Source organism: Squalius cephalus (genome assembly GCF_949319135.1).
Source record: "Squalius cephalus genome assembly, chromosome: 10".
In the NCBI taxonomy this organism is placed as follows: Eukaryota; Metazoa; Chordata; class Actinopteri; order Cypriniformes; family Leuciscidae; genus Squalius; species Squalius cephalus.
This window is the reverse complement of record NC_137131.1, coordinates 26724663-26784388: the sequence shown is the minus strand read 5'-3', so window position 1 is coordinate 26784388 and position 59726 is coordinate 26724663. Positions and strand designations below refer to the sequence as shown.

General features: G+C 37.6%; 2 long non-coding RNA genes across 2 annotated transcripts; one reads left to right on the top strand and one right to left on the bottom strand.

Moving 5' to 3' along the window:
- The first annotated feature begins 11391 nt into the window (after positions 1-11391).
- LOC307165193 lies at positions 11392-34461 on the top strand. Its single transcript, XR_013822428.1, has 3 exons — positions 11392-11441; positions 11974-12051; positions 32968-34461. It is a non-coding gene; the product is annotated as an uncharacterized lncRNA (long non-coding RNA).
- A 1316-nt stretch (positions 34462-35777) lies between these two features.
- Positions 35778-36952, bottom strand: LOC307166494. Its single transcript, XR_013822639.1, has 3 exons — positions 36800-36952; positions 36285-36487; positions 35778-36198 (listed from the first exon to the last, which is right to left on the bottom strand). It is a non-coding gene; the product is annotated as an uncharacterized lncRNA (long non-coding RNA).
- Positions 36953-59726: the final 22774 nt, after the last annotated feature.

Genomic DNA, 59726 nt, shown 5'->3' with positions numbered 1-59726 from the left:
ATATGAATATTGAATGTCTAATTAGGAAAAAGGAGGAAATATTTATTTTATTTTATTTTTTTCTTCTTCTTTGTATTATATTATTTATTTATTTTTTATTTATTTTGTTTTGTTTTTTGTGATGACTTGTCAATGTGTCTAAAGGTGTGATATTTGTCTTCTGAAGCATTGCTGATGTATGCTAAATTGCTGGAATCACTGTTTCTTGAATCATTTATTTCAATAAAAAAAAAACAACTGACAAACTGCGTTCCCCAGTCAGCACATTCATGATTCTCTTCAGGTTAATGTCTGTGGATTCCTCCGTTTAGATACTGCATTATCAGAGGTGCATTCTCAGCACTTCTGTGTGGAGGAGGGATTTCCTGCTGTGTTCTTAATCAAGAAAATGAATGAAGCTTATTCAAATTTCTCATATAGCTTAAACATGCAACCAAATCCATCCAATCTCGGTGTTTAAAACACAAAGACATAATGCAGTCTAATTTTTCCAAACAGGGCACATTACAAGATAAAAAAATACTTTTTTAAGGAATATACTTTCTCATAAGGAAAATGTGGTAGTTAATTATTATGGCCAAAAGGGTTAATTATGACATGTACAAATTCTTATTCATAATGGTTTAATATTGAATTTAAACTTCAGAATTTAGACTATGAAATTAACTATTCTTGCTTTTGACATCGCTTTATCAGCGGGTGAGCGTGATTTCACCAAGTCCTGGATCAACATCTTTGTTGATCCTGGAACAACATTCCAATCAAACTGTCAAACAAACCAAACATTCCTGTTTCCAGTTTCTGTCAAGTTTAAGGCTTAAAACCATGGGTTAGGTTCTTCTACATCGTGCAGTGTTTCTGCAACGTGATCTCATGAGAATACGTGTGTATTTTTACGTAAAGCATAGTTATACCATACGTACATTTATTTACGTTTTATACACACAGAAACGTATAATACTGACGTATTTACAGCACTAAAACGTATAATATTTACGTATTGACAGCACAAAAACGTAATTTATTTTACGTATAAACAACTTTACCGACGTACACATTTGTACGTATTCCTATTTAACGTATGCATATTAAAATCGTGGGATTAATGTTTTGACTCTATTGCATTCAGTTGTCTTATCAATTAAATTTTAAGTCGCATTTATTAATACAGTTTAACGTTACTCATAAATAATAACATTTCGCTCTGTTCGTGCCTTCTGCTGCAAACTCGTTTTGGAGGATTAGCCTACATGGTGTTAAACAAGAATACATTTTAAAACCTTAAAAATACCTTATTTAATCGTTTAACCATTTTGTAATATTTGGTTTATTTACCGTGAGGTGAGACACAAAAGGCGTTTTCTCCTATATAGACCAATAATACACTAAAACACAACATAAATTCACAAAATACATCAATTTTATTAGCTTGATGTAATCCAAATCTTTCGAATCCATACGTTGTTTGCAAGAAACAGATCCAAATTCAGCCCTTTATCCAGTGATCTTCATCTCCACTTCTCAGCAGAGACCGTAAATGTCAATCCCGCACTAGTGGTGAATTCAAATTAAAAAATTGCGCCCGAAGCATTACGACATGTTTTATGGCAGTGATATCAAACGCTCATTGGCTCTCGCATGCTTCGTCACAGATTGCGACATGCCGTGTTTAAATTGGTGTACTAGATTTGAATTGGAGAAGCGCGCGCGCCTTCACAGAGCGAACACCGAACCGAAACCGGATTAACATTTTCATGGATTAATAACTTAAATTCTGCTCTGTAACGTTACCTCATACAAAACTATTATATACTGCCAGAGAGGACTGCGACACATCGTCATGTGAACGACTTTGGTACCGGTTTTGACATTTTCTCAATAAATAAATGATTGTGATTATAACGTTACGTGTCTGTCTGTCTGTTGTTTTTCTTTATAAATGTAACTTTAGCCTACGTAGTTTTAAGAAATTGTTAGGGGTAGGGGTAGGATTAGTGGCTCAAACTATATTTTAATGCTGTATTGTTAATAAAACTGGCATTTCCCTACACATATCTGTCCATTACTTTTTATCATTTTAATATTGTCTATAAAATGGGTATGTTTAGGTGTGGGAGTAGGGTTAAGGGATCTTACATTTATCTATAAAATGGTAAAAGGGAAATTATACAGATATCTTTATGATATGAAAAATTCGTAAATAGTTTACGTTTTTTAGCTGTAAAAACGTAATAATGTTACGTTTAAACGTTGCAGATACGTCCATATTATACGTTTCAGCATCTATCCAAACGTACAAAAAAGTACGTTTTCTATCTTTGAAAATTACGTATTAATACCTACGTATTAACAATGAGACCAGGCTGGTTATTCATCTATCATTACCTATGATCATTACCCTCTGATTTTAGGGAAAAGTTGTGGGTTGGGTTCCCAGATAGCAGGCAGACTTCGATTCAACGTTGATTCTTAGTTGTAAAGGTTAGTATCAATCATCAATCAAATTTCAACGTTGGATCAATCTTTACTATTTATTACGTTGAAAATAAAACATTGATTCAATGTTGAAATGCGGTTGAATGGCGTGTCTGACGTTGATTCAACGTTAATTCGATGAGCAAAGTGATGTTGTTTCAATGTCAGGAGAGACGTCGTTTCCATGTTGGTTCAATGTCAGTTTGCTATCTGGGTTAGGTTTAGAGATAGGGTTAGTACTACAGTTTCAGACAGAAATGTTGTTCCAGGATCAACAAAATATGTTGATATACAGTCAGAAACTTAAAATCACATTGACCAAATTATTGTGACTTATCTTGACGGACAGACATTTTATAATTTTTGTTATCACTACATGACCTTGTTAGTCAAATTATTTTGTTTTTAAGTATATATATATTAGGGGTGTAACGATACGCGTATTCGTATCGAACCGTTCGGTACGAGGCTTTCGGTTCGGTTTTCGGTACGCATTACGTACCGAACGGTTCGCTGGACCATTTTTTCTGCCGACCAAAATTTTGTTATTTCAAATGACGGCGCGTCGCGGGTGGCAAGCGCGCTCATAGAGGCTGGCGCGACCACAACATCAACTGGCAAACGCAATGTAAGGAACGAAACTGAGCTATGTGTTTGTGTGGACCGTTTATCAGTTTTGACCTGTGAAGCGGGACTCGCGAGCCCTATGCGCGAGCCTGATCAAGCAACACTACCACACAGCGCTAAGAGATCCAGACCAATAAAGAAAGCATTTGAATTTCAAATGCTTTTTGAATTCGCCACTGAAGTAATAACATCGCTGCGAGATCTAGTGAGAAATATGGACATTTCTCTGTTAACGGATCAAACAGCGCTGACGTGGAAACCAGGAAGAAACATCGTGCCATGAATGAACTGGCCGGTGTCACAGATCAGCAACATTCACCGTAGAATGGATTTACTGTAACACTAACTGCAAGGTATGGAAGTTTGTCAGGAATAGTGGGCTATAATGCTTTCAAGTAACATTACGTCGGTTTTATTTTGACATTATGAATACAATTGCTGCCCTCAAATGTAATCTGAACTAAACTAGCCTACTACTATAATACATTTCATTTTGTCCAAGGAGCTGTTTTGTTTTATATGCTCATAAGAAGAGTCAAGTATAGCTCCATTATTGCTCAAAAAAATAAATAAAAAATCATACTTTATGATGTTAGTTTTAATAAATAAAACAATAATAAAAAAATTAATTCAAGGAAATTTCTCTGGCATTTATTTATTTTTGCTGTATGGAAAACGTACCGTACCGAACCGTGAGACGAGTATCGTATCGAACCGAACCGTGAATTTTGTGAACCGTTACACCCCTAATATATATATATATATATATTCGTTTTTCTTTTCTTTCTCCTCAGTTGTATCACCCTGTCATTTTTGCAACAAAATTCTTTTGAGATTAATTTTAATTTAGAAATGAATAACATCCATCAAGGGGTATCTTTCAGTCACTTTATGTATAATTTGTATTTTGAATGTATTTTTAAATAAATTAAAATGATCCAAAAGAAAGTGTCATGTCATTGAACTATATGATCAAGTTTCCCATTTCTAACATGGACACACAATACGTCAAAATTATGTTCTGGCTTAAATAAGGTTTTTTTTATGAAACAAGTTTGCACAAGCACAAATCCCAGGCTATGGGTGTTTGAAGCAGCAATTCCATGGGCCAACTAAGCATTAGTACCAAGAATCCCATATGAGATTCCCTTTCATCAAATGACCAGACTCTTGGAAGCGCACACAAAGAGCATGTCATGAACTACTTTGCAAAACATCTTACAAAAATCTGTTTCATAAGAGCATGAAATTGCCACTATTGCTGTGCTGTTTAGCAGTGTTCCTCCCTGAAGACTCTAGTATGGGTCTTGAGGATCATTCAGCTCCTCTCTACTAGTTAGTTTTTCCGCTGACTGGGAGCATAGAGCAGTCGTTTTTTGCCAGTCTCTAATAGTGTAAAACAGTCAGATGGTTTTGAAATACATGACAAATGCCTGTGGGCCAACACATTAACACTCATCAGACAATCAACATTCAGGAGAGAAGGTCAAGGAAGACTCGGAGAGAGAGAGAGAGAGAGAGAGAGAGAGAGAGAGAGAGAGAGAGAGAGAGAGAGACAAAGAAGAAAGCGGGGTTGTGTGCGCGGTCATGTATTATTAGTGAAAGGGAAAGAGTGCTTGAGAGAGAAGTGCTTGACTATTCAAACATCAGAAAACACCTGTGCCCTATACTTTAAGATGAGACAAAGGGCTCTTAAGATCTAATAATATAACAAGTGCTGATGATGAGTATCATATGGATAAGAGAAGTTACAGACTTAATATAGCCTGCTGACTAATGACTAAGTCGAAGAATATTTCCTCCATGTTGAATGCATACTTGGGTAACCTAACCAAAATAACTGAGCCAGGTTTAACAGTGTGCAGATTCCTAATGATTTAACCACATCATCTCCTCCATGAGTCATCCAAGAACAAAAGCTCTTATTCAAATAAATAACTGACTTAGGATCAGTTCCCTCGACAACAACACAAAGCAGATCAATTGCGGGAAACTAATCACGCTTTCCAGCATCGAACCAAAACTGAGTCAATGCTGGGGTCTCTTGCCATCCTGTCTGGGGTTTGAAAACCACAAAAAACCAGAAGACTGCCTATTAAGACCAGATCTCCACCACATCACAGAGCCGTCAGTGGGTCACCGAATCACAGGCTTGTCAGGAACACATACCAAAACTATTACAGATCAAGAGTTGGTCAATTGGATTTTCTTCCCTACGCAGGCCTCCCACATCTAGTACTCCCAGTGGAGTTACAGTAAGCCAACTGTCCACCTATAACAACAAACACGCCATACAAACATCTCCCTGCAGTCCAGAGTCCAAATCGTTCACAAATGTACTTGACTGTTACAATCATATAAAATAATTAATTATTCATTGTGGGATGTATGCTGTTTTCTTTTTTTGCTCGAGGTAATTTAGTGGTAAGTTAGTGGTTTGTCAAGATTCTCATCTGCAAAACAAATCCCAACGGTCTCATATCTGATCAGTTCATTTCTTAGTAAATCTATGTATATTATATATGGAGAAATTAAGATTTAGTTTGTTGATTGATCATAGGTATAATCATTCCAGACTATAACACAACAACAACAACAACAAAATAAATCCACATAACTTTTCACTTAAAGGTTGTATCAGTGATTTCAGGCCCAAAACATTTTTTATCACATTCATCTAATCTTTCCTAACGATCCGTTAGCTGCCCGCCCCATAAGCATGCCGTCAAAAAAACGCGTCTCTGTAGGCAGCCTAGGCTCTGAGATCTGCACACAAAAACAATTGGGTTCACCAACCACTCAAAACCAAAACAAATAGTGTTCCAACCAATCACCGACAGGGGGAGGGTGTTGTGAGGTTTTGAGCCAGCTTCTTCTTCAGCTCAGACTTCGTGTGCAGCCATGCACGAGCACAAAACCCTCACAACACCCACCCCCTTTCGGTGATTGGTTGGAATCAGTCACAAAGAATTTTGCCATTATAGCAATATGTTTTTTGGGGGGATATTATTTTAGTTTAAGATGCAGATTTTTACATGACATCACATCAAGACCCAGTTACATCACATCAAGACCCAGAAAGGACTTTGTGAACAGGTATGTGTTCATCCATGATGCACACAATTTTGAGTTAAAGTTATCCCATGGCACCCAGAGACGCTTTCTCTACAAAAGTATGTGCATATTATACCACTGCAGCTATAGTGGACTTGCTCTATGCCTGACAAAGGAAAAACATTGCCTAAAAATTGTGCTTTTGTGAATTGAAAATAAGTTACCTGATCTACAGTAGGTGTAGCATTCTACAACGGATAAAACAACACTATAAAGCACACTCAGATTTGCGCAGTATATTAACCTGAGACGAGGAGTCTGCATGCAAGATATGAGCAAAGACAAGCTTTGATGACTCATCATCTTACAACAAGTCTCCAGCATCAAACACGGGCGGCAGTTCAAACTTGTCACAGTGGCGGGATCCTACAGGCAAGAATGGGATCTACCTCAAAACACCTACATAAACTTAGCAAATCTGTTGGTAGCTTTATTTTTATTTTATTTTATTTTTTTCTAAATTTTAAAATCTGACCAAACTTAAAGATTAAATTGAGGTTGAAAAACTGTCTAAAATGGACAAATTCATTATCTATTCATTATAAAGCGGTGGCCAAAATTGTACTCAAAACTTTGGCAAAATTATTGGAAAAAAGTGTGGCAATGGTTGGCAAGGGTATTTGTAGTTTTCCTGCTATCTACTTGTTTTCCAGTGCTTAAGATACTCCTTTCCAAACAGTTAAACACATTTTGACCTGTGAATATTATTTAATTATTTATCAGAAACGTTTAATCCATTATATATATATATATATATATATATATATATATATATATATATATATATATATATATACACTTTTGATAGGGGGAATTAACTTCTACAAAAGAAGATTCGAGACAGGGGGAAGTTCTCTTGAGTTCAGGAGTCAACCTACCTGGCATTAAAATGCAACCTTTGTGTTACAGATCCTCAACCATTAAACTATTAAACCATTAGGCTGTTTAATGCAGATTTTAGTTGAGACTTAAAAACATAAAACTTCTTCATTAATATGTAAAACTATTTTTGTATTGGTTAAAGGGTACATATTTATTATTATAGCACTAGCACTATTTTGTGACTTGATACAACACTGCCATCAGCAGTACAACACTGAGAACATGAAATACCAAATCAGAGGATTTTTTCATTTGTGACCCTGGACCACAAAACCAGTCACAAGGGTAAATTATTTGAAATTGAGATTTATACATCATCTGAAAGCTGGCTAAATAAGCTTTCCATTGATGCATGGTTTGTTAGGATAGGACAATATTTGGCCGAGATACAATGAACATCTGAAACCTGGGGGTGCAAAAAAATCTAAACATTGAGAAAATCGCCTTTAAAGTTGTCCATTTATGTTCACGATTGTGCTGCATTCACTCACAAAAATAATTTTTTTATATAAATTTACGGTAGTAAATTTACAAAATATCTTCATGGAACATGATCTTTAATATTCGAATGATTTTTGGCCTAAAAGTAAAATCGATCATTTTGACCCATACAATGTATTTTTGGCTATTGCCACAAATATACCCATGCGACTTGTGACTGGTTTTGTGATCCAGGGTCACAGCTTTGTTTTGTATTTATCTGCAACATACTGTAAGATAATAACATTTGAACTCACACTGTATTGGTTTCCTCTGAAAACATACTACTGCTATGTTTTGCCAAATCATACTCATAACATTGGAATACTTCATTCTGATTGGTCGATCACAGCATTCTGCATTCACATATTTTTGTAGAATAATCACTAAACTGTATAAATTAACAATTTTCACAGACAACTGATTGTATACAGCTGTAGTTTCATCCCTCCAGTATCATACTGTTTCTCACATAATTATACAATTGTTAACTCAAACTACTTTGTCCATTTATTTATTTTATAAGTTTTTCACAAATTGTTTGTAATGTTCCTCATTTGAAAGTTAGTTTTGATAAAAATGTTTGCTGATGTAAATGTAAATGTAAATATATTTAGTCTGAAAGCCACTGCAAACAGCACAGGAACAAGTGTACATTGATACAGAACGTCTCTTCTCAGGAAGTAGAGAAGGAAATTGTGATTGTTTTAGCAAATTATTAAAGAAAACACATACTTTTGAGTAGATTTGGACTAACGTTCACGTTTGCTGAATTGCTTGCTGCATAACAAAACACATTGGGCAGTTGCTGTATCAGTTGTTATGCGTAGGCTATCCACATGCGCATTGGGGACCGAATCAATGTTCAGAACATTACAACAATATACCCAGTAGTCATTGCACAGTGCTTTATGAAGGTTGCAAATAAACACAATGAAAAGCATTGTCTGTGTTTGATGGAGTTGCAGGGCATCCAAATAGACAATTTTTGTCAATGTGAAACTTTAGGGAGCTCCTTTTTTGTGATAATGTTTTTATTAAGAATTGCATTTACATGTATTATAAGACATACATCAATAGAAATAAAATGCAATACACTGAACTCTTTTTGAAAAAAAAAGCCATCCCACCCACCCACGGCGACCATATAAAACCCCCCTCTCTCTCCCTCCCCACTCCCTAAAACATTAGGCACAATCATAGATCTACAACATAAAATAAATAAATAAATAAATAAATAAATAAATAAATAAATAAATAAATAAATAAAATTTACACAATACTAGTACAGTGTAAAGACATTTAAAATGTATGTTTTTACAGCAAGTTCTTAATTTTTGCTAATATAGTTTTTTGAGTGACCCTGTGCATCCTTGATAGCTCCATGTTCACAATGTCTATAGGAAAAAATACATCTAGTGTGATCAAGCTCAAGAGTGTGGAGGTTTCCAATGTAAGGCAAGCATTTTCTTAGCTGCACTTAATCCAGAGAATAAAATTTTTTTCAAGTCATCATTTAAAAGCAACAGTTTAGGACAGCATGATATGTCAGTTTCCAGAATGTCCTTCAGAGTAGTATACCTGTCTCCAAAAATGATTAACTTCAGGACAATCCCAAAATGTATGCTTGTATTCCAAATCTCCCGAGCAGAAATTACAATTCGACAATGAGGAAAGCTTCCTTAAATGGGTGGTAAAATGCCCCTTTTCACAAGATGTAAAATAAATATCTGATGTCCCCAGCGTGTGTATGCGAAGTTTTAGCTCAAAATACCCCACAAATTATTTTTACAGCATGTTAAAATTGTTACTTTTCAGGGGTGAGCATTTAAATGCAAATGAGTTGCTGCTCCCGGCACAGAGAGTGGAGCTACAAGAGCTTGTATGTGTGTGTGTGTGTGTGTGTGTGTGTGTGTGTGTGTGTGTGTGTGTGTGTCCGATTACCTCAGGCAGACAAGCACTAAAATGTCAGAAACTGTTCTGCCTTTTATGTTTAAACTGGAGTCGGACAATGATGGAGAGACTCAAGAAGAAGTGACAACATGTAGAATGCAACAGGACGTTTCTGAATGGTTAGTTGATGAATGATATAAAATCGCTCATGTGGGAATTGTTGTAAGATGCCTACAGAGTGACATGCTATTGCATTTGTGTTACGTACTGTATTGCATGCGTGAAAAGACGGATGCGACAGCTGGAGCAGACTCACAAATGTGCTCTACTACAACAACTCTTCTCCTCTTCTCAACATGGACTGCGTGTTCCCGGGGGCAGGGTTTATGTAAATTTTAGGGTTAGCGATCTCACTAACCCGGGAGGAATGTCATGTAGTCCCTACCAGCCGTTTGTTGTAGCCCTTAAAAATGATTTCTTAAAAGTAAATATCTTCCTTTGCTTCGAACTTTGAGCGTTGTAACTTTGCAGATGTTGTTTATCCTCAAACAGCAACATTACACACTAACTAAAGTTAGAACAGCTTCTAGGGCTGAGATACATCATATTAATCATTTTGTAGTGAATTAATTGATGGTTAAGTTTTTTTTTAAAACAAATTTAAGATTGGCCCATATTGAATCCCAACAGACATAATCATTATCTTCTATTTCCGTACCATATACTGTATATCTCTGTTCCAGATGTCCAAAATTGGTCACTGTAAACTTTAGGGAGCTCCTGATTTAAAGAGCATTGAACGCTGTGTAGTGACTCATATATCCCCAACACAACCCTAACATAACTTATTTCTCTTCATATTGGAGTCCTGATCATCCTAATGGGGTTTATTTTTTGATAATGTTTTGCTGACTGTACATTATCGCTTGACTAGTGTGTTTATATGATTATGAGGGTAGAATTCATGTCAAGGTCATTTTAACTTCCTATTGTAATATCCTAAAATCCCCCAAAATGGTCTTTTAGGGTATTATTACGTTGAGGCAGAAATGAAGCGGAGAGAGAATCCATATGCAAGCATACTTTATTTGAACAAACAGAACACGGAACTCAGGACAGGAAACAGCTACAACGACCGACAAACAACAACTGAAGCACTGAGGTATATATACACAGGCAAACAAGCTAAACAAGATAACAAGGGGGTGTGGTTAATCAGAAACACCTGGGAGACTAATAAACAAGAAAAACTACAAAGGACTACAAAACATGGCACAGGACAGGAAATAAGAAAAGTCCACACAAGACAGGAATCATGACAGGTATAGTGCATCAGTTTGGTCAGCTATTTTATAGATTCATCCAGGCAAAGGTTCATTCGACAGTGTCATTTTCAGCACAATGGAACAGACTGTCTTGTGAATGATGTCTAAGAAATGTAGGTGAAAGAGGAAGGGCATATCTGTCATTCCCCACTCAACTCTCAAGTGGCCACTATATTTTAAAGTACTGTCAAAACGTTCTTGCCCAAGACACTTTTAGTGAAACCAGCAAACAAACTGGTGAAATTTTAGGGGTCAGAAGAAGGTAAGAGACATCTGTTTACCTATAATCCTTCATAAGCAAAAGCTTGGTATGATTGGACTTTTAACAATGTTTCACGTGAACACACAATCCTTTCTTTAGGAATATGTTTGCCACTCAACCGTCAAGAAGGGCAGGGTAAAATTAGAAGTTACCAACCACAAGTGACTATGCAGTTCGACATCTCTCAATACACATCACATGTCCTGGATCTACAGTTTTGTGGCATTTTTATAGAATATCAATTTGTTTAAAACTGAGGTGTTTAAGTCCATTTCTCTTTTCCCTTGTTTGTTGCTGCCATTCGTCTCTCTCTCTCTCTCTCTCGTGCATGCTGGGAGTGAGTGGGCGGAGCGTGGATGTGAGTGGTTTGCCGACTGTGGCCGGTAAGAGTGCTTTTTTCCAAACTTTTTCCTTTTTTCTTGTAAGTGTTTTGTTTGTATTTTTTTTTTTTTTTTTTTTTCTTGTTTTTGTGAGGATAGTCTGCTTCCAGCTTTTTTGCTGGGAAGCATGGCGACTCCAAACACAATGGCTTTTGAAAATTTAACTCGGCGTCATGGAGTAAAAATTGATTCAAACGCTAGCGTGGAAGATGTTTGTTTGGCTGTAGGAGACGTTGTGGGTCATGAAAACATTGTGTCCGCTTCGCGAATGAATAATGCGTTTGTGCTTTTCTTTAGCACTATTGAGAAGGCGAACGAAATAGTGCAAAATGGTGTTGTAATCAAAGGTTCACTCACGCCGGTGTTTCCTCTGAGCACTCCCGCCAAGAAAATAATGATTTCAAACGTCCCTCCGTTTGTGAAAGATGAGATGATCTTGCAGGAATTGTCACGATATGGAAAGATAGTCTCTCCTATCAAAAAAAATTCCGCTTGGATGTAAATCGCCTTTAATGAAACATCTTGTGTCTTTTAGGAGGCAGGTGTTTATGATTCTGAAGAATGGCGAGGATGAACTTGACCTGGGCTGCGTCCGAAACCGCATACTCAATGAGTAGGTACTTAATTTCAATAAGTATTTACTTAACGAGCGCTAAAAGAGTAGGTACTTTATAGCCAGATCTCGTTGAGTATGAATGCGAACCGGACATCTGCCATGTTGACGTTATCATGTGACCTACGACGCGTTATCACACGCACAACAACTTAAAAGATTTGAACGACACGTTTAATTCATCTATCCGTAAATATCTTGATATTGATTAAACTTGTTCATTTTGTGGTCTTTTTGAAGAAACTGCTGCCCATTTATTTTGTGAATACATTTAGGGTTGATTTAAGTTATTTTATTTAACCCTACTAATGTGATCCACCGTTTTATCCTTAACGATATTTATTTATTTTTATTACGGAATCCCAAAATTGTCATCTCTTGAATATATTGTTAATTTATTTATTTTATATCCAAACATTTTCATCCACAAGCAAAAGCGGCTAACTGCTTTATGTTTTCCTCTTTTTCTGGTTGAATTTAATAACTCTCGTTTCATCCCTCAGGCCTAGGCCTATAAATAACAAAAAATGCATTTTTTAAATGTATTATAATTAATTATTTAAGAAAATATATATTAAGATATTCAACCTTGTAGGCTCTTTTTTCCTGTGTAAATAATCTCATGTATTCAAACCATATGCAAACCCATGATATATATATATATATATATATATATATATATATATATATATATATATATATATATATATATATATACACCTTATAACATCAGTAACTTGACAGACCTAGAATGGTTTTCCTCAGCGTTTGTAATGTCTGCACAAAGGGCAGCTGTGCGAAAATTCGCCTTTGGAGAAAACTGTTGATTTTATACTCAAAAAATGTAAGTATCATTACTATTAAAAAATAATATTACCCCAGAATGAATTGCATTGCTATCCCACCCCAAAACATACAATAATAACAATGATAAATGCTGACCAATACTTATATTACTTTTTACTGAAAATGATATAATTCAATAAAACAAAATGTAATGTATGTCATATGACATAGCTATGCATAATTGAATACACTCTAGATGTGTATATAGTGAACATATCTACATTTTTATTCAAACAATTAAATAAAGCATTAATTAAATTATTATATTTTATTTACTGACAACAATGAGAAATATTAATAAATTAATAAAATAATGAATGAAAGTCACCATCACACAATAAACAAATGCATACAAGTCAACACATGAAACAAAGCTTTATTCAAACTACAATCATGTATGTAGGCTACAGGCGCTGAACCCCACATCCTTCTGCCATCTCAACACAGCGGTTCCCATTCTGCGGCTTTATTCTGATGAATCAGCTGACCGCCAGAGGTGAGCCGTTCCCTCGTGCCAGAGGTTGTTGCGTGATGTGTTGTGCTTCACAATCTGAGGCAATAAGGGCAGATGGAGTGATGGAGGGACTCATAAGGACAGGTGGAGGGTCTCATAAGGGCAGGTGGAGTGATGGAGGGTCTCATAAGGACAGGTGGAGGGTCTCATAAGGGCAGGTGGAGTGATGGAGGGTCTCATAAGGACAGGTGGAGGGTCTCATAAGGGCAGGTGGAGTGATGGAGGGTCTCATAAGGACAGGTGGAGGGTCTCATAAGGGCAGGTGGAGTGATGGAGGGTCTCGTCCATGGCACCATCTCCAGGATTCAGCTCTGTGCTCCTCATCCTCAGTGCTCACACCAGCCTGCTGACATTTCAGATCCTACAAAAATGCACAAACATAACACAAAAGCAGTAATTTTAACCGCACAATGTCATTTGATTTCAGTATTATTTAGAAGACAAAAACACTTTTTTTCACAAATGCCGCCATCATCTTTCCTTGCAGGTCCTGCTCCACCTCAAAAGATCTGCAGCAAATGCACAGAAATCAAGAATCAGAAAAGTGCTGTAATAGCTCTGTTTGAAATTACACTACTTAAAATAAACTACAACTTAATATTGAAATAGTAGTTGTTATTATTAATTTCTGTAGTGTCACTCAAAGCCTTTGATGGCAGCATTCAGCTTCATGAGCCACTCTCCACCGGATAAACACACATCTGTTCATCTGTCCCTGTAACATCCAGACAAGATTCACATTACCAGTTATGAACTCAACAACATTTATATGTTGAGGTTGTTTTAACTTTTTATCCAACATAAATGTTCCTCAATTTATCAACAGTAATGGACAAAATAGATAACTTATGTTTATTACTTTATAGATTTGTTCTACATAATAGCACACATTCATCACTCAGATGTCTATTTCATGTTGTGATGTGCTCTTCTGCAATACTTACTGAAGATTTTCCTGTCAGATGTAAATAGATATTTAAAATAAGCATCTTTAAGATGTATATGGTTTATGTAAATCCACTTTAGAGACAACTTATGTGTCCTTACCATAGGTCCTTACTGGAGCTCCCCTGTTACCTAACGTTATACATAATAAAACGTGTTTTTACAGCAAAATCACAACTATACTATACTGTGTAACGTCTTTACAACTTCAACAATTCAACAGTTTACTCTACAGTAGTTCAACACTTGCAATTTTAACACAAGAAACCGTGTTTACTCACATTTTAAAGCACCCGCGTCGCTGATCTCTGCGATGTTTTATAATGACGTATCCTCTCGCGTGGCCTCCTGGGATAGAAGAGTAGCCATCGGTCGAGCACTCGAAAATCTGGCCGAAAGCAGTAAGCCATCCGGGAACTTCTCGCCTACTCTTTTATGAATAATGATGTTTCGAACGTACTGCTTCCTTCACGTACTGTTTTCGCCTACTATATAGTAGGAAAGTAGGCATATTCGGACGCACTTAAGTCCGAATCTCGCGATAATTAGTACGTCACCCAGGTAATTCTCGCCTACTCTTTTGGATTCGTACATACTTTTTCGCTCGCCTACTCTTTTTCCCATACTAAATAGTAGGGAAGTATGCGGTTTCGGACGCAGCCCTGGTTTTTAAATTTAAAATAGAAGGCTTTGATTATGCTGTCTTCGCATCATCTGATACAACGATGAAATGTTTTGGTTGTTCTAAAATCGGACATCTTAGTCGTAATTGCCCTGATAAAATGAACACGAACACAGAGCAGATTAATGTAGGTAAAACGGGGAGCGCTGTTGATGAATCTAGCGCGCCCGAAACTAGTGCAGCGGTGAATCCCGCGAATACACCGATCGAGCCGCTCGAGGGAGTGAACAGCGCGGAGGCGCGGGCGTCGTGTTCTACTGTTGTTGTTGTGGTGGAGTCCGTGGCAGCAGAGAACGCGCTGGTGTTGAGTACATTATCTTCTGTGCTTGTAGAACAAAGACAGAGATATTGTAAAGGAAGATCTGAGATTGAATGACTGTGGATTGGACATGGAAGTTGAATAAACTTTCAAAACACCAATTAAAAGAAGAAAGAGTCGAAACGATAAAACCAGTAAGCCAATCAAAATAAATGATGCTGTTGAAGATGAAATCATAGCTTCTGACGATGATGATTCTGACTCTTGTGTTTCTGTGTGTTCAGAGGTTTGCTTGTTCTCAAAATGAAGCAGTAAATGTTTTGTACAAAGCTGAAGACATTCGTGTTTTTCTTCAGGAAACGAAAGGGTTAAAAGGCGTTCAAATTGAGGATTATTTTCCTAATAGTGCACAATTTGTGAAGGACACCAGATATTTGATAAGAGAAGGGGCTTTCGTAGATCTTGAAGTGTATCGTTTACGGAAATTTGTAAACAAGTTAAAGAAACAAAATCCTAGAGATGATAAGAATGCCATGGTTTAAATTCCTAAGCCTGCTTTTTTTTTACCATAATCTCTGTCTTTTTCCATCTGAGTTTCTTGTTGAACCTAAATAAAACTATGGGTCAGCTAAAAATTGGAACTCTCAATTTAAATGGAGCTAGAGATGTTCGTAAAAGGATGATGTTGTATGAATATATAAATCAGAAGGCTGTTGATGTCATGTTTATACAAGAAACGCATAGTGATCAAAGAAATGAGGTTGACTGGAAAAGAGAGTGGGGAGGTCAACTTTTTCTTAGTCACAAATCCTCTGTAAGTGGAGGTGTTGCAGTTTTATTTTCTAAAAATATGACTCCAGTATCTTTTGAATCTGTTGAAATTGAAAAAGGTCGCTTTTTAAAAGTTATTGTTAAATTTGAAAAAATTGTTATGTTTTTTTTTAAATATCTATGCTCCTAATAGTGGAGTGGAAAGAGTTTTGTTCCTAAATTTAGTCAACACTACTTTGAAAAGCCTAAATACAGATGATTTCTTAGTTTTAGGGGGAGATTTTAACTGTACCGAGAATGACAAAGTAGACCGAAATCATTTAGAACCGCATGTTGCATCTCAAAGAGTTATTAAGCAACTCGTTCAAACTTTTGATCTCTGTGATATATGGAGAAAAATGCATAAAAAATTAAGGCAATATACATGGGTTCATTGTAAAGATAATTCGTTGTCTTTGGCACGTCTTGATCGGTTTTACACCTTTAAGCACCAGCTCAATATTTTTAAATCTTGTCAAATTAATCCTGTAGGATTTTCAGATCACAGTGCGGTTCTTTGTTCTGTATTAGTAAGTTGTGTGAAGTCAAGCAGTGCCTATTGGCATTTTAATACATCTTTACTTGATGACAACCACTTTAAAGATTCTTTTACTTTTTTCTGGGAAGTTTTTAAACAACAAAAGTATTTATATAGCTCTCTACAACAGTGGTGGGATTGCGGGAAAATACAAAAATCAAAAACTTTTGCCAGCAATACACTCTTAATGTTACAAAAGAAATAACTCGATCATTGAAGACTGAGATGTCTGCATCCTACAGGCAAAAAAGAACACATTGAAGCTCTGACATCAAAGAAAACTTTATTGGCAAACCTGTTGGACATTAAGGCACAAGGAACGCTGGTTCGCTCACGTTTCCAGAATATCACACAAATGGATGCACCTTCTAAATTTTTCTTCAGTATGGAGAAAAAAAATAGTCAAAGCAGAATAATTCATTCCTTGGTCTCTGATACAGGACAGGAATTAACTAAAACTTCTGAGATAAGAGAAGTTGCTGTACAGTTTTATAAAAAGTTATATACAGCTGATCTGATAAATGAAAAGATGGCTATTAGTAGTTTTTTTGAAGGTTTGCCAAAACTTGATGAAGAGAGTAATGAAAGTTTGCAACTACCTTTGACAGAACAAGAACTGTATACAGCAATGATGGGCATGGAGAATGGGAAATCTCCCGGGATTGATGGGTTACCCATTGAATTTTATAAAGCTTTTTGGCCTGTTTTAAGAGAAGATATCTTAGTAGTGTTTGATGAAAGCCTTACTAATGGGTTTCTTCCCCTTAGTTGTAGAAGGGCAGTTATTACTTTATTGCCCAAAAAAGGTGATCTTCAAAATATAAAAAATTGGAGGCCTGTTTCTCTCCTGTGTTCAGAGTATAAAATCCTGTCTAAGACATTAGCTACAAGATTGAGTAAAATAATAGGGAAGGTGATACACTACGATCAAACATATTGTGTACCAAATAGATCGATTTTTGATAATATAACTTAACTTTAATCAGAGATGTTTTAGAAGTTTCAAAGTTGTTTGGTGTAAATATTGGCATTATTTCTTTAGACCAAGAGAAGGCATTTGATCGTGTTGAACACCTTTATTTGTGGCATACTTTACAAGCCTTTGGTTTTAACTCACATTTTATTGATATGATTAAAACAATGTATTGTGAAATTGAGAGTGTTATTAAAATTAATGGTAGTTTGTGTGCTCCCTTTAGTGTACAGAGAGGGGTTCGACAAGGTTGTGCCATGTCTGGGCTATTATGTGCTGGCCATAGAACCATTGTTGTCCATGTTACGAAATGAGTTAAAGGGTTTAACATTGCCACAGTGTAATAATGCTTTCCATTTATCTGCATATGCTGATGACGTTATTTCTTTTATAAATGATAGTGATGATGTTGAAACGTTGCAAAAAATTGTTAATGATTTTAAGGATATTTCATCAGCAATTGTGAATTGGGGAAAAAGTGATGCTTTATTGATTGGAAAATGGGAAGGAGGAAATCCCATTCTACCAGGAGGCTTATTATGGAAAAAAAGATGGGTTAAAGTATCTTGGTGTTTTCTTGGGCAATGAAGCCTTCATGCAGAAGAACTGGGAAGGAATGGCAGACAAAGTAACTGGACGTTTGAAAAAATGGAAATGGTTACTTCCTCAGTTGTCTTTTAAAGGACGCACACTCATTATCAATAATCTTGCGGCTTCTTCCCTGTGGCATAGACTCGCATGTGTCGACCCTCCGGTTGGTCTCTTAGCAAACATTCAAACAGAAACAGTGAACTTTTTTTGGGACAATTTGCATTGGATCCCTCAAAGCGTTTTGTTTCTGGCTAAAGAAGATGGAGGCCAAGGTCTAGTGCATTTGTACAGTGCTGCTTATCGTCTTCAGTTCTTGCAGAAGTTTATTCTAGGATCTGAAAGACTGGTATGGAGATCAGTGGCTCAATGCATTCTACAAAGAATAAGTGGACTTGGCCTGGACAATGTGTTGTTTTTAATGGACTCTAAAAAATTAGATTTTAGAGGAGTTCCTGCTTTTTATCGAAGTCTCTTTAAAATATGGAGTCTGTTTAAGCCTCAATGGATGGAACCATTAATGTCCCTGTACTGGCTACTCGAAGAGCCCATCGTGAGCGGAGCACGTTTTGATGTATCTGGTGACGAAGTACCAGGGGCCTCATGTATAAAACTTTGCGTAGATTTCATCCTTAAAGTGTGCGTACGCACATAAGGCAGAATTTGCGTACGCACAAAAGTTTTTAGATTTATAAAACCGTTCGTACGCCAGAACCTGCGCAGAATTCACTTTATAAATCCCAGTCAGCGGAAGATTGTGCGCACATGCTCTCCACCCTGAAATAACCATAGATGGAGCTTACAACGCCTAGTTTTACTATGCATATCCTCGTCTGCATATCATTTGCATATAATTATTCATCCACGTGATAACGTTTAACGGTACAAGACACATTACATTAATAAAAATCATGTATTTGTCTATCCTTGTCTTGTTTTTGAATACATAAATCAAATAGTGTAAAATACATTTAATCTTTTCCACTGGCCGAATAGTATTTTTAATTGATTTATATTTTTAATGGAAACAGATAGGCCTTGGGCATTATTTGCACGAAACTATTTTCTCAGACAATCTGGTATCATGATAAGCAATTATCTCTGTGGTTAAAACATTAAAACACAGCACGCTACAGGAAAAGTGTTCAAAAACATCGCATCCACAACAAATATTTCTATTGATTGAATTTGAATATAAAAAATGTTGTAACTTCTCAGTAATGATTTCATGTTTAAGTGTTCTCCATTAATTTGAATGGCATATTTAATCTAAATGTTTATATCATAAGTAAAACATAGTTTAAATCATTATTTTATTTATTTAAACTAAACGGCCCAACGCGTTCGCTGGCGCGGACATTTAAGAAGGGATGGATATTTGCTTCAAGTGACAGGTTGGTGAGCGAAATTATATTTGTATTATCTTGTATTTCTTTAGATTTTCTGTCTAAAAGTGATCTTCTGCAAGACACCAGTGCAGAGCTATAATGAAATAGTCTAAATTTTATTAAAATCAATGAATCCATCAAACTCCATCATAATCATATCATAATGATAATTCAGGTTGATGCAATTTGATTTATTGGGTGATGTAATAGGATAATTTAGAAGTTTTTCTTTTTTAATAGTTATTGCTATTTGGGCCAGTTGGTGTCGCCAAAACACATACTCTTCTAAAAGAGTGCGTACGCACGGTCAAGAGCATCCTTAGGGTGCGCACTTATCTACGCCTAGTTTATTTTTTATAAATCCCGATATGTGCGTGGAAAATTGCGTACGCATATTTCTATGCCCATTTTGTGCGTACGCAACGTTTATACATCAGGCCCCAGGTCTTAAGGGTTTGTTGCACAGAAGTGGATCTCTACAGTTGAAACATATTATAAATAAGGCAGGTCCTGATTTTATTAATGTAGAAGCAGTTTCAGCCTTTTTAAAGGTAAAGTCTGCACGATACATTAAACGTTTTTTAGATAAACTGCAGGGGGTTTTGAATGTACAAGAAAGAATTTTACTTGATGAGTACAATAAGAAATGTATATATCCAGATTGTGAAGATTTCTTCCCACACTGTAAAAACTGTTACTTAGATTCAACTCAAAAAAATTAAGGCAACATTTTCCAACTACTTTTTGCAAGTTTAGTGAACTAACTGATATTTTGAGTAAGGACAACTTAATAATGTGCATTTCAATGTATGCAAAAATATTAAGTAGCATTTTCAGAAAAAGCCAATAAATTGAGTACAATCGATGTAAAACATATCAGCATATTATACACAGACTTAATTAAAATAGGTAACATTTAAATGAAAAAATACTAGTTAATGTCTTCTGATTTATTAATTTTTACCAATTTGCCCTTTTTTTGTTTTGGAACGGCTTCAAATAATTAGGTGCTACTATGTCAATTTCCAACATTTATTAAATCATTGCAGCTTATAAACTGCTGGTTAGTAAAACACATTTACAGTACAGTGTGTACATAATATTGAAACATTTTAACACTTACATTACAGTTCACAAGCATGATCATCTCCTCAACTTAAAAAGTACAGCTTAGCATAATACCTTTAAAGCGTGTGTAAATATTTTTAAACATCTTTAGTTAAACATCTCACTGATCCCACTAACTGACCAGTTTTTAAAGTGCAGCTTCACAGCAGGGCTATTTTGTGTGTATAAAATATCAACTTTTTTCACACCAGAAAGTATGACCTGCAGCATAGTATAAAACATGACAAGGACAAACCATTATAACATCCTGAAAAATTCAATGTTATGTCCAATGTATAATGATGTTGAACAGACAAAGAAAACAGATGTTCACAAGTGCAGAGTGACAGTCTGTCATGTCTGAGTGCCTAGGCAAGGAGCTTGTTTTTCAGAGTCATGAACTTGGGGCTTGGTTTTGGGCACAGTGTGTCAAGTCCCATGAAAAGTCTTTGAAACACCTCTAATGTTTTTGAAACCTTGGATGGATACTCGAGATTAAGTGCATATGTCAACCCAAGCAGCATGCTTTGGCCAGATTTCCAAGATTGGTAAGGACTGGTATTCCCTCAATGATGATTCCTACTGCATCTGGCTCACGGCAGACATAGATGCTCATATCCTTCTTTTTCAGGTCCTCATGAACAGTGGTCTCTGCAGCCCCCTTTCAGATAAAAATGAAGTATTTAAGACAAACAATCTCATTTGTTAATGGAAAACAAATATGTGTTCAAAAAAATCCTCTTCATTGTAAAATTTAGGGTTTTGACACAAAATGCAGGTAAATGAAAGACTTACTTGTGGTGAATTAAGGGATGTAGCTTCTGGGTGGTATCTTGAGAGGCGAGAGTGGAAGGTACTCCAGGATTTAAAAGAACATGGGCAATCTATATGAATACAAGGCAAGGCATGGCCGTGTCCAAAGGTCCCCTGATGCAGTATACAATGCTTTAAAATGTCACTCTGTACCACAGTGCTGCACAATTTACAGGGCCATCCCATCTGGGGAGAGAAAAAAAGTTAGTTAGCCTTTTGAATACAAGTGTGATGAAAGCCCTTTAAAAAATACACTTAAAATACAAGTGAAGATTATCCTGCTGAACAAAACAAGAATGATTAACTTTAGTTCATTGCAGAACTTATCTTAGAAAATAATCTGAAACCTCCTGTAAAAACCCCACTGAATTTTTGTAATGATATCATCATACAGCACCTATACAGGCATAACTAATTACAATATTGGGAGGAGGGATGTTAATACAAATAAATTAGTCCAAAAAATATTTTCACTTAAACAAATGTTTTTAAAATGCATTAACAAAATATAAATATATCAAGAGGCAGGAGTTAGACATCTGCACCCAATAATTACAGAGCAATAGAAATATGAAATTTGGGTTATGAGTTAGGCCTAAGCATAGAGTACATTGTGAGCGTACACATTTGTGAAAGATGAACTGCCCTGCCGTATATTTGCCTTAACTATGCTTTACCATAATTAAACAGCTTTGGACTAATTGATAATCACTCAGCTAACGTTAAGTTAGCTGTGGCTTCGTGTGTGTCTGTAACTTACGTCCACTCCTAAACTATGTCAAAGCAACGACAATGTTTTTGAAGTTAGAAACACCTCTGAAACATTAAACTATCACACAAAGACAACATAACTTATACATTGCACACACATGTAGATTTATACAGTATGTGGCTCAAGTTAACGAGCTGTTTGAGATAGAGCCTATTTTTTTACAGTCTATGGATAGAGCACATTCAAATTTGGCGGGTCGCAAAAGTTTGTAGGAAACAGAGCTAACGTAACGTTATGCTTTTGCAGATTGCACAACACAAACACGTTAATTAGGGTAAAATCAAACTTTTAACAATACAAAGAGTTACTTACATGGGGTACGTGAAGTATAAATTATCCGGCTCCGTGGAAAATCCTGGTCGAATAAACTCCTGGAACAGACGAGAGTGAACAATTTGCCCGGGCTTGTTCTTCCGTTGCTGCGGGTGGGCGGGTCGTGTCTTTTTACGTCTGGTATAAACTTTTAAAATGAGTTTTGTAAAATCAATTTATGGTGAAGTCCAATGAAATTAATTTTATTATAGAAAATATTAAGTTACGAAAATATTCACACTTTTTACTTATTGATAACTCAAAAAAACAAAGAAAGAAAAATAAATTAATTTATTGGAATAAATATAGTTTTTAAAATGAAGTCATATGGACGATAGCACTGAACGACTTTTTACAGTGCAGATATAAGTATTGTACCTGATCTTTCTTCATTTAATGACATTAATCCCTTGTTGAAGAAGGAAATTGATGTGCAAATTGATTTCTTTGAAGTTAAAGGGAAAGCATTGTACCGAAGTATTGTGAAAGTGACCAATATTAAATGGTTAAATAGAAGTGATACTGTATGGAGAGACACATTGGAGATAACTGAAAAAACAAAACCAGTGTGGAGGATTTTGTACAAACCTCCGTTACCTAAAAGAGTTGGTGATCTTCAATGGAGGATACTGCATGGGGCTATAGCAGTTAACTCTTTTGTGGCAATGTTGAACCCAAATGTAAGTGAGAATTGTCCTTTTTGTAGTGAAAGGGAGACTGTGTTTCATTGTTTTATGTTTTGTAACAGACTTCCTTTTTTGTTTAGTCTTCTAGAGCTTCTTTTTGAATCTTTTGATGTTTTACAAAGCAGGATTTTATTCTTGGTTGTATGTATACCATTAAGAAAAAATATAAATGTCAATTGCTTAATTTTATTGTTGGTATTGCAAAATTAGCTATTTACATAACTAGGAGAAATAAAATTGAACAGAAAGGAGAACAAGAACTTATAACAGCTTTTAAGAAAATGGTAAAATCACGACTTGTAATTGAGTTTAATTTTTATAAACTAATGAGTACATTGAATATTTTTGAAATTGAGTGGTGCTGTGAAAATGTGCTGTGTTCATTAGTTGATGATGAACTGGTTATCTCAGAAGTGTTGATGTAAGTTTTTTTATTAGATTGAAAAATATGTGACTTGTTTTGTGATGGTTTTTATTGTTATGATATTTTTTGTAATAAAAGGATTGTCAAATTCAAAAAAAAAAAATTCTCCTCTCTCTCTCTCTCTCTCTCTCTCTCTCTCTCTCTCTCTCTCTCTCTCTCTCTCTCTCTCTCTCTCTCTCTCTCTCTCTCTCTCTCTCTCTGTCCTGTGCTTCTCTCTCTCTCTCTCTCTCTCTCTCTCTCTCTCTCTCTCTCTCTCTCTCTCTCTCTCTCTCTCTCTCTCTCTCTCTCTCTCTCTCTCTCTCTCTCTCTCTCTCTCTCTCTCTGTCCTGTGCTCCTCTCTCTCTCTGTCCTGTGCTCCTCTCTCTCTCTCTCTCTCTCTCTCTCTCTCTCTGTCCTGTGCTCCTCTCTCTCTCTCTCTCTCTCTCTCTCTCTCTCTCTCAATTCAATTTTTCAATTCAAATGAGCTTTATTAGCATGACTGTGTAACACAATGTTGCCAAAGCATCAACATATTATATATAAATAATAACACAAACAAACAAAACATATATGTATATATCATGTCATATGTATAGATAAATAAACACAATTTATCCTAATAAATGAATAAGTACAGTGGGTCTCTCTAGAGAATTAGCTGACTCTGGCGTTGTGAATAGCTAACACATATTTAGCCGCTAGTGCAGCTGTACTATCATCTTCTCCCAGTAAGAAGAACATGTTCTCAGCGTCACTCAGTTCAAAGAATGATGGAATCAGGATTTCAAATCTGGGCAGAAAGGTTTCTCTTATACTGGAGTATTTAGAGCAGAAGAGCAGAAAGTGTTCCTCATCCTCGATGTGCTGTAGATCACAGTGTCTACAGATCCTCTGCTCTCTCTCTGTCCATGTTTGTCTACGTTTTCCTCTCTCTATCTCTAGATCATGGTCACTTAATCTGTATTTGGAGAGGATTTATCTTTCTTTAAAATGTTTAATAAATAGATAACTGGCCAATTTAGTGGTTCTATTGAGGGTCGAGTAACATTGGAGTTTATTCTGGAGGGCAAAATGTGCTTTTAGTGATTCATCATGAGTGTCTTTTAGATGTTTGTGGATTTCTTTAATGATAGGTTTGGGGTTGATGGGGAGTATAGTCTGATGGACGAGTTGGAGAGCGAGTATGTTCAGAGGATGAGGTTCTGCTGAGGTTTCGTTGGCGAGGAGGGCTTTATACTGCACTGACTCTGGGTCAGACTGATGGAGGTGATGCCAGAACTGAACACATCTCCTCTGGATCTCGATGTTCAGCGGGTACAGGCCCAGCTCAGCCCTGCAGCCGGCAGTGGACGTGTTTCTGTGAACCCCGAGAATATTTTTGCCAATTTCCAATTGTAATTTTTCTACTGATGTTTTATCCCAATTTTTTTAAATTTAGTACTGGTCCCCAAATTTCACATCCATATAAAAGAATTGGTTTTATTATTGAATTATATAATTTTATCCAGGTTTTAATGGGTAATTTTAAGTGTCCACATCGTGACTTTATAGCATAGAAAGCCCTCCGAGCCTTTTCACAGAGTGTTTTCACAGCCAGACCGAAGCGTCCTGAAGCGCTGATGTCGATGCCCAGATAGCTGTAGCTAGAGCTGTGCTGCAGGACCTGGCCTTTATACAGGAACTGGTGTTTGTGTCCCTGAGATCGGGCTTTCTTCTGGAACACCATGACTCTGGTTTTGTCCAGATTGACTGTCAGGGCCCAGTCGTGACAGTATTGTTCCAGCAGGGACAGGCTCTGCTGAAGGCCCTCAGGTGTGCGGGACAGCAGGACCAGATCATCCGCGTACAGCAGACATCTGACCTCTGACCCCTGTAGAGTGAGGCCGGGCGCAGTAGAGCTCTCCAGCGCTGACGCCAGATCATTGATGTAGATGTTGAATAGAGTTGGGCTCAGACTGCAGCCCTGCCTCACTCCACGTCCCTGCTGGAAGAACGCGGTTCTGTGGTTACCGATCTTCACCGCACTTTTGCTGTTGGTGTACAGAGATTTTATAATGTCAAATGTTTTTCCGCCGATGCCAATTTTTAGGATTTTGTACAGTAGACCATCATGCCAAATTGAATCAAATGCTTTTTTAAAGTCTACAAAACATGCGAATATTTTCCTTTGTTTGTCGTTGATGTTCTTGTTGATTAGAGTGTGGAGAGAATAGATGTGGTCGGATGTGCGGTGTTTTGGTAAAAAGCCGATCTGAGCTTTATTTAAGATGTTGTGTGCTGAGATGTGTGAGACGATGCGTCTGTTGATGATACTGCAGAACAGTTTTCCCAACACACTGCCCACACTTATCCCGCAGTAGTTATTGGGGTCGAATCGATCACCGCTCTTATGGGGGTGATGAGTCCTTCAGACCAGATCTCAGGGAAGTGTCCAGACCAGAACACCAGATTAAATAATTTGGCTATTGTTTGAATCATGCTGGGACTGCTGAGTTTAAGCATTTCGTTATTAATGTGATCTTGTCCACATGCTTTCTTTAATTTAAGATTTTTAATATGTTCTAATATTTCAGATATTGTTATTGATTTATCTAATGGATTTTGATAATTCTTAATAGTTTTTTCCAAGTCTTCTAGAGTTTTCTTTATTTTACTCTGAGGTTGGTTGAGGTCAGCCGGCTCAATTTTTTGGTACAGATTTTCAAAGTAAGATTTCCAAATTGTGCCATTCTGGAGTGATATCTCTAATTTGGGTTTTTCGAGTTTTTTATATAAGTTCCAGAAAGTGTTTTGATCTATTGAATCATCAATTTCTTCAATTTTGGTTTGAAAATATTTTTCTCTTTTTTTCCAGAGAAGTGTTTTATACTTTTGCAGACAGTCTGAGTAAGAAAGCCGTAATGTCTGGCTGGACGGATCTTTGTGCTTTTTGTTGGAAAGTCTCCTGAGTTCTTTTCTGAGACCGGCACATTCATCATCAAACCAGACATCCTTTCTCTTTCTATGTTTATTGGTTCTATGCTTGGTTTGCTGTTTAATATTAGATAGAGTTATCAATGTTATGAATATGTAATTTAAGTTTTTTGTTGCTAAATTTATTCCATCAATATCTAAGGTGAAATCAGTGGACATAAAGTCATCTAGCATTTTTAATCTAGTAGGATTGTTCATATTTTCTTTGAATTGTTCTGAGTTGGATTGATTCCACTTGAGTTTATGTTTCAGAGGAAACAGTTTTTCAGATTCAGGTGGAGCAGTTTTGGTTATTTGACATGGGGCTTTCAGATAAAGCACAGTTTGGCAGTGATCGGACATCGGGAGCTGAGGTCTGACTGTGAAGGCATTGATAAAACTTTGATCAATATCTGTTATTGAATAATCAACCACACTGGTTCCTAATCTGGAGCAGTAAGTGAATCTACCTAATGTATCTCCACGAGTTCTGCCGTTAATAATGTATAATCCTAAAGCTTTACAGAGTTTCAACATTTGTTTTCCACTAATGTTCACTGAGGTATCATAGCTGTTTCTCGGTGTGATATTCGATGAGGACTGAAACGTGGTGTCAGTGAGGATGGGGTCATTATCTACAATATTTACATAATCAGTTTCTCGCCCTGTTCTGGCATTTAAGTCTCCGCAGACGAGGATATTTCCTCTGGACTGAAAGTGTAAGATGTCAGTCTGTAATGTTGGGAAGCTTTGCTCTTCGTAATAGGGAGAGTCATGAGGTGGAATATAGACTGCACAGAGATAAAGATTAGACTGATATATGACGGATTTCACTTCAAGCCAAATGGATGATTTTCCAGTTTTAGTAACTTTAATCAAATGTTTTAAATCGTCTTTGTGCCATATAAGTATTCCACCTGAGTCTCGGCCGCATTTAATTTTAGAATTTTTTGATGAAGGAACCATAATTTCCTTGTATCCTATTGGGCAATGTAAGGTCTCATTACTACGACACCACGTCTCATGAAAGATACAGATGTCCATGTCTGTTACACTGCTCAGTAAGTCTTGGTCTGCAGTCTTATTACCAAAAGTAGAAGAGTGCAGACCTTGTATATTCCAACAACTGATTTTAAATGATTTCATGAAAAGGTGTGTGTGTGTGTGATGCAGGTTATGTCTTCAGTCTGGAGCAGATGACGTTCAGTAGATGTCGTATCTGGTTGAGTTCAGCAGCTGCAGGGTTCTGTGGTTGTTGAGCGGCCGCTGCGTAGCTCTTGTGTTGGGATGGTGGTCCGGTGGTCCATCTGGGCTCTGCTGGAGGACGATGGCTTCTTGGTGGCTGAGAGCTTCGCCTGTTATCAGAGTTTCTGTTGTTTCTTGCTGTGTTTCCAAGGGCTGTGCTTTTCAGCACTCTGGCGAAGACTTTCACTCCTTGCTTATTGAGATGAATGTGGTCATACATATGATGAGGCTGTATGTCTTTGTGATGGGCAAGATGAAGATTGGGAATGAGTGCGCAGCTTCTGGAGAGTTCCACATTATTCCCGTGTATTACGTGGAACGGCACATCGGTGCGTGGCAGCAGTGTGGACAGAGTTATTCTAGCCTCTGGGAAGCGCTGTGTGGCTCTGATCGCCACCTCTCTCATCACAGGAGCCACACGGCCCTTCATGGCCCTTAAATCATTCGTCCCTGTGTGGATTACAATGTGCTTGTAGTTTTCATGTTTACTCTCAGACAGGATCTGAAAAGCACTTCTTGTGTTTGGGCACCAGATTTTCTTGACTCTCATGTTTGGTAGTAGAAGTCTCTCATTGACATATTTCCCGTTAGAGTCAGTCAGGATAAGAGCATGTGTTTTCCCCGGGTCCTGTGCAGAGGAGCTGTGTATCTGGGGTGCTGGATCAGTCGAACAGTGAGGCTCTTCTTCCACTGGCAGCTGTTCACGTTGAGGGTTTTCCATGAGCATCTCTGGACGAGTCAAGGGTTTGGCAGAAGACTCTTTAGGTGCTGAAACAGAATCGAGTCTTTCTTTCAGATCTGTGATAAGTTCATCTTTGGTGTGGAGTACTGACTTCAAGGCCGATAACTCCTCCTGCATTTCTTTTCTAACTTCCGTTAGTTGTCTTCCTAAAGTTGATTTAACTTCCCTTAGTTCATCTTTGGTTTTCTGAAGTTCTTCTGTCATTTCTTCTCTGTGTCTCTGCAGAGATTCAACTTCTTGTTTTAAGTTCTTTATGTCAATTGTCACTTGTTCCATGTTGTTGTCTTTCAGGTGGGATAGTATTAATTCTTTTATCTCCACGACTTCTACTTCCAGAAGTGAAAAGTTGTCTTTCATTCTTGACATTGGAGATGGAATGGTAGTTGCTGAAGTCACTGTCGTCTTTAGAACTGATTTTTCAGGAGAGGGAACAATGTTCATATTCTTGTCCACTTCATCAGACAGTGCCAGCTTTTTTATTAATTCAAAATCTTCAATGAAGACCTTGAGAGCAGACTCTGATCCCTGGATCATGACAGTGCCATTTTGATAAGATTTTTGACCCTGAACTTGTGTTTCATCATTTTTTTCAGCATCTTCAAATGCTAAGATCTGTCTGCCTTTACAGATGCCTCTTTTCTTGGTAAAGGTGAGATGTTGACAGAAGGCAGTGTGCCATAAAGGGCTGTGTTCGGTGTAAAAGAGCAGGTTGTTCATGGCACTGTGGTCCTGTAGATCCGCAAACAGTGTGTCGGGCCTCTCCTTCATCTGCTTGTGTCTGAGCATCAGCCTGGAGGCCTCAGAGCTCTTCTGAGGGTAGATGAAGGGGCGGGGCCAAGATGATGTGTTGGCCATCATTGATTTGGAATGTAAACAATCAACTGAAATAACTGCCACTGTTTTGAATTGTTTTTGTTTATCATCTCCCAGTGGAGATATAAAACTGGTAAAAATGAGTAAATAAGCCAAAAATGGGGAAAATAAGACTTTCACTGATTTCTTTAAAATTCCAGTTGTGTCCAAAATGTCCAAGATTGTTTTTTCTGTGCTGTTCTTTCAAACAGGAATCAAGCAAAAGTCCAAAGAGAGATAAATAGTACTGTCTATTCAAAATGTTTTTACCTCTCTTTTCCTCCAAGTTTTCTTATAGTGGCTGTTGTTGTTGTTTTGCTTGATGTTATCCTTTTCCAACATGTGTATCGTCTTCTGCAGAGGTTATCCTGTGATCAGCTTCTCTTGAACTTTTCCTCAAATTCAGGTGTGACAGTGTAAAAAAAAAAAAAAAAAAAAAAAAAAAAAAAAACCTGTCCAGATTCAACAAAATCTTTGTTTAGATGTTGTCTAGATGTTGTTGTATGTTGAATCCTCTCTTTTCATTAGCTTGTTAGCAAATAAATCTTATTTTTCTTGCAATTTATCTGGAGCTCAACTCAAGTGTGACTTGTCTCCTTGACTCTCTCTCTCTTTCTCTCTGAGCTTATCTGGAGCTCAACTCAAGTGTGACTTGTCTCCTTGACTCTCTCAATCTCTCTCTCTCTGTCCTGTGCTCCTCTCTCTCTCTCTCTCTCTCTCTCTCTCTCTCTCTCTCTCTCTCTCTCTCTCTCTCTCTCTCTCTCTCTCTCTCTGTCCTGTGCTCCTCTCTCTCATGGCTCTGAGCCAGGTGACAGATTTAGAGGAGGCACAGGTTCTATTTTCTCCACCATAAATGATACAGAAACTCAAGCCTGGACCACTCTGCTGCTCCGGGGTCCCGAGGCATTTCCATAGCCAGACTCATGACCTGGACACGAGGATCACTTACACCCACTCAACATTTAGTTAAACCAAACTGTGTTTCTCAGGGAATTTGTATTCTCTGGAAAGAACTTTTATAGATATTAAGATGGTAGCAACCATATAATGGACCCCTGAATAATTTCTCTAGGGCAAAAAACACCTGTCATCAAGTGGGTACAGTAAGTGGGTTAGGTCATCTCTACCATTTGGGTAACATCCTCAAGTTGCAATGTTTGCTCATTTGGATACACAGAGATATGAACTGAGAGCGTCCTTTGTATTTATGTTGGTTTCATATGGTTTTTCAAATGGTTTTGGTCATTATGGTTACCTTTATACCACTATCGAAATTTACATTTTGATACTGTCCTTACACCTTGTTAATTATTATCAAACATGATTAAGAATTATACAAAGTATGGTAACACTTAACAATAAGGTTCATTAGTTATCATTAGTTCATGTATTAACATGAACTAACAATGAGCAATTTGTTACTGTATAAGTTAATCTTTATGAATGTTAATAAAAATAGAGATATTCATTGTTTGTTCATGTTAGTTCACAGTGCATTAACTAATCTTAACAAATACAACCTTTGATTTTAATAATGTATTAGTAAATGTTAAAAATTAATATTAACTAAGATTAATAAATGCTGTAGATGTATTGTTCATTCTCATGTTAACTAGTTTACTAATGTTAACTAATGAACCTTATTGTAAAGTGTTACCTAAAGTATATATTATTATTATTATTTTACAAATATCACAAAGTATTAATTCAAAAATAGGATCTGGGTTGTCACGCCACATGATTATTAGTTTAGTTATTGACTTGACAACCAGTCATGAGGGTCCTCAGATATAATTTCCTGTTTTATGGGTTATATATCCCTGCATGTTGGTTGGACCACTTTTTTTGGCTTTTTTTCCCTTTCAAATATTGAAATGTTTACTTTGATGTAAACTCATTGATGCTTTTCCCCTATGATTGCTTTGTCTTCAAAAAACACCAAAGTATATCACTTAATCTAAAGAAACACATTTACACATGAGCACACTATAGTTTATTTATAGCATATTTAACTTGCCTGAACTATTTTTTTTTTCCAACATCATGACAGACATCGTCCTCCTATCACCTGCAAATGCCTTTATATAAATTATCTTGAAATATTCTCTAGGACTGAATTCTATTAAGAGAGAGGAACCGATTTATATTTCTTTTTTTTAACATTGGTATAAAACTGAAAGGAGCAATTTGATGTTGGTTTCTATCTTTCTTTCTCACAGGTGTGCACACCCACCTCCCTATTTTTTTCAAATTTTTTTTTTTTCATTCTAATACATGCACACACCCAAAGATCTCCTTTGTCTTTTGTGAATTTAGAAGGTTGCCCACACCTTTCAGCACTGCATCGAGAGGAGTGACCTTGCAATGAGTTGTCCTGGATTCTGGGTCAAATCCTGTTGCTATGTCTGCTGTGCAAAGCAGGCCAAAAAGTGTGCCAGAGACAGACTATGGACATTTATTGTTGAATCCAGAGAGGAGATGATGTCATGAAGCAATGGAATGGAACCCTGCTTGGAATCATAAAAAGATGGGGACTGATGATGTCAGAAAAAGGGAACTAGAACTAAAAAATTAATTCTATCACCGAGATAATATTCCCAGAAGAATTTAATGACATAGTCATTAAAAAGAAAACTGTTAGCCTCAGGACTGACACATCAAGTTAGAAGATTTATGACTGAAGTATATTCTTAAAACAAGAAGGCATTCTCACATACTCACTCTTCTCAAAAAGAACGCAGTTAAGTACATGTGGGACGAAAGGCCCTTTATCTAAAGTAATCCTGAAAATGATGCCTGCCGATTAAAGTTGAAATGGAAATGGTCCTTTCTTCCCTTACTGTGATGTATATCAGAGTCAAATGGCTTCTCAAATGAGACATTTTATTTATTTTTTTGCTGCAGAGCAAGTACCGAGACTTGCTGCTGCCAATACCTTCACAGACATTGCTGCTGCACATGTAACATACATGAATTAACCCCGTCGCAGATTAGACAGCAACCAATCAGCTTGTGCTATGTAGATAACAAAATGATTGCTACCTATAAGTTAAAGACCTATCAGCCTGCACCATTCAGAGATTCATGTCAGAACTATGTAATTATTAGATTATTATTGAGAAATCATCAGATTATGGCAGTATAGACAATATAAGTTTGTAATAATTAGGATGTTTTTGAAACAAGTCTCTTATGCTTACCAAGGCTGCATTTATTTGATCAAGAATACAGTAAAATCAGTAGTATTCTGAAACATTATTTCAATTTAAAATAACTGTTTGTGTTTGCTATGTAATTTATTCCATTAAATGTATTCCTTGAATTGATATATTGGTAAATACTTTTGGTAACCGCTATGACATCCCTAAATCACAAACAATATGTGCCTCCCAAAACACAACCTGACTCTAATGAAAGTGATATAAATGAAACTAGCACAAAGAATCAGATTGTGCATTCTGAATTCTCTTCCCTTCTATCCCCCTTCAGCATCCTTTTCACACTCTATACAGTCGGTGTGGGTAGCAGGAGTCTATAGCTTGACCTAGACAGCTGCCTGGTGCTGGTCTAGACAGTGATGGAGACAAGCGTCACGGCTCCATGCGCACAAACTCTGCATCTCAACATCTCAGGAACACAGGCATGTAGAACACCACCCTCTGACGGGTCTGCCTGCGAACTGCAGTCAACCTGCCAACAGCTATGATAGTCTACTGATGGTAATGGCAATTTTATTTATATAGCACTATTTACTACAACCAGAGTTGACCAATGTGCTTTACAAAAAAATGACTCAGAGACACCAATAATACAAGGATAAAAATACAAAGCAGTAAAGCATAACATAACATAATAAACATGCAGTAAACATAAGACAAGAATAAGAATGCTTCAACCATTAAAAGCCATATCGAACAGATAGGTTTTTAACTTAGATTTAAAAATGGAAACTTTGATCTTTGAGACATGTTCATTTAAGCATCTAAGTCACACATGACTCCTGAAAAAAAGCCATTAAGTACTTCAAAAAACCCATTTATAATTGATTCAAATTGCATTTAAACTGAAACATGCACCATCGTGACTGTGCAAAAAGTCTGGCCTAGTTGGAAGGCCTGCACTGTTCACAAAAGAACAGCATTGCATCATTTTATAGTTAATTTCTGTTAGGAAATAAACTATTGTACCAATAAACATGCCTTTGCACTTGCCAGGTATTTCTAAACATCACAGGCCTAATGTTTCCAAAATTAAGTCTCTGTTGCACTTTTGCCCAAAAAGCCAGCTGCACTAACCGCAGTAGATATGAGGGTATGTTCAAAAACATTGAATAAAATCAAAACATTTGTGTAACTGACTGTGTGCAACATATTTTAAGGTCAAGATTATGAAGTTTGAAGTTTCTTCACTGCCATAACGGATCAAAATTGAGATAATGAGGAGGCTGTTTTCAGATGAAAGTTAAATCCCAGAAAGGTTTGCAATTTATATATACAGGTTTTTTTTTACAAGTGTATTTTAAAAATCAAGGTCATATATATATTGCATTTGCCTAATTTGGTAAAGTTTATTTTACATGTACACTCAAAAAAAAAAAAGATTTTTTTGATGTTGTTCACTTTGTTTAAACCATTCATTTTGATGTAACACCATTGTATCAGGTTTCAAGTTCAAACATATTGCATCATGTTAAACTGACTTGAAACGGTTAATCTTTGGCTTAACTCTGTTTTCATTTTGATAGAACATATTTCAATCAAGTAACTCAGAAATTAATTTAATCTAGTAGCTTACGTCTATGCCTGATCACAAAATATATAAAATAAATTTGAACTTACTCCATGATTTCTAATTTGGAGAATTAATTTTGAACTCGTCTAAATAACTTGATTCAGTCTTGTCCAAATAACTTGATTCAGTCGTGTCCAAATAACTTAAATCAATCATGTGGAACCACTGTCCATGATTAAATCATGTTCAACCAAAGAGTCATTTTTTTTACTACCATTAAAAGTTTGGTGCCTGTTAGATTTTAATCGGTGCCTGAGGTCTTTAATGCTTAACAAGGCAACATTTATTTAATCAAACATATTGTAAAAGCAGTATTATTGTGACATTTTTATTTAAAAAAAGATTACTTTTAAAAATAATAACTGTTTTCTATTTTAATCCATTTTAAAATGTAATTAATTCATGTGATGGTAAAGCTGAATTTTCAGCATAATTACTCCAGTCTTCAGTGTCACATGATCCTTCAGAAATCCTAATATGCTGATTTTCATTAATCATAATTTTCATTATCAATTCAGTTGTGCTGCTAAATCCTTTTGTGGAAACGATGAATAGAAAGTTCAGACAGAATATGCACAACATACAGTACTGTGCAAAATTCTTAGGCATGTTAATATCCCCACCCCAAAAATGTCCCCAAAAATGGTTTTAAATCAGTTATTTATATATTTTGCTGGAGTGTGTCAGTAAGAAATATCAGTTTACATTTCCAAACATTCTTTTTGCCATTAATTGTAATAATCCAGCGAGATTTCTGTATGCACAAGGAATCTGACAACAGCCGGTATGATCTGATCTCACCATCATCGAGTCCGTCTGTGATTACATGAAGAAACAGAAAAAACTGAGACAGACTAAAGAACTGCGGGAACGTCTCCGAGATGCTTGAAGAAACATTCGTAAAGAAATCTGACTTGTACAAAGGAGCTTATCTTAGATTCTGAACTCAAATAAATTTGTGTTGAGATGTCTGGCTACCAATTATTCAAGTGAATTCATAAATCATGTTTGAAAATCACAGTTTTTTTTAGATATAGATATTTGAGATCTGCAAAGAACAACACATACTAGAAAAGCAATGTGGTGACTGGGCTTGAGGACACACAAAAAGCCTATCCTGAGAACAGTTGAGAAAGTCAAACCCATCATCACAATGCAAATGCTTCGAGACAGACAGCCTTTGGCATCTTAGCCATGAATAATCTTAGTATAGCCAACATCTTAGTTCATCATTTTATCAGAAGAGCTGTAACTACTAAGACTATGAATACATAAGAACCAATGCTTAATTCAAGGACAAATCTATCCTGAAGATTGAGTCTATATTGCCACCTAGTGGACACTCCTGTGAAATGATATTGTACAAATTGTACAAAAAGCAAATTTTCAGTTAAATTCAAATCATTCTTTAATGTTTTTAACACTAAACAAGAACACCATCCCTTCCGGTTACTTTGTTTTAACCTTAACGTTGTAATGCATTATTTTATAGATGTACTGTAATGAAATTCAAAATTGTGCTTAGACTAAGATTAAAACATAAATATGCTTCAACTGGCAGAAGTGAATGATTGAAATAAATTGGCAAAAAGTAATGCTCAGCAATGATTTGTTCAACGCATCTATATAAATTAACATTAAATACTGAGAGGTCATTCAAAACAACAAAATCACTTAAAACAACACTGGCCTGAGCTCAGTAGTTTATAAACCAACTAATTTCACATATTTTTTTAACAAAGAACTAACATCCTTATACTTCGGCATCAGCAAACTGGTCAGCCACTACAGTATAAACAATGCGGACCCATTTGACAGGTTTAATGTGGTGAACTGCTGGGCTGTAGTGTCCCTGGTTTGAGCTTGGGCCATTCTGGACGTTACAATGAAACATCTCCTTTTCTTCTGTAATCAAGTCATCTCCAGGATCTGTGGTAGGCATACAGACATAAATAGCTTATTACAAAATTTATGAAACAGAGATTCTATAAAACATTATTTGTACATGAAATTACCATAAGGAGGCTGATTCTCATTTTCTATGCGTTGTGAAATCTCCTCTAACTCCTTTTCCCAGTCCTCTTCCTGAATAGGGGACTGTGGCTGTGGCTTGATGCTCTGGTTACCCATCCGAGGAAATGTTTTCTTTGCTCTTCTTTGTCTCCACTTGTTTGGGTGCATTTCTTCTTCACATAGAGATAAGCTCTACCTCCAGATACTAGAATGATAAAACGTGTGAAAAGCAAACAACACGTAAAGATTCCATTCTGGTACTGTTGGATACATTTCTGGGCTTTTACCAGGTCATCACAAACCGTTTTACAAAATCCTTGTATTTAAGATTAAGGTTTCAAGATTAAATTCAATTTTCGTTTACTCTTCCACAATCCGTTGAGAAAAATGCACTTGAGTTAACCCAACTTTTTGTAAATTTAACTGAAGGTAGACTATGAAACTATGTTTTGTTCAAAATTAACAACATTTAGTCAATACATCATCAATCCTTCTTCCAAACGTGTTTTTGTCTTACCCTGATTCACTATGGTAAGCCTGTTATAAGTGCAATATCATAGACCCGTCGGGATGGTTTCGCAGAAAATTGTGTACATACGTCACTCGCCCGTGTGTGTGTCGTCATATCCGTAAATAGAGAAAAGTTGCTCCGGCCACTCTGACGCGTGAATGGTGTCTATGTGTGGGAGTGGCATAGTTTAGATGTCACAACTATGGTCACAACGAGCAAGAAAGTTTGGTTTGCCAACCGCCATTAAACCTGAGAAGAAGAAGAAGAAGAAGAAGAACAACGAGCAAGAAGAAGGTTGACACGATGCAGCTAAATCTCTCACCCGTTTTAAAAACGAACAGAGGAGAGTCTGCTAGCAAAAAGAGAATGCGACAGAGCTCACAATAAAATGAGAATCAACATTGACCTGGCTTTTCGTAGAGGGCGACAGCTGGTGGATTTCAAATGTTGTAAAAACTATGCGGCGATGGCGTTTTATTATTCAACAGGTGAGTTATTTTATTGAACAGATAAACTGCTATAGGATAGGTAGCTCGCTAACAAATCATTGTAAAGCATTATCTATTGTGAAGGGTCATTTCATTATGAGTTGTTGTGCTGTGCTGGAATTGATTTATTTTCAAGGAAGTACTGTCTGTGTGGGTCAGTCAGTCAGCTTGAGATCCTTTCCATCTAAACCGGTTAACTTATATCTTTTGAGACTTTTTGTAAATATTTTATAAGCAGTAGGATAATCGGTCTTTGGCCAGAATATCAGTTATAAAAAATTGCAAGTTTTTTTTTTTTTTTAACCATATCAGACTGGCAATCGTCATAATAGCTTTTTTTTTCCATTAATTTAAAAGTATAATTTAAGTGTTTCAAATTAGTCAAAATAGCAGCATAAAATATTGTATGCGTAGGTGACATATCATTGGATTTTCATGTGTTTATTCATCCGCGGTCATGCAAAGCCGATGCACAACCAAAACAGTGGCTGAATCCGAAATCGCCCCCTAAACCCTCATTCACTATTCCCTACGTTAGTCCACTAATACTGTTCACTTGAAGGAGTTAATGAAAACGAGTAAGTGAATTCGGACAGCTGTTGAGTGTAAATCGGCACTCGTTATTGCAGTTCAATGTGGGATTGAATAAGTGCACTTAATAACGTCCACTATGGTTTCGAACACCACTACAAATGGCGGTCCTCTCACGCCCTATTTGAGGGTTTAGTGGACGATTTCGGATTCAGCCAGTGTTCTTTTGCAAAATGCATGCAGTTTTGTTTTTAACCGCTAGAGGGCCAAAAACAAAATTACATGTGCCCGGTTTCACAGACAAAGTTTATAAGCCTAGTCCCGGGGCCTGTTCTTCGTACGACGCTAACTCAGTTAGCTGGATTTGATTGTTAGCGATTTGGCATGATCTTGGATTGTTTGATTCTTCGACGCTCATCCTGGGGCCCGTTCTTCGTACGTTGCTTATACATCCGAGATCAAATGACACATCCAAGATGATATCATCGTGCGAATCATGATCTGGCTAAGGCCGTTCACACCAAGGACGATAACTATAAAGATAACGATATAATTCTAAAAATCGTTCTCCATATTAAAGAACAACAGAGTTCACACCACAACTATAACGATAAAGATATGAGGAACGATATCGTTGGGATCACTTTCAGAACGATTTTTTTCCAGCTGTCGAACGATAAAACACTGACAGCCAATCAGAATCCATTCTAATTTAAAGGTCTCGCGCATTTAAAATGGATCTGGATCATCCGGGGCGCGCTCGTGCTTAAAATAAAAAGACCGTTATCGGTCGCTGGTGTGGACGCATTTATAGTTATCTTTATCGTTATCTTTATAGTTATCGTGCTTGGTGTGAACGGGCCTTAACTCGGTTCTTCGAACACACTTGCCGGATATGATTAGTATCGCTGGATTGAGTTATCTGAGATAATTGCGCGTTCATGCGCTGGTTAAAAAGGGATATGTATCGATATAGAAACATTGATCAGCAACGCTGCTATTGGCTGCTCAGTGTGGCCAAAGAGCGCGCTCAGTTTTTCTCCTCAGCAGAGCAAGAACTAATAGTCGAAGTTTATTCTGAATTTTAATGTTTAATCAAAACGCCAGGGAACACCTCAAAGTCTGCAAAAGCCAGGAGAGAGGGCTGGCAAAAAGTAGCAGACAATTTAAATCCGTTAGAAGTGGCCATGTTAGACGTTTTTATCACTTATTAGCCTATATTTTTGTATTTTAATAATTGCATAATTACTTTGTACATTGTAATGTCAGTCACCATACTAGAACATGGGAACAAATAAAAGTGAAGTACAAAAATATTCTACATAATGGTAATTTTTAGTTAAATTATAGTCTCTTTTATAAAAGGTACTGTTAAATAAATGGTGTTCTGTTTATAAAAGCAACCAAGAAAAAGGCAAGGCAAGGCAAGTTTATTTATATAGCACATTTCATACACAATGGCAATTCAGAGTGCTTTACATAGAATAAATTAAAATAATAAAAGAAATAAGAATAATTAAAACAGTTTAGAAAAATAAAATAAAATACAGTACAAACAGTCGGACGAACAGTGGCACAGTGCTCATTCAGTAAATGCATAGCTAAACAGAAGTGTTTTGAGTCTGGATTTGAATGTGACTATTGTAGGAGCACATCTGATCTCTTCTGGAAGCTGGTTCCAGCTGCGGCTGGCATAATAGCTAAAAGCGGACTCGCCATGCTTAGAGTGAACCCTTGGTATTTCTAGCTGATATGATCCTAATGATCTGAGTGATCTGTTGGGTTTATATTCAGTGAGCATATCTGTAATGTATTGAGGTCCTAGGCCATTGAATGATTTATATACCAGTAATAATAAAAAAAAATCAAATCTAAATCAAATCTAAAATCAATCCTAAATTTAACTGGGAGCCAGTGTAAAGACCTGAGAACTGGTGTGATGTGTTCATATTTTCTGGTTCTGCTCAGAATCCTGGCGGCAGCGTTCTGTATGAGCTGCAACTGTCTTATGGTCTTTTTGGGAAGGCCAGTGAGGAGTCCATTACAATAATCCACCCTGCTGGTGATGAAAGCATGCACAAGTTTCTCTAAGTCTTGTCTGGAAACAAAGCATCTAATTCTTGCAATATTTTTCAGATGATAGTATGCTGATTTAGTTATTGCTTTGACATGACTACTGAAACTAAGGTCTGACTCTAGGGACACACCGAGATTCCTGACTTGATTTTTAGTTGTTTGACCCCTAGAGTGAAGGTATGCGTTCACCTTGAGAACTTCATCTTTGTTTCCAAACGCAATGACTTCAGTTTTGTCTTTGTTTAACTGAAGAAAGTTTTGACACATCCAACTGTTGACTTCGTCAATGCATTGGCACAGGGAGTCAATGGGGCTGTAATCGTTAGGCGATAGGGCTAAGTAGAGCTGTGTGTCGTCTGCATAGCTGTGGTAAGCAATTTGGTTCTTTCTCATTATTTGGCTCATTGGGAGCATATACAGGTTGAACAGGAGTGGTGCAAGAATTGAGCCTTGAGGGACTCCGCATGTCATGGATGTCCACTCAGACTTATGGTCACCTATACTCACATAGTAACCTCTCCCATCTAAGTATGACCTGAACCATTTTAGGACTATCCCAGAAAGCCCCACCCAGTTTTCCAGCCTGTCAAGAAGTATGTTATGATCGACAGTGTCAAATGCAGCACTAAGGTCAAGTAGTACTAGCACTGATAATTTGCCTGAATCAGTATTTAAGCGAATATCGTTTATTATCTTTATGAGCGCTGTCTCTGTGCTGTGGTGCGGTCGGAAACCAGACTGAAAATTGTCAAAGGATCCATTCAAGCTCAAGAATTTGTTCAGCTGATTGAAGACAACTTTTTCAATGATCTTGCCTATGAAAGGAAGATTTGAGATCGGTCTATAGTTGCTTAATATGGTCTTATCCAGATTGTTCTTTTTCAGGAGGGGCTTGACAACTGCAGTTTTCAGGGAGTATGGAAAACTCCCAGAGCGAAGTGAGACATTTACCACTTCTAGGAGATCTGCTTCTAAACTGTTTAACACACTTTTGAAAAATGATGTGGGAAGTGTGTCAAGAGCGCATGTTGATGTTTTAAGGTGCTGTACAGTTTCTTCCAAAATTTTGCCATCAATTTCTTTGAAATCAGACATAGTAACTACTTTCTCTGGTGGTTTGATCTGTCTGACCTCAGTGCAACTCAAGGATGTGCTGATCACCTTTCTGATATTACTGATTTTCTCAGAGAAGAAAGAAGCAAACTCACTGCACTTGTTCTCTGAGAGCATTTCACTGGGAATCTGGCTTGGAGGGTTTGTCAGTCTTTCTACAGTAGCAAAAAGAGTGCGTGTGTTGTTTAAATTGCTGTTTATAATATTTGAGAAGAAAGTCTGTCTAGCTTTGCCTAGTTCCATATTGAAAGCATGAAGGCTGTCTTTGTAGATGTTATAATGGACTACAAGTTTTGTCTTCCGCCACATGCGCTCTGCTTTTCTGCATTGTCTTTTCATATTTTGCACTGCTGTTGAGTTTCTCCAAGGTGCTTTTTGTCTGCCACTCTTCTTCCTGACTTTAACAGGAGCAATATCATCAATTACACCTTTAACTTTTGAGTTAAAAGAATCAAGGAGAAAATCAACAGAGTCTGCAGATATGCTTGGTGTTAAGGATATAGCCTTCATAAATAGTACACTAGTGTTCTCATTTAAGCATCTCTTCTTGACAGACACAGATCTAGCTTCAGTGGCAGGAGAGATCAATATATCAAAGAAAATACAGAAATGATCAGACAGTGCTACATCCTTAATAACAATTAAGTAAATGTTTAGACCCTTACTGATAAGTAAATCTAGAGTGTGTCCACGATTGTGTGTGGGTCCATGTACATGCTGAGTCAGATCAAAAGTTTTTAAAACAGTTTTGATTTCTTTTGCCATATTGTTTTCTGTATTATCTATGTGAATGTTAAAATCTCCTGCAATGGCAAAACAGTCAAACTCTGTGGTAATTGTTGATAACAGTTCTGTAAAGTCCTCAGCGAAGGCTGGAGAGTATTTTGGAGGCCTGTAAATAATGATAAGTAAAATGCGTGGAGCACCTTTCAACACAATACCCAGATATTCGAAAGAAGGGTAATTCCCAAATGATATTTGCTTACATTGATAGATATCTTTAAAAAGAGCAGCTAGACCCCCACCTCTCTTAACAGCTCTGCAGACACTCATAAAAGTAAAGTTAGGAGGGGCTGTTTCATTGAGGACTGTTGCACTGCAGCTGTCTTCTAGCCAGGTTTCATTTAGAAGCATAAAATCCAGGTTGTTTGTGGTTATTAAATCGTTGACTAGAAGTGATTTATTTTTAAGTGAACGAATGTTTAAAAGTGCTAACTTAACAGTCTTACTTTTTGTCCCCACATCAATCTTACTTTGACGTGTAATAGGCACCAGAATAGTTAGGTTTGCTACACGGCTATTGAAGGCCTTAGATTTTCTATCTTGTAATAAAACAGCAATAGAGAAAGATACAGGCACACTGGGTTCCCGCTTGTTCTGTAAACATTTGAGAAAGTTACTGTTATCAAAACGGGGACCCGACACATATCACTGAGAGCTGGTATCAGTTGTTTTTGGTTCACCTCGAGCAGATGGAGGAGGGTGTGGGCCCTGGCGTTGTGGCAGAGGCCGAAGAGCTCTCACAGAAGGAGGGGGAGGGCGAGCTGGGCCCGCAGGCTTGGGCGGTAATGGTGCCTGTCGTTTTTTGGTTGGTATCTGGGGGCTTGCAGCAAAAGAGTGGGATAGTCTGGTTCCAGCATACACCAGTTCTTCCATTTTCTGTGAGAAACACAGTAGTGGCGATGCTGGAGAGAGGGATAGCGTGTCTGGTGAAAGGGGCTGTTGCTCTGGTGTTATAGGAGGTTGTGATATGCTGTCCTGGCTTCCCTGGCTGTTTTCCAGGAAGTCGTCCTTGGGTGCTGAATCTTCAAGCAGTTCTGATATGTCTCTCTGTGGGCAGGGCTCAGCTGAGATTGTGTCCGTGAGCAGAGGTTGTTGTGGCGGAGTGGTGTTATCATTGTCCTTGTGTGATATGTCAACCGCATGTCCATTTTGCTGCTGAAGTGAAGTCCCGTGGTCATTCATACTGTGTCCATGTGTGTGTGTGCCGTTCAGATTGAGTGGATTGGCACAAACTGCAGAAGGATGATTGAGGGAGAAGTAGAAATTGTCCTTTAACACTCTTGAACCAAGTTTGTTTGGGTGATGGCCATCCCGATGAAAAAGTTGTCTCTGACTCCAGAAAAGATTGAAATTGTCAATGAAGTTTACTCCTTTTATATTGCAGGTTTTTTGTAGCCATGTATTTAGCCCAAGCAACCGTGAAAACCTGTTTGTTCCTCTTGCTGGGAGAGGTCCACTGATGAATGTTTGAACTTTCAGTCTTTTAAGTGTTTCAAAAAGTTAATTGAAATCCTTCTTAAGGAGTTCTGACTGCTCTTTATGAATATCATTCTTCCCCACATGTATGATGAGTCGATTTGCAGTCTTATGTTTCATCAGAATGTTCTGAAGTTCCCTGTTTACATCAGAAGTTGTTGCTTGTGGAAGGCAGCATGTAGTTGTATCCCTGCCGCTAATGTTTCTGATTATGGAGTCCCCCACTATCAGAGTCCTGGGCTCGGCTGCGCTCTGAGCTGAGTGCCGCTGTCTGCTCGACAGTCTGTGTTCGATCACATTCATCACATTTGGGGATTCCTCATTTACATTCATTAGCACTTCAAATCTGTTCTCAAGATGTATAGGCGGTGGTAGAAGACCAATGTTTGCAATCCTTGTCAGAGCTGTATCTGGGGTAGAGGATGCTACTGCGGCAATATGTGATGCTCGTGACAATCTGTCTCGAGTGCCTTTGGGTCTAGCTCCCTGTTTGTGCCATCGATTAGTAAGTCGATCGGCTTGTTTCTCTACCTGTCGAGGAGTACTAGTTTCATGGGACTCACCGGTATGCTGAGGGTGTCCATGACGATGCTCTGTTGTGTGCTCCGTCTGGTTTGGTGGTCCCGTAAGTAACTTTGTTTCGAGAACTGCAATCCTTTGTAAAAGTCTGTGGCAGTTAGTGCAGCAAGTAGATTCTTGAACCTGAAGAGGCATTTTCTCTCTTATCCGTATGAATGTAGGCAGTTGTGTTTTCCTTTCCCGGTATGTAAACTGGTCGGGTAAAAGAATTCTGCGTTTTTGTAGTAATCCAAACTTTGTTGTCTGAGCACTGTGCTGTTTGCTGAAGTTAAAATTAGGTGATAAAAGGAAATAAAATATAAAAATATAGGAGATAAAATGTAAAAGCGATAGAGCAAAGCGTGGAGCAGTAAGCAAGAGCGTCCGAACAGTAGCTGAGCAGGAAGTCTGAAAAAGGCTGAGAAAAAATAGAAAAGATCTTAGTAGCCTAACACTGTAAAATATTTTTTGCTGCATTAAATTAAGGCTGTAAAGTCATTTCAACTGTTAAATCTTGAGTAATGATAAATTGCTTTGACTTGTGAAAGTGAAAACTGATAAACTTATGTTAATGTAAAAATATTTTGCCATGAGTTATTGATCACATTTCCCCCCAGTGTAGTTCATTGTAATGACATTGTGTTTTCCTCTTTTGTGCACTTTTACATAATACACCAACACTTGTATCTGTTCCCAAGAAAGTGGTGGCTGAAATATGTGCAGTAAGTGGACATTTTCTAACTTTCCAAAGGAAAGAAAGTATAAGACTTTGTAATGTCCATTTGTTTCCATTGCACTGGACAGTGAATAAACCCTCTCAGATAACTCTCATATGGAGGAACTAGCCTACATGCAAGTGCATAAATAACTTTACTTCATTTATACTTGTATGCTTTATGGCTGCAATATAAGTTGCAGGATTCCACATCTACAGAAAGGCCTACAGAAGAGTCTGCACAGACAGAGGAGACATAGGCCTACAGGTGGGCAGTGTATAGCCAACTTTTCCTTTTTATTTGTTGCATGAGGCATGTGTCTAATATCTCTTGTTGCAGGCACTTGACCACTGGCTTTTCTTTACAAAGAACAATTGAAATAAAACTCAAGGAACTAAGCATATTTGTCTTTTATTAAAGCTACACTGTGTGATTTTTACCCCCATCTAGCGGTGAAATTGTATATGACTACCCAGTGAATATTAGCTTCTGTTCCTCTCAATTCCGAGGGCGTTTTAACTCCTACGGTGGCCGTATTATTCCAAGATTAACATGGCTTCCAGTTATCGACTTCGTCCATGACAATAATAAACAATACGTCTAAAATGAATAAAACTACAGGACAGATGTCAGGAGGTAAACGTCACCCTTGGAATCGGCTATCCCAGCATAATCAGATTAGGCTAACGTTACAATGTGTACAAAGTAAAAGCAATTAAAAATAAATAAAATTTACAGTGTCCTTTTTTTATGTATAGCTTAAAAAATTGCGCCTTTAAAACTATTCATCACCTGTGATCCGTCGCAGCACAAATTTATGTTACAAGGTAAACAATACTTTTTCACCACTGACGCGAGGATGAAGTTATACTAGAGGTCGTTCTGGCGTTATGCACAACCATGCTATGGTTAGACAAGCAACTACAAAACTTCGAATTTACACAAATGAATTACAACAGGCTGAATTACCTGTCGAGAAGAAAGCAGGCAACCTCGGCGTCTGTTTTAAAATCTTCTCCTCATGAGCTCTTACCATCTGGGAAAAGTTACTCCAATATTGACTATGGTCTTGCTGATTTGCCTGTCGCGTTGACGTTTTAATTCTCTCTTTCAAATATGAGTACGCACGCACACACACACATACCACACTATCTTTCAAATCTGCCGGCACTCGAGAGCTCGCGAGTAATCTCCCCCTCGCATTCGTCACGGTGTCACTGAGTGAAAAACGCAAAAGGCGAAGCTTGAATTTACAGGCATGTCCCTCTTTGGCTAATGTAGTTTCAAGATGGAGGGGCAACATGGCGACCGGCATTCGAACCCCTCACCCGTATGTACTTTCAATGGCAGATTATAAACTTAAGAGAATACTTTATTACTTGAAAGAAGTAAATATACATTAATGAGCACATATATTTTTGAAAGAACTAAGTGTTTTTTGCTAAGAATCAACTAAAAAAGTTACACAGTGTAGCTTTAAACATTTAATGAAAAGTGTTTTTTTTTTTTTTTGGCAATGTTGTGTAATATGGCACATGCAACAATGTCACAGGCCCTGTCAGGTGTGCAACCCCTCAGACTTTTCAGACACTGAAATCTTCCCTTTAGTTAGCCAAAGTTCATTTCATTGTGTGGCCTTGTCCTGGCTAGAGCTGCATTGTAACTGGTTTGGGTCAGGGAATGGGGTCATAAAACACCTGTCTGCAGGCAGGAACATGTCATAATCACCAATGAAAAAATGCAGTTCTGTTAGGATCAGCATAAGTGTATGTAATACAGTGAGCTTGATATTTAATTGTCAAACTTTTCTTACCACTTTCAAATAATGTGCATAAATGTGAATCTCTGAAAATTCTTAAGTCATGCACAGATCCTGGCCATTTTGCTTTCACATTTGTGATATGGAAGATTTTAGTCAACTGCCTTTTTTTATTTGATATAATATTACTAATCTGGAATATTAAGAATCACAATAGTAACTGGGCTGCACATTTACATTGTGAATCCCCTTTCTGTTCACATAATCCCCTTCATTAACAGGAGATTGAGTGAAAATGAGCATTTCACCCCCCCTTTAACTTTAATATATGACTAACTAATGCACAATTATGCCAATAGGATATGGCAAATTTTACTTCACATATGCTATTAGTTTTTTTTTCTCTCATTTTTGTTGACAGGAGTAATTTTTGTTTGGATACCTCAAAATTAATTAGTTTTCCTCACCTTACCAAATGTAGATGTTTTAATGTCTTGATGCAGTCACTGAGTGAAAATGCAAACAGTTATAACTTGATTATGGCAATTCATGCAGGCTTTTATTATTAGGGCCCAAGCCCTGAAAGGGCGAAGGTCCTATTGTTTTCGGTAGGATTATTTATTAGGGCCCAAGCCCTGAAAGGGCGAAGGCCCTATTGTTTCCGGTAGGATTATTAGAGCCCAAGCCCTGAAAGGGCGAAGGCCCTATTGTTTCCGGTAGGATTATTAGGGCCCAAGCCCTGAAAGGGCGAAGGCCCTATTGTTTCCGGTAGGATTATTAGGGCCCAAGCCCTGAAAGGGTAGAGCCCAAGCCCTGAAAGGGCGAAGGCCCTATTGTTTCCGGTAGGATTATTAGGGCCCAAGCCCTGAAAGGGCGAAGGCCCTATTGTTTCCGGTAGGATTATTAGGGCCCAAGCCCTGAAAGGGCGAAGGCCCTATTGTTTTCGGTAGGATTATTAGGGCCCAAGCCCTGAAAGGGCGAAGGCCCTATTGTTTTCGGTAGGATTATTATTATTATTAGGGCCCAAGCCCTGAAAGGGCGCAGAGCCCTATTGTTTTCATCAGGATTATTATTAGGGCCCAAGCCCTGAAAGGGCGAAGGCCCTATTGTTTTCGTAAGGATTATTAGGGCCCAAGCCCTGAAAGGGCGAAGGCCCTATTGTTTTCGTAAGGATTATTTTTTTTCTTTTTAGGGCCCAAGCCCTGAAAGGGCGAAGGCCCTATTGTTTCCGTAAGGATTTTTTTTTTTTTTTTTTTTCATTATTTTTTTTTTTGCCTTTTTGCCACTTTTGGGGCCCTTAATATGCTCAAAAACTCTTGAAATTTTGCACACACGTCAGAACCTGCGGCCATCAGGGCCGGGCTGAAGCTGGTACTGGGGCGTGGCAGGGGGGCTCGACAGCGCCCCCTGGAATGGGGTCCGAAAACTTGGTCCATAAATCAAACACGCTTGCATGTAATAATATGAAACTCAGTACACATATAGATCTCATCGGGCCGAACAACTTTCGTGCTCTAAGTTTTACAAAAGCCCAACAGGAAGTCGGTTATTATACGTTGTTTGGAAAACGCATACAATGGAATGTGAAATACTCCTCCTAGGGATTTCATCCGATCGCCACCAAACTCGGTGAGAATAAAGTCAAGACATTGAGGATGAATTCTTGCGAACGGATTTTTGATATCTCGAACGGTTTGGCCGTGGCGAGGAAACGAATTTATGGCGAATAATGGGACACAGGAAGTGTGTTATAACTTCTGCATACATTAACTGATCTTGATGAAACTTCAGCAGTGTGTTCGTTGTAAGAGGCCGATCACATGGATGTGACTATTGTGAGTCAAAGTTATAGCGCCACCAACTGGCAGCAGGAAGTGTGTCACTTTCAAAATGCTTTGAAGTCACCCTCTTAATTTTACCCGATTTGCTTCAAACTTTATGTGTATAATGTAAACACAGGGCAGATGTAGACCTGTGAAAGGATTATTGATATCTTAGATACTGTTGCTGTGGCAACGCATCAAGTTTTAATATTCTTTTCGGATGCGTTTGAGACTCTTAACATGCTTGAAATTGGATGAAACTCGACAGACACATAACACTTATTAGCCAGTAGACATGTGAAAAGTTTCAGAAACGGGCGTGGCAGGGGGGCTCAACAGCGCCCTCTTGAACAGGGTCTGAAAACTTGGTCCATATATCAAACACGCTTGCATGAAATAATATGAAACTCGGTACACATATAGATTTCGTCGGGCCGAACAACTTTCCCTCTGACAAGTTTCACGCCAGCCCAACAGGAAGTCAGCTATTATGGGTTGTTTGGAAAACGCTTGCTGTGGAATGTGATGTACTCCTCCTAGAGAATTCATTCAATCACCTCCAAACTCAGTCAGCATGAAGTAAAGACATTGAGGATGCTAAATTGCGGACGGATTTTTGATATCTTGAACGGTTTGGCCGTGGTGAGGAAACGAATTTATGGCGAGAAAAGAGAGACACGAAGTGTTATAACTTCTGCATACATCAACTGATCTTGATGAAACTTCAGCAGTGTGTTCGTGGTAAGAGGCCGATCAGATGGATGTGACTATTGTGAGTCAAAGTTATAGCGCCACCAACTGGCAGCAGGAAGTGTGTCACTTTCAACATGCTTTTGACAAAAGTGGGGGGGTTAGTTTTAAATACAGTAAAAAAAAAATGTTTTTATATTGTTCTCATCAAGCCGGACAACTTTCTAATTTACATTCATTAGCTCAGAGCAAAAGGAAGTCAGATATTTTGGTCTGAATGTGGATTTTTTTGCAAAATCAGCCTATGAATTTTTAGCCACTCCTCTTAAACTATTTATTTTATTCCCACCAAACTTTTTCAACATGATGAAAATACATTAAATATGCTAAATTGTGAATGGATAATAAATATCTCAAACGGTTTTGCTATGGCGAGGGATTAAAGTAATGTCCAAAAAGGAAAAACTAAAAGCCTCAAATTTTCTAAAAATGTAATTATATACCATTTATTTCTATATAAAAGTATACAAACATCACAACTAAACATTTTATTCTTTTTTTTCAATTTAAGAATGAATTTTAAGTTTAAAAACTGCCAGAATGGTTGTTTAGTCTAAACAATACATAAATAAAGTCAAACATAGTGCTATACTGCCCTCTTGTGTTCAAAATCAGGTAGGCCTATTATATCTATATATAAATATACTAGGTATGTGACGGTGAGAATATTTTACCACCGGTTAACTGACGTGTGACACCGCTGGGGGCTTTTTAATCGCTAACTTAAAAACTAAAGTAAAATATGTTCGTCCGCACTGACATTTATATTGGTTGAGCGAGCATTTCAAATGAATTCCTATGGAAGTAGGAATTAACTGAAAAACGTTCACTCTGTTCTGCTCGTTCCTCGCCGTGGATGCGCACCGTTATGAATGCCCGTGCAGCCATGAGCATTTTAGTTTCATTTTAAAATTAGCGCCTTTCGGGGGGTGGATTGCTTGAAATTATTTTACAAAAGCACAATTTTGTGTTTTATTGCAACTGTACACAAATATAAGTTAACACTTTGCAGTTTGAATGTCGTCCTGTATAATGATGGAGTATGTTTTTATGTGTCTACTGTTCAATCGCGCCCACGCCACACACACACACACACACACACACACACACACACACACACACGCACACGGTTTACTATCTTTGTGGGTACTCTCCATGGACTTAATGGTTTTTATACTGTACAAACTGTATATTCTATCTCCTCACACTAACCCTACCCCTAAACCTACCTATCCCATAAAACTTTCTGCATTTTTACATTTCCAAAAAAACTCATTCTGTATGATTTATAATCTTGTTTACCCATGGGGACCTCTATTTAGGTCCCCACTGTGACACGAGTCCCCATGAGTCTGTGTGCATTCAGGTTAAAGTCCCCACCGGGATAGAAAAACATGAACACACACACACACTCCAGCATTACAATCTTGACATCGCAGCCTGTTCATTATAGCCTTAATAAAATATAATAATAAAATAGTCAACCTAACATATAAAAATTACACTGCTCTAAATAGTCAGTAGTACAATTCGTACATTCACAGTAAGCACCGCTCGCTCCACTGTGATGTTTCCAAGCTAATTTTTGCGCATGTGAAGAGGATGATTTTTTCCATCAATATTGGAACACGAGTGAAGAACAAAGCCTATAATAAAGAATAGTTTAGCATCCAAATACATTGCAAATGTTGAAACATTTTGATTCTGATGAGAGGGTTACGTGAGCCCAACACTGCTTACTTTCATTTTTACTTTTACATTAAATTTAAAGGATTTGTTGTGGAATATTTTGAGTGTATCATAAAATCTGAATAAAAAAATAATAATAATAATAAAAAAAAAAAAAAATGAATGAATGAATGAATAAATAAATAAATATATATATGTATGTATATATATATATATATATATATATATAGCTGCGAGCAGCGATAAAGGGCCAAAGCCGGCGGCACCGCCACCCTAAAGGCACCGGGGTTGCGGTGCCACCGGCTTGGGCCCGTAATCGCTGCTCGCAGCTATATTTATTATTAGGGCCCAAGCCCTGAAAGGGCGAAGGCCCTATTGTTTTCGGTAGGATTATTTATTATTATTATTATTATTATTATTATTATTATTTTTCTGTCAACCTTTCGGGCACTTTTGAGACCCTTAACGTGCTCGAAAACTCTTGAAACTTTGCACACGGGTCAGAACCCGTGGCCATCAGGGCTGGGCTGAAGCTGGTACCCGGGCGTGGCAGGGTGGCTCGACAGCGCCCCCTTGAACGGGGTCCGAAAACTTGGTCCATAAATCAGACACGCTTGCATGTAATAATATGAAACTCGGTACACATATAGATCTCATCGGGCCGAACAACTTTCGTACTTTTACTTTTTACGCCAGCCCAACAGGAAGTCGGCTATTATGGGTTGTTTGGAAACGCATGCTGTGGAATTTAATGTACTCCTCCTAGGAAATTCTTTCATTCGCCTCCAAACTCAGTCAGCATGAAGTCAAGACATTGAGGATGCTAAATTGCGGACGGATTTTTGATATCTCGATCGGTTTGGCCGTGGCGAGAACACGAATTTATGGCGAATAATGGAAACAGGAAGTGTGTTATAACTTCTGCATACATTAACTGATCTTGATTAAACTTCAGCAGTGTGTTCGTTGTAAGAGGCCGATCACATGGATGTGACTATTGTGAGTCAAAGTTATAGCGCCACCAACTGGCAGCAGGAAGTGTGTCCCTTTCAAAATGCTTTGAAATCACCCTCTTATTTTTACCCGATTTGCTTCAAACTTTATGTGTATAATGTAGACACACGGCAGATGTAGACCTGTGAAAGGATTTTTGATATCTTTAATACTGTTGCCATGGCAACGCTTTAAACTTTAATATTCTTTTTTGATGCTTTTGAGACTCTTAACATACTTGAAATTGGATGAAACTCGACAGACACATCACATTTATTAGCCCCTAGACATGTGCAAAGTTTCAGAAACGGGCATGGTGAGGGGCTCAGTAGCGCCACCTTTAGTCATAAGTGGGGGGGTTAGTTTTATCAACAGCAACAAAACTTGGTATGTGTATTGTTCTCATCAAGACGGACAACTTTCTAATTTACATTAACTATCTTCAACCAACAGGAAGAGATATTTTGGTTTGAATGTGGATTTTCTGAAGAATTTCCTCTCCCTCTCTCTGTGTCTCTGTGTGTGTGAGGGGAGGGGGGGATTTGACTATTGCTTTTATATTGTTAATCAAGGTTTCAGGGGCTTTTGGGGTCCTTAACGTGCTCAAAAACTCTTGAAACTTTGCACACAAGTCCGAACCCCCTGCCATCAGGGACGGGCTGAAGCTGGTACCCGGGCGTGGCAGGGGGGCTCAACAGCGCCCCCTTGAACGGTGTCCCAAAACTTGGTCCATAGATCAAACACGCTTGCATGAATTAATATGAAACTCGGTACACATATAGATCTCATCGGGCCGAACAACTTTCCCTAGGTCAAGTTTTACGCCAGCCCAACAGGAAGTCGGCTATTATGGGTTGTTTGGAAAACGCTTGCTGTGGAATGCGAAGTACTCCTCCTAGAGAATTCATCCAATCCCCACAAAACTCGGTGTGCATGAAGTCAAGACATTGAGGATTCTAAATTGCGGACGGATTTTTTATATCTCGAACGGTTTGGCCGTGGCGAGGAAACGAATTTATGGCGAGAAAAGAGAAACACGAAGTGGAATAACTTATGCATACATTAACTGATCTTGATGAAACTTCAGCAGTGTGTTCGTGGTAAGAGGCCGATCAGATGGATGTAACTATTGTGAGTCAAAGTTATAGCGCCACCAACTGGCAGCAGGAAGTGTGTCACTTTCAACATGCTTTTGACAAAAGTGGGGGGGTTAGTTTTAACTACAGTAAAAAAAAAATAGTACGTATATTGTTCTCATCATGCCGGACAACTTTCTAATTTACATTCATTAGCTCCAGCCATCAGGAAGTCAGATATTTTGGTCTGAATGTGGATTTTTTTACAAAATCAGCCTCTGAATTTTTAGCCACTCTTCTTAAACTATTTATTTTATTCCCACCAAACTTTTTCAACATGATGAAAATACATTAAATATGCTAAATTGTGAATGGATAATAAATATCTCAAACGGTTTTGCTATAGTGAGGGACTAAAGTAATGTACAAAAAGGAAACTAAAAGCCTCTTCTAAAAATGCAATTACCATTTGCATACCATTTATTTCTATATAAAAGTATACAAATATCACAACTAAACCCATTTTATTCTTTTTTTTTTTCAATTTAATAATAATTTATAAGTTTAAAAATAGTAATTGTACTATTTAGTCCCATAAAAGTCAAGTCATACATAGGGCTATACTGCCCTCTTGTGTTCAAAATCAGGTAGGCCTATATCTACATAAAAATATACTAGGTTTGTGACGGTGAGAATATTTTACCACTGGTTAATCTATGTGTGACACCGCTGGGGGCTTTTGAATCGCCAACTTAAAAACGAAAGTAAAATATGCTCGTCCGCACTGACATTGATAGTGGTTGAGCGAGCGTTTCAAATGAATTCCTATGGAAGTAGGAATTAACTGGAAAAACGTTCACTCTGTTCTGCTCGTTCCTCGCCGTGGATGCGCACCGTTATGAATGCCCGTGCAGCCATGAGCATTTTAGTTTAATTTTACAATTAGCGCCTTTCGGGGGGTGGATTGCTTGAAATTATTTTACAAAAGCACAATGTTGTGTTTTATTGCGACTGTACACACATATAAGTTAACACTTTGCAGTTTGAATGTCGTCCTGTATAATGACGGAGTATGTTTTTATGTGTCCACTCTTCAATCGCGCCCACGCCACACACACACACACACACACACACACACACACACACACACACACACACACACACACACACGGTTTACTATCTTTGTGGGGACTCTCCATAGACTTAATGGTTTTTATACTGTACAAACTGTATATTCTATCTCCTCACACTAACCCTACCCCTAAACCTACCTATCCCAGAAAACCTTTCTGCATTTTTACATTTCCAAAAAAACTCATTCTGTATGATTTATAAGCTTGTTTACCCATGGGGACCTCTATTTAGGTCCCCACTGTGACACGAGTCCCCATGAGTCTGTGTGCATTCAGGTTGAAGTCCCCACCGGGATAGAAAAACATGAACACACATACACACACACACACACACACACACACACACACACACACACACACAACACACATTCCAGCATTGCAATCTTGACATCGCAGCCTGTTCATTATAGCCTTAATAAAATATAATAATAAAATAGTTAACCTAACATATAAAAATTACACTGCTCTAAATAGTCAGTAGTAAAATTCGTACATTCACAGTAAGCACCGCTCCACTGTGATGTTTCAAGCACATTTTTGCGCGTGTGAAGAGGATGATTTTTTCCGTCGATATTGGAACACGAGTGAAGAACAAAGCCTATAATAAAGAATAGTTTAGCATCCAAATACATCGCAAATGTTGAAACATTTTGATTCTAATGAGAGGGTTACGTGAGCCCAACACTGCTTACTTTCATTTTTATTTTTACATTAAATTTAAAGGATTTGTTGTGGAATATTTTGAGTGTATCATAAAATCAGAATAAGGTAAGTCAAGTAATATTTTCTGTCTTTTATATATATATATCTATATAAATATAGCTGCGAGCAGCGATGAAGGGCCAAAGCCGGCAGTACCGCCACCCCGGTGCCTTTAGGTAACTAAAGGCACCGGGTTGCGGTGCCACCGGCTTGGGCCCGTAATCGCTGCTCGCAGCTATATTTAGGGCCCAAGCCCTGAAAGGGCGAAGGCCCTATTGTTTTCGGTAGGATTATTGTTTATTATTATTAGGGCCCAAGCCCTGAAAGGGCGAAGGCCCTATTGTTTTCGGTAGGATTATTGTTTATTATTATTATTATTATTATTTTTTTCTACTTCTCGGGCACTTTTGGGGCCCTTAACATGCTCAAAAACTCTTGAAATTTTGCACACACGTCAGAACCTGCGGCCATCAGGGCCGGACTGAAGCTGGTACCCGGGCGTGGCACGGGGGCTCGACAGCGCCCCCTGGAATTATGTCGGAAAAATTGGTCCATAAATCAAACACGCTTGCATGTAATAATATGAAACTCAGTACACATATAGATCTCATCGGGCCGAACAACTTTCGTGCTCTAAGTTTTACACCAGCCCAACAGGAAGTCGGTTATTATACGTTGTTTGGAAAATGCATACAATGGAATGTGAAATACTCCTCCTAGGGAATTCATCCGATCGCCACCAAACTAGGTGTGAATGAAGTCAAGACATTGAGGATGCTAAATTGCGAACGGATTTTTGATATCTCGAACGGTTTGGCCGTGGCGAGGAAACGAATTTATGGCGAATAATGGGACACAGGAAGTGTGTTATAACTTCTGCATACATTAACTGATCTTGATGAAACTTCAGCAGTGTGTTCGTTGTAAGAGGCCGAACACAAGGATGTGACTATTGTGAGTCAAAGTTATAGCGCCACCAACTGGCAGCAGGAAGTGTGTCACTTTCAAAATGCTTTGAAATCACTCTCTTATTTTTACCCGATTTGCTTCAAACTTTATGTGTATAATGTAGACACACGGCAGATAAAGACCTGTGAAAGGATTATTGATATCTTAGATACTGTTGCCATGGCAACGGATCAAACTTTATTATTCTTTTTTGATGCTTTTGAGACTCTTAACATACTTGAAATTGCATGAAACTCAACAGACACATCACACTTATTAGCCAGTAGACATGTGCAAAGTTTCAAAAACGGGCGTGGTGGAATGGCTCAGTAGCGCCACCTTTAGTCAAAAATGGGGCCTTAGTTTTTCCTAGAATCACAAAAATCGGTATGTATATTGTTCTCATCGAGCCGGACAACTTTCTAATTTACACTTAATAGCTCAAAGCAACAGAAAGTCAGATATTTTGGTTTGAATGTGATTTTTTGGAGAATTTTCTCTCTCTCTCTCTGTCTCTGAGTGTGTGAGGGGTGGGGGTGATTTGTCAGTTGAGTGAGATTTACTTTTTCATTTGTTTTTCAAGGTTTCTGGGGCTTTTGGGTCCCTAAACGTGCTCGAAAACTCTTGAAACTTTGCACACAGGTCAGAACCCGCGGCCATCAGGGCGGGGCTGAATCTGGTAGCCGGGCGTGGCAGGGGGGCTCGACAGCGCCCCCTTGAACGGGGTTCTAAAACTTGGTCCATATATCAAACAAACTTGCATGAATTAATTTGAAACTCGGTACACATATAGATCTCATCGGGCCGAACAACTTTCGTGCTCTAAGTTTTACGCCAGCCCAACAGGAAGTCGGCTATTATGGGTTGTTTGGAAAACGCTTGCTGTGGAATGTGAAATACTCCTCCTAGAAAATTCACCGTGTCCCCTTCAAACTCGGTGTGCATGTAGTCAAGGCATTGAGGATGCTAAATTGCGGACGGATTTTTGATATCTCGAACGGTTTGGCTGTGGCGAGGAATCGAATTTATGGCGAGAAAAGAGAAACACGGAAGTGGAATAACTTCTGCATACATTAACTGATCTTGATGAAACTTCAGCAGTGTGTTCGTGGTAAGAGGCCGATCAGATGGATGTAGCTATTGTGAGTCAAAGTTATAGCGCCACCAACTGGCAGCAGGAAGTGTGTCACTTTCAACATGCTTTTGACAAAAGTGGGGGGGTTAGTTTTAACTACAGTAAAGAAAAAATAGTTTGTATATTGTTCTCATCAAGCTGGACAACTTTCTAATTTACATTCAATAGCTCTGGCCATCAGGAAGTCAGATATTTTGGTCTGAATGTGATTTTTTTTTGCTAAATCAGCCTCTGAATTTTTAGCCACTCCTCTTAAACTATTTATTTTATTCGTACCAAACTTTTTCAACATGATGAAACTACATTAAATATGCTAAATTGTGAATGGATAATAAATATCTTAAACGGTTTTGCTATGGCGAGGGATTAAATAATGTCCAAAAAGGAAACACTAAAAATCTTCTAAAAATGTAATTATATACCATTTATTTCTATATAAAAGAATACAAATATCACAACTAAACCCATTTTATTCTGTTTTTGCAATTCAAGAAGAATGAAAAAGTTAAAACAGGCTATTTAGTGCTATTTGGTTCAACAAAAAAGCAAACATATAGGGCTATACTGCCCTCTTGTGTCCAAAAGGACATCAAAATAGTATATAAAACTTTTAACCAGGTAGGCCAATATTGTATTTAAATATACATTTATTAGGTAGCCTATGTGTCTGAGGATATTTTCCCACCGGTTAATCGACGTGTGACACGAGTGGGTGCTTTTAAATCGCTAATATAATAGTGAAAGAAAAATAATGATAATGTTGCACACACAAATCACACACATGTGGGAAAGAATGAACAACACTAAACCGCCATTAGGTGTCGCCAGGCATCCATCTTAATAAGCGAGTCATTGATTCATTCGTTCAAACGATTCGTTCGAATGAGTCGATCATGATTAAGACAGATGTTTATGGATTGATCATTCAATCTTTGAGTCAACCGATTCGTTAAAAATGCTGAATCGTTCAGTTATGAGAAAACACGTGATAAGTGATGGTTCTGCCGTGATCTTTGTTTAACTATTTTCGCTGCTGAAACAGAACAAAAACAGTCAACATTGCATCTAAAATGTAAGTGACTTAATTGTAACTGTTTATTTGTATGAAATCTAGGGGTGGGAGAAAAAAATTATTCTTAGATGCATCGCGATGCGGACGTGGACGATTCTGAATCGATTCACAAATGTCAAAAAATCGATTCTCTAAAAAAATATTTTTCTAATAACGTAATATTGACGGAAGGCAAAAGGCGGAACTCTAAGCGGACGTGCGTGCAGTCTGTGGCGCGCACATAACAGAGAAGTTTCTTCTGCTCACCAAGGCTGCATATATTTGATTAAAAATACAAACAAAAACAGTAATATTGTAAAATATTATTCCAATTTAAAACAGCTGCTTTCTATTTTAATATATTTTAAACTTTTATTTATTCCTGTGATCAAAGCTGAGTTTTCAGCATCATTACTCCAGTCGTCACTGTCACATGATCCTTCAGAAATTATTCTAATATGATGATTGATACTCAAGAAACATTCATTATTATTTTAAATGTCGAAAACAGTTGTGTACAGTCTTTGATGAATAGAAAGTTCAAAAGAACAGCATTTATCTGAAATCTAAAGCTTTTGTAACGTTAAACACTACCGCTCAAAAGTTTTGGGTTAGTAATAATTAAAATTTTATTTTTGGGGTAAATAAATAAAATAAATCAGTACTTTTATTTATGAAGGATGAGTTAAACTGATCAACAGTTACAGTAAAGACATTTATAATGTTAAAAATATATATATTTGAAATATATGCTGTTCTTTTGAACTAACATTCATCAAAGCATTTTGAAAAAAAAAATCTGTACACAACTGTTTTCAACATTGAAAATAATAATGAATATTTATTGAGCATCAATCATCATATTAGTATGATTTCTGAAGGATCATGTGACACTGAAGACTGGAGTAATGATGCTGAAAACTCAACTTTGATCACAGAAATGAATTACTATGTAAAATATTTAAAAATTGAAAACAGCTGTTTTAAATTGGAATAATATTTCACAATATTACTGTTTTTGTTTGTATTTTTAATCAATAAATGCAGCCTTGGTGAGCAGAAGAGACTTCTCCTAAAAACATTAAAAATCTTACTGACCCCAAACTTTTGAACAATAATTTATATATATATATATATATATATACATATATATGTATGTGTGTGTGTGTATGTATGTGTATATATATATATATATATATATATATATATATATATATATATATATATATATATATATATATATATATATATAATATAGCTGCGAGCAGCGATGGAGGGCCCAAGCCGGCGGTACCGCCACCCCGGTGCCTTTAGGTAACTAAAGGCACCGGGGTTGCGGTGCCACCGGCTTGGGCCCGTAATCGCTGCTCGCAGCTATATTTAGGGCCCAAGCCCTGAAAGGGCGAAGGCCCTATTGTTTTCGGTAGGATTATTGTTTATTATTATTATTATTTTTTTCTACTTCTCGGGCACTTTTAGGGCCCTTAACATGCTCAAAAACTCTTGAAGTTTTGCACACACGTCAGAACCCGCGGCCATCAGGGCCGGACTGAAGCTGGTACCCGGGCGTGGCAGGGGGGCTCGACAGCGCCCCCTGGAATGGTGTCTGAAAACTTGGTCCATAAATCAAACACGCTTGCATGTAATAATATGAAACTCAGTACACATATAGATCTCATCGGGCCGAACAACTTTCGTGCTCTAAGTTTTACACCAGCCCAACAGGAAGTTGGTTATTATACGTTGTTTGGAAAACGCATACAATGGAATGTGAAATACTCCTCCTAGGGAATTGATCCGATCCCCACCAAACTCGGTCAGCATGAAGTCAAGACATTGAGGATGCTAAATTGCGGACGGATTTTTGATATCTCGAACGGTTTGGCCGTGGCGATGAAACGAATTTATGGTGAGAAAAGATAAACAGGAAGTGTGTTATAACTTCTGCAAACATTAACTGATCTTGATGAAACTTCCGCAGTGTGTTCGTTGTAAGAGGCCGATCACATTGATGTGACTATTGTGAGTCAAAGTTATAGCGCCACCAACTGGCAGCAGGAAGTGTGTCACTTTCAAAATGCTTTGAAATCAGTGTCTTATTTTTACCCGATTTGCTTCAAACTTTATGTGTAT